Source organism: Camelus bactrianus, chromosome 11 (genome assembly GCF_048773025.1).
Source record: "Camelus bactrianus isolate YW-2024 breed Bactrian camel chromosome 11, ASM4877302v1, whole genome shotgun sequence".
NCBI lineage: Eukaryota > Metazoa > Chordata > Mammalia > Artiodactyla > Camelidae > Camelus > Camelus bactrianus.
In genome coordinates this window covers 11,440,923-11,512,732 of record NC_133549.1, presented here as the reverse complement: position 1 = coordinate 11,512,732, position 71,810 = coordinate 11,440,923, and the positions used below count along the sequence as shown (strand labels likewise).

At 44.5% G+C, this 71,810-nt stretch overlaps 1 protein-coding gene across 1 annotated transcript; it reads left to right on the top strand.

Annotated features, from left to right (window-relative positions):
• Window positions 1-37,018: 37,018 nt before the first annotated feature.
• On the top strand, window positions 37,019-48,039 carry RHOU (ras homolog family member U). Its single transcript, XM_074373218.1, has 3 exons — window positions 37,019-37,846; window positions 39,478-39,536; window positions 44,688-48,039. Exons 1-3 carry the CDS (start codon window positions 37,585-37,587, stop codon window positions 45,141-45,143), a joined length of 777 nt encoding a protein of 258 aa, XP_074229319.1. The 5' UTR covers window positions 37,019-37,584; the 3' UTR covers window positions 45,144-48,039.
• The last annotated feature ends 23,771 nt before the right edge of the window (window positions 48,040-71,810 follow it).

Sequence of the window (71,810 nt, the reverse complement as noted above, 5' to 3'; positions counted from 1 at the left end):
ACGACTGCGTTCACTTTCGGTGACTGAGGGAAAGGCCCAATGTGTCTTGAGAACAGGAAGTGAGGAGGAGCGTGGTTCAAGTTGCACGGAGGAGCCAGTCGTTCTGAGCATCTCAGCTGTGTTAGAGATTTGGGATTTTATGTAAGAGCTATGAGCTCCATGGAAGAATTGTAACTAGGAGGTGGGATGTGAGAGATGGGTTTCATCAGATTGACATTGTAAATGATGACTCTTTCTGGCTCCTGTGCAGTGTGGAATAGAGGGTGCATGTAGAGAGCCATTGGGATGACTGAGGCAAGAGCTGATGGAGATTTGGGGTTGGTGGCAGCAGTGGGCATGGACGAAAAAAAGACCTAGGTAGCAGGAAATCATGCAATCCCAGCGCAAGCCAGTGGTACCAGCATAATTATTACTGGCTGTCTTTATACTCTAAAAAGTGTTCACATTTGAAAGCTAGATTATGCAGTGTCTCTGTACATGGCAGGAACAACAAGCCATGTGCGGTGATAGAGTAGTTGTGGGGTAGGGAGACGACGTGTCCCAGATGACTCAGTTTCTGGCTTGCAAACCATGAGGGAAGTTGGTCCCGTCGCTGAGCCACTGTGAACCATGGGTGAGGGACAGGTGGGGAGATAGCATAAGATCAGACAGAAGATATACAGATCTGGAGCTCAGAGTGGCTGTCTGGCTGGCGATGGGATTTTGTGAATGAGTTACTGATGTATTCATGTAACTGAAACTGTGGTTGAGCCCAAGTCCGTGTGCCATGAGGTCAAACAAAACAAAGTGTGGGAGTTTGGGGGCAGAGAAAGGATTTTTGCAGGGCTAAGCAAGGAGTCTGATTGGCTCATGCTCAAACTCAAGCTCTCCAATGGTTTTTGGGGAAGAGTTTTTAATAGATAAAATTTAGGGGGAGGTCTGCAGGGTTGTGGACCCCTCCTCTGATTGGTTGGTGGTGAGGTGAATCTCAGGCATCAGCCTTCTGGTTTCAGCCGGTCTAGGATCCTGGTGCTTGTGCTCAGCCTGAAGTTACTACCCTCCACCGGGTGGGGGCCCTGGTTCTGTTAGCAGAACTCAGAGAGAGGTATCAGATCATTATGTCACCTTTGTTTCTGCATTCCCTCACTCTGCCAATTAGTAACTATTTGAACCTGCCCTTTGGAACTCAGGGAAGGCCTAGGAGGCTGAAACCTTTTTCTTACAAACTGATTAAGACTGGATAGGACCACTGACCCTTCACCTGGGCATGTGTGGGTGTCCGCTGGGCATCCTTTTTAAAACACAGAGCCCTGTAGCTGAGGTACCCCTTCTCAGATCCAGGATTATCACACGTTTTCCCAAGCATCTTTTCCCACGCTCCCCACGCCTCACATCTACCTGCTTCTTTATTCTTTATCCCATAAATACCCCAGCCACTCAGGAGGGCAGATTAAAGACTTCTCCTATCTCCTTGCTTGGCTGTCTTGCAAATAAACCTTCTCTTTATCATAGACCTCAGTGTCTCAGTGTCTGACTTGCTGTGCCTCGGGCAAAAACGAACCGGTTTGTGTAACGCTACAAGTGAGAAAGACAGTGACTAGAGAAAAGACCACAGGAAGAGATTAGGGAAAAGAAGGCTGGAAATGCAAGTTGGGAGCAAATCGAATGTCATTCTCAGGAGAGTCCACTTATTTCTGTCAAAAATTAAAATGGAAATCCACGGGAAGTTCTGGGTTGAGGAGCAATGGGATATTGTTCTGAGAATTTACTGAGGATCTGAGAGTTTTAGAAGATAATTAAAGTATTCAGAGACTCATGATATGACTGTGAATTCTAATTAAACAAATTTTAAAAATCAAATTTAATGTTCTCAACATACATTCTAATTCAAAAAAATACTTTGTTCTTTTGTGAAAACCTTAATTAGCATTTGACATGTAAGAGCTGTTTCTGTATCTACTCCTTTCTTTTCAAGAGTTAATCTAGCGCAACCCTCAATTACTCCTCAGAGGTTATTATTAAAAGAGTCTTTAAATGGAAACACTTTAAAAACCAAGAAACTTAATACTTTCATCCTGATCAGAGTTTGTAAGATCAGAGCTTTTACATTTTGGTATCATATTGTATAAAGAGAAAATTGAACTATGATGAGAAAACACAATATAATTTAATGATCAAACTTCTGTATTATTCCACTGATCCCCAAATCTCACTTGCTTACAGCGCTGTGTAGAGGTACCTAAATTTGAATTATGACTCTATGACTTCCTAGATTTAGAGGAATTAGTTGAATCTCTCTTATCCTCAAGTTTTTAATCAATAAAATAAAAATACATTCTTCTGAGTTCCTTTGATGTTAAATGAGACAATATCTGTATAGTGCTTAATAGTCTGTAGTTATTTGAATTCATTTTGCTAGTTAATATTACAATGCAGAGCCTCTGTTTGGGATAATGAAAAATTTTGGTTATAGTGGTGATGGTTGCAAACATTATGAATGTACTTAATGTCACTGAATTGTACACTTGAAATGGCTAACATGTTAGCTTTTTATGTTGTACATATATTTAGCAAAATGAAAACAATAATATAATATACAGTTACCTATTTGCAGTTTATATTTAGCAGTGTATTTGTGAGTTTCAGTTTCAGAGCTCCAACGGAAGGTGTACTGCTACATTTATAACATGACAGCTGTAAAGTTTAGTAACCCCAGCCATCCTGAGCACTTGTCCGTTTTTAGCAGGTGAGGGGGCTGTTGGAAGTTTGCAGCCCTCGACGTGTGAGAATGGCGCCCTCTAGTGGCTCGCATATGTCACTGAAACTACTGCTGCAGTGCCAAAGATAGCATTCCGCAGTGGGATCTGCTTTTAAAAATCCCGAGTTCCTAATTTTTTTTTTTTTGGGGGGGGGGGGAGGTAATTACTTTTATTTATTTCATGTATTTATTTCTTGGTGGAGGTACTGGGGATTGAACCCAGGACATCGTGCATGCTAAGCAGGCACTCTACCCCTGAGCTGTATCCTCCCCCTCAACAAGTTCCTAATTTTTTTAAGCCTTGATAATCAGAATTTTAAAAAGATGAATTTAAGAAATGATAGTGAGCTGACTAGTAAAAGAGACTGTACATAGTTCATTTTCTATTATTTAAATGAGCCACCGTTTGCTCTTCAGGAAGTAGGGATGCACAGGAGAGGGGAAATCCACAGGGGTGTGTGTGTGTGCGCGGGGTATGCTCTCTGGCACTGTGGACCTAGATTTGAAGGAGGACATAACTTAAATCAGTTACTAGTAAACGTTTGGTTGCGAGGGAAGCTAAGCTTACTGTGAGGATTCAAGCTGTAATAAAAAAAAAAAAGATGATTTTTTAAAGAGCAGTTTTAGGTTCTCAGCAAAATTGAGCAGAAAATACAGAGCATACCCTCTGCCCCACACAGGTGCAGCTGCCCCGGCTTTCAACCGCCCCCTACCACCAGGTGGGGACATTTGTTAACAACTGATGAACCAGCACTGACACATCATCATCCCCAAAGTCCACAGTTTACATTACATTCATTCTTGGTGTTGAACAGTCTATGGATTGCTAAGTGTATAATGGCATGTATCCACCATTACAGCATCATACAGAATAGTTTCCCTGCCCTAACATCCTCTGTGCTCTGCCTGTTCATCCCTTCCTCCCCTTAACCCCTGGTAACCACTGCTCTTTTTACTGCCCCTGTAGTTTTGCCTTTTCTGGAATGAGATATAGTTGGACTCATACAGTATGTGGCCTTTCCAGACTGACTTCTTTTAATATGCATTGAAGTTTTCTCCATGTCTTTTCATGGCTCGGTAGCTCATTTCTTTTTAGTGCTGGATAGTATTCTCCTGTCTGGATGTGCCAGTTTATTTATCCCTTCACCTACTGAAAGACGCCTTGGCTGCTTCCAAATCTTGGCAATTACGAATAAAGCTGCTGTAAACATCCACGTGCAGGTTTTTGTGTAGACATAAGGTTTCCAGGCAATAATCTTTTATCTTTAGTTCTCAGTATCTGAGAACAATGGCTGTAAAACTGGACCCAAGCGGTACAGCTATAAACTTAGTTCCTGCTATGCCTCCTTACCAAGGCAACCACCCCAAATGCTAGCAAAATCAATACAAAGCTGAAAGAACCATAGAGGAAGTATTTAATCAAATCATCCAGAGTTCAGTGTACTTGGGAATGATTAGACTACGTGTATGCATTCAGTACAGATTAAATGCAATCACAAACCTCCTTTTGATTTCATGAGGCCTTCAAACACACCATGGCTGCTTTTAACCATAAAAAGTTCAGGCTGTAATTACGGAAGAGTGATGTATAGATGGCTTACACAAGCACTATTAGAAAGGTTACTACACCTGGGCCATGTGATGATGCCCAAGACATGCTTAATTCAGATCCTGGTGACAAATGGACACTGAAGACCCGACAGTAGTAGATTAGTAGAATTAAAGCCCACTCAATTGAAGAAGAACACTGAATGTGTATTTCAGTGAAATATACAGATTCTTTTAAAACATTATCCTACAGTGGTCATTATTTTATTTTATTTTTTAGAGAATCATAAAGTGCTTTTAAATTTTTTATTTTCTTTCAAGTTTGCGGTTTTTAAAAAATTGAAGTAATGTTGGTCTATAGCATTATATAACCTTCATGAGTGCAACATTATAATTCAGCTTCTGTGTACTCTACAGCATGCTCATTACCAAAATTTAGTTTCTACCTGGCACCATACAGTTCATCCCTTTTACCCATTTGTCCTCACCCTGCTCTTCCCACTCTGGTAACCACCAACTGTTCTCTGTATCTGTGTGCTTGTTTTTATTTTGTTTGTTCATTATTATTATTTTTAAAACATTACATACATGAGTGAAATCATGCAGTATTTGTCTTTCCTCCATCTGACTTATTTCACATAGCGTAATACCCTTAAGATCCACCCATATTGTCACAAATGGCAACATTTCATTTTTTATGGCTGAATAATATTCCGTGTGTGTGTGTGTGTGTGTGTGTGTGTGTGTGTGTGTGTACACCACATCTTCATTATCCATTCATCCACTGATGGACACAAGTTGCTTCAACATCTTGCTATTGTGAATAACACTGTGATGAACATGGGGTCTATATATCTATCTTTTAGAATTAGTGTTTTTGTATTTTTTGATAAATACTCAGAACTGGAATTGCTAGATCATTTGGTAGTTCCAGTTTTAATTATTTGAGGGCTCTCCATCATGTTTTCCACAGTGGCTGCATCAATTTATATTCCCACCAACAGTGCATAAGGGTTCCCTTTTCTTCACATTCTTGCCAACACGTGTTATTTGTTGTCTTTTTGATGATAGTCATTCTAACAGGAGTGAGGTGATAGATCAGGTGGTTTGAATTGCATTTTCCTGTTGACTAGTGATGCTGAGCATCTTTTCATGTGTCTGGTGGACATCTTTAGGTCTTCTTTGGAAAAATGTCTATTCAGATCCTCTGCCCTTTGTAAAATCAGGTGTTTTTTTTTTGGTTGTTGTTGAGTGCTATAAGCTGTTTATATATTTTGAATATTAACCCCTTGTCAGATATATGATTTGCAAATATCTTTTCCCATTTGGTTGGTTATCTTTTCATTTTGTTGATGGTTTACTTTGCTGTGCAAAAGCTTTTTTAATTTGATGTAGTCCCATTTGTTTATTTTTGCTTCTGTTTCCCTTGCCTGAGGAGACATATCCAGGAAGATATTGCCAAGACCAGTGTCAGTGAATTATACTGCCTATGTTTTCTTTTAGAAGTTCTATCGTTTCTGGTTTTACATTCAAGTCTTCAATCCATTTTGAGTTAATTTTGTATATGGTATAAGATAGTGATCTAATTTTCATTCTTTTGCATGTGACTGTCCAGTTTCCCAACACCATTTATTGTATGTTCTTTGCGCCTTTGTCATAAATTAACTGTTCATATAAATGGATTTATTTCTGGGCTCTCAATTCTGTTCCATTGATCTATGTGTCTGTTTTCCTGCCAATACCAAGCTGTTTTGCTTCTGCCTTGTAGTATAATTTGAAATCAGGGAGTGCATTCTTCATCTTGTTTATTGAGTTCTTCAGCTTTAGAATTTCTGTTTGGTTCCTTTTAGAGTTTCAGTATCTTTGGTCAAAGCATTCCTTCTGCTCATTAATTTTATTCCTGAGAGCACTGAACGTCCTTTCTGAGTTTTCTTATAGCTTGCTAAGTTTCTTCAGGCCAGCTATTTTGAATTCTCTTATCAGTTAGATCACAGACTTCTATGGCTTTAAGTTTGGTTTTCAGAGAATTTTCATTTGTTTTTTGTGATATTGTGGTAGCATGGTTTTTCATGGTGATTGATGAGTTACTCCTCTGTCGATGCATTTGAAGCAGACAACATCTTTCCTATTTAGGGTTTCTTTCCTTTTTTTTTTTTTTAATACTGATTCTCACAATTCAACAGATTCGTAATTAGAGATCTTCCTTTTGTTTTCCCGTAGGTGGCGCTGTAGCACAAGTGTTTGGTTTCTCTATCTGCGCTGCCTCTGGCTATGCCTGAGAACTGCCACAGTCCGCCGCTCACACCTCTGCCAGAGGTGCTGCCTTGTGGCTGCTTGTGTGTCCAGGGTCGCTGGTGCCTTGCTGCTGCCCGTGTCGCTGCTGTCACTGGAATTGCTGCAGAGGGCACTGGGAAGGCCGGTGTCTGCCATGTTTGGGGTGCTGGGGTCACAGTCAACACCACAGCATTGGGGAGTGGGAGAGACGCCTTCGCCATGGACTGGGGACTGGGTTCACAGGTGCTGCTGACGCTGGAGGGACTCTGGTTGTGGGCTGTGCCATCACCACTGCCCACTTCCCTGGGGACGTGGGTGCCACTGTGGCTGGGGTCAGGGGTGGTGGGCACCACCTCCGTTTTCCCCCTGGTTCTGAGTCCTCTGTATGTTCCAGTCCACCCGCCTTCAGATGTACAGATGTCATGTGTGAAACTCTCCAGTGTCCTGGTGTGTCGGACAGGGGCACCTTTGTTATATTTTACTAGTTGTGGATTGAAGGGGAGAGACAAAGGAAGCTTCTCATACAGCCATGATGCTGACGTCATTGTCACAATGGTCATTATTAAAAGTTAAAAGTTTTTTTAAACTACTCAAAGTCTTTATGAAATATTTCATTTTCTAATTATCCACATGTTATTCTTATTGGCTGCCATGTTATTAGCTACCGTGGCCTGTTCTCAGCTCTGCCCCAGGTCAAACATCACAGAAGACCCTGCCATTCACCTGCCCCTCCTTCCCCTCCCCCATAACTAATGAAGAATCTTCCTGGACACAGAGATGAGAGATTTTGGTTTCCTCGTTAGAGTTTTTGCTTTCTTGTGTTACAGACATTCTCCGTTTTGTTTTGTTTCCCAGTGATCCTGAAATCAGTGTTTACAACATTAGTCGATGTGCCCTGACTTAAGGAAACCTATCTGTAAAAATCAAATCTTCAAAAGAAAACCAATTAGAGGCAGAGAATTTATATAACAAAAGAGTGTTGTTAAAGTTTTCATTGAACTTTAAATATCAAGTTCTGTAAAGTCCTTTAAAATATCAGGCTCTCCTAATGTAATATATAATTGAATTTACAAAAATTGGATTCATAGGAACTTTGCGGGAACACCCACAGCACACGTCCAGCAAGTGCCCCACATTATTCATGTAGGTCTCACTCAGTGTCCAGTAAGGACGGTCCAGGCCCTTTTAAATTTTTTATAGGTTATTATTTTTTTAAGGGACATACTGGGGATTGAACCCAGGACCTCAGGCATGCTAGGCACGCGATCTACCCCTGCGCTACCCCCTCCCGCCAGGCCTTTTTAAATAAGGAAATTCAATAAGATACACAATCATTCTCTCCAGTAATAATAAAGCCTATGGGTTATTAATCCATGCCTTAATTAAAGAAAGAAAACAATAAATCAAAGCTTTTCAATAAAGAGAGCCATTATGAAAATAGGTATAAGTGAAGGTGTTTCTATTTACAGTTTGTGTTCACACCTGACTCGGGTTACATGGGGCGGCAGTGCCATCAACAGTAGGTTTCCAGGCTGGTAAATCTAAAGCACCTCAGAGTGCCAATTTGATCTGATTCCCAGATAGGATTTAATTGGTTTGAAGTGCAGGAAAGGAAACTATGAAAAGACATCAAAAGAAAAGACACTGATACCCAGTTCAACTACATCGTTAACTTGAAGCTAACTGACAACTGTGTAGCTAAACAAAGATGATTTTAAAATAGTAATTTTTTCCTGAGCTGTAATTGACATCTAACATTGTATTACTTTCAGATGTACCACACAATGATCTGAGAAATGGTCACCACAGTAAACCTAGTTAATATCCCTCACCGTACATAGTTGGATTTTATTTTCTTTCTTTCTTAAATGGAGGCACTGGCGATTGAACCCAGGACCTTGTGCAGGCTAAGCATGTGCTCTGCTGCTGAGCTATACCCACCCCCCAACCATACACAGTTACAAAAAATTTTTTTCTTGTGGTGAGAACTTTTAAGATCTATTCTCTTAGCAACTTTCAAATATGCACCACAGCATCATTAACTATAACCACCATGCTGTAATTAGCTCCCTGGGACTTATTTATTTTATAGCTGGCAGTTAGTACCTTTTGACCACCTTCACCTATTTCACTCGCCCTCCATTTCCAACTCTAGCAACCACCAATCTGTTTTCTGTATCCGTGAGCTTATTTAAAAAAAGATATTCCAGTGAGGGAGGGTAGAGCTCAGTGGTAGAGTGTGTGCTTAGCATACACGAGGTCCTAGGTTCAACCCCCAGTCCCTCCATTAAAATAAATAATAAATAAATAAACCTAATCACCTCCTCCTCAAAGCAAAAACAAAAAAAAGTAAGAATAAAATACACAAATTAAAACAATTCCATGTATAAGTGAGTTCACTAAAGATGATTTTTAAGGTTAACATGACCTATTTCCAAGGTAATCTTTTTTCCTCCAAGGATTGGTGATGATTAAATGAAACGAAAGCATTAGAATAACAGGATTTTAAAGCCCGAAGGAAAGTTCAAATGTCTGTCCCACGTATGTCTGTGCTCCACAAATCAGTTTAGGCAAGATCATAAATCTGCTCCTTGCCTGACTGTATCTCAGAATTTACAGTTTAGTGGTTTTTTTCCATTGCGCCACACCCATTTCAGATTGCCCAGGACAGACATTTCCTTCCAGAAAGTGTGTACTCAGCTGTGGTTTCAGCCGGGAGTCAGGCCGTCGCTCCTTGTGGGGCAGGGCTGCCCCCCTTTGCACACGTGGGTTTCAGCAGCTGAGTGCCCGCTGTTACAACTAGTTTCTGCAGTAACTAGGCCAAGATTTCTGGACCTGTATGTGGACTGGGGACCGTTTTATTACTGATCTGTCTCACAATTAGGGTACTGGCTTGTTTTTGTCATACTCACTAAGGGCAGCATTATGATAATTATGTTGTGCCTCAGTTTCTCAAGATTTGTATAGAAGCAATGGGAGTAGTAGAAGTTGTAATAAATAAAAACAAGGGTGCAGGAACTATATTCAATATCTTGTAGTAACCTTTAATGGAAAAGGGTATGAACACGAATTTATGCATGTATGTGCATGACTGAATCACTATGCTGTACACCAGAAACGGACGCAACATTGTAAACTGACTATATTTCAATTTAAAAAAAAAAAGCAAGGGAATGTGGCAAGAGCAGGCATTTGGAATTTAAGAAAATAAAATAATAGGCTTGTTTTGAAAAAGCTAACAGTGGTTTTATTAAAGGTTGCAATTTGGGTTCACGTTTTCCCCTGCTTTCCTTTATTTTTCAAAATTTCTGCCTTTCATATATTTTATATGAAAACTAAACAGACATATTTTTACAAACATGATCCCTTAGAAACCTTTACTCTGAGGCTGATTCACCTCTAAGGAAATTAACCTGTGCTCAGCAGAGACTTCCAAGTATTAGATCCTGAGTCTTTTTTTTCCCCCCTATTTCTTATTCATTAGCAGAAGAATTAAACTGAAAGAAAATTTCTATAAAGTGTTTTTTCTCCCCTAATGAGTGGCATTAATGATGAAGTTAATAAGCAAAGGAAGTTGGCAAGTAAGAACTAATTACTCTAAAGAAATCAAGAGACAGCATAAATCCCCTTGAAGGTTTAATTCTGTGTTCTACGTCGTCCTGGCATCCATATTCCCACCAAATCTGACTGATGCTGTGATGATCCCCAGCTGCCTCAGAACCACGGTGCCAGCCCTTAGAACCATCGGGATCACTGGAAATGCAGCCCAGTTCGATGCAATGAAAATAAGCCTTCTGACAGTCTCCCGCATGCTGGACACTCAACGCTCTTGTCTTTCAAAAGGCAGGGTAGCTGTGATCAAACCTGTTGAAAACACAGAGATGTGTCGGCAACTTTGTATTTACTGTAGGACTCCATCCTCCCCCAGGGAAAGCAGGTTGCATATCCTGTCAGTAAATTTTATCTTGTGTAAGGAATAAACCCCTCAACTTTCTTTCCCCTGGTTTCTTTTTCTACAGAGAGAAAGGCGTGGCTTGCTGGCCAGCCTGGCCTCTGGAGCTACCCCAGGGAGCAGAGGGGATGTGTGCTTTGGGTTATCAGGGCCAGGTTGGGCAGCTGTTTGCTTGGTTGGCCAACAGTTGGCAAGGCTAGGATGCCAAGACTTCCCAGCACGGTGAGAGGAAGAAACCTTCAGGATGGGGAGATAGTAGTGCTGAAATTGGTTTATCATGTAGAGCTCTGTTCTTACCACATCCCTCCGGGAGCCAGAGGACACCCCTTCACTAAGATGTTGAGAAATTCGTCAGCGAGGGAGGCACCAGCTTCCTTGAGGAGCTCTGTAGTTGCTATCCTCTGGGACCAGGATTGATGGGAGATGCTGCCACTGAGATGTGCAGAGATGAGGCAGGACCCTAAGGAGGAGGCAGAGTCTGAGGGGGGAGGTAGGATCCCAGTGTTACGGAGACCCAGCAGCGTCATGCAATCAGCAAAAGACCCATTGGGCAGATGACTTTTATGGATAATTGGGACAAAGTAGCAATCAGAGTATTTTGAACCACAGGATATTTTGAGTGTAGCTCATGGGTCACAGTATCCTTAGCAAAAAATAGGTGGGCAATCTACACTTGCTGTATAGGACAGCAACAATTCCAGGTCATTTTAAAATTTTTTATTGTAATAGTCCCTTTTTATGAAACGTGGACAGTAGGCAAAACCACAGGGACAAAAAGTAGGTGAGTTTCTGCCTTGTGCTGGGGGGATGGGGTGGCGTGGGGGATTATGGCTAAGTGGGTACTGGGTTTCTTTTTGTGATTATGAAAATGCACTAAATTGCGTAACTCTGAATATACTAGAAGCCGCTGAATGGTAGACTTTACGTGGCTCAGCTATATGCCATGAGGATTGTCTCTCAAACAAAGGAAACGGTCTAAAGGGAGGACTCGCATTAGGAGGATCGATCATTTTATGGACAAGCAGGCTTCCATTTGCAGATACGTGTACATCGTTGCATAGGGCTGAAGAAACCAGAAGGAAGGCCTGCAGAAGAGCCCTGGATGAGCGCCCAGCGCCAGTACTCCACGCCTGGGACCCGCGGCGCCCGGAACCCCGCCCCCTGGGGACAGGCCGGAGGCAAACCCCGCCCTTCGCCGCAGCCGCTGGCTTGCGACTCGGCCTTCTGCGCGCCGCTCGGCCCTCTGGCCGGGCGTGGTCCTCGGCCCGATGGGTAAGGACAGCCCGTCCTGATCCAGGTCCAACCGCATTCCCTTGAACCTAGAGGAAGTGGCTTCAGCCCCTGTCCCCGCCCCTGATCTGGGCACGTCACCCTGATCCTGCAGCTCCTGACGCTCCTCCCCTTACGCTCAATTCTAAGTCTTCCTACAAATCATCTCAAAATTTAGTAAATTAAGACAATGATTAATCATTATCTTTCATAATTCTGAGAATAGGTCTTTTTTTTTTTTTTTTTTACTATGGTAAAATATAAAATTGACCATTTTACCCATTTTAAATTACACAGTTCAGTGGCATTTCGTATATTCACATTGTTGTGTGACCATCACCACCATCCACCCACAGAACTCTTTTCATCTTCCCGAGTAGAAACTCTGTACCCATTAAGCACCAACTCCCGTTCTCCCTTCCCGCAGCCCCTGACAACCACCGGTCGGCTGTCTGTGCATCTGACAGCTCTAGGTACCTCATGTAAGTGAAATCATACAGTATTTGTTCTTGTGTGCCTGGATCGTTTCCCTTAGTATAATGTCTTCAAGAGTCATCTGTGTTGTAGCACGTGTCAGAATTTCCTTCCCTTTAGAGGCTGAGTAATATGCCATCATATGGATGGGCCACGTTTTGTTTATCCATTCATCTGTTGATAGGCACTTGGGCTGTTTCCACCTGTCGGCTACTGTGAATGATTCTGCTGGGTACACTGGTGTACAAGTATCTCTTGGAGTCCTTGCTACTTACAGTTCTTTTGGGTAATACCCAGGGGTGGAGTTACTGGATCGTGTGTGTAATTCTGTTTAATTCTTAAATTAAAAAAAATTTTAATGTCTTTTTTTTTTTTTTTTAACTTTTTCTTTTAATGGAGGTACTGGGGAATGAAGCCAGGACCTGTGCATGCTAAGCAAATGCCCTACCACTGAGCTGTACTCACCCCCCATCATTTTTTGAGGACTCGCCATACTGTTTTCCACAGCAGCTACACCATTTTACATTCCCACCAGCAATGCCCCAAGGTTATAATTTTTCCACATCCTGCCAACATTTATTATTTTCTGTCTTTCTTTCTTTTTTTTTTTTTTTTTTTTTTGATAGTAGCCAGCCTGAGGGGTACGAATGTGGTGCTCTTGCTTGGGGTCTCTCCGGGAGCTGCAGTCACACAGGGACCGGGGCTGGGGCCATCTGCTGCTTCCCTCACGTGTCTGCTACAAAGTTGGGATGGGCGGAACAGCTGGGGCAGCCGCCGTGCCTCCCGCACGCAGTCCCTCCGCATGGCTAGTCTGGGCTTCCTCACAGCATGGGGACCCCAGGGTACTTGTCCTTTTTATATGGCCTCTGGCTTCCCCCAGAGCAAATCCAAAAAGCAGGAAGTGGGAGCTGCCAGTGTCTGAAGACCTAGGCTCAGAACCTGACATGGAGCCCCCTCTGCTGGCTTCTTTAGTCAAGCACTCACCAGGCGGGCCAGTTCCCAGGGGAAAGGAAGTGGAGCCCACCCTTCAAGGTGGAGGACTGTCCAAAGGTGTGTGGCCGTCGTCAGTCTACCTGACTTGGATGACTACAGTGGGGAGCCGTGGCCTCTCGGTCTGTCAGAGGCAGTCACAGCCCTGAGATGTCAGAGGAGGAGGGGCCCAGAGCCCCTTAAAGGAATTCCCTGGAACATTGCTTCACACGCGTTCTGCAGTCTCCCAAGTCTTCCCTAAAGCAACGGAGACCGTTTGCTAAGGAGATTGTGCCCTGGAGAAAGAAAGAGATTTCTCTTTTCAGGACTTGCTAGATACTGGATTCTGAGTTATCACACACCTGGACCTTCAAAGTGGCCTTGTTTCTGTGGCTTACATTAGGGGCTTCTGGGGGATGTGGCCTGAGTTCTCACAATGGGCCCAGAGGGTCGGCAGACACACTGTGGTTCTGCCCCGTTCCTGAATGTGTGACTGAAAAGACATCCCCAGCCACCCGCTGGGGCTCATGGAGTGAGGGCTTTAGGGCTGGGTGAACCGGGGGTAACTTCTTTACTGAGTTAAACCAACATTACTTCCCACCCGTGAAGGGAAGAAGATCTTGGGAGATGAGATCACACCCCCACTTAAATTTGCCTGTTTAACCTGTGAAGAAGGTGGCTGGATCTTGGAGAAATCACAGTGTTTTCACAATAATCAGGCTCTGGTTCTGATGGCAACTGCCTTTGTGTTCATTGTAATAACTGAATGCAACTGAATGTGGAACAACCTGGGATTCAGCTGCCATCTAGAAAGTGCTTTGTCTCCATGGCAGTGTGCAAGGAGCAGGCACCTGTCAGCTGTCCAGCTCTGTGCAAAGCCTTGCAGAGAAACTGGGCTTCTTAACATCCCACAGAATGTCACCTGGTCCTTTGCCGAGGTGACATTGTGCTTAGGGGACCCGATGAGGAGGAAAGGGGAAGTATTGTAGTTACAGTGTATTCAGTGGGACTGTGACTGGACTTTTGAGACAAATCATGAGACATGAGGGACTTCTGTCCCTGCACTCGGCTGTCTTGACTCAGCGGCATCTCCTGCTCTGTGATGCGCCCTCTCCCACTGTGCTCAGCATACCTTGCCCTGCTGGTTTGGTTCTGGGCATTCAGGGGCCCCTCGTAATTTTTGTCCACACATCAATCCTCCATGTAGCAACTATAGTTGGGGTTTCCTAAGGTTAGCCCTAAACTTTAGTCCTGAACCTCCTGGTCTTCTCCCCATCGCTGATTTTATCCAAGTCCAGTGATGCAGTTACCTTTAGCACAGGGATTTTCTTACAGGTGGGCATTTTGTTGTCACACTTTTTGCTGCCCAGCTTCTGTGCAATCTTCCTGTGTTCCTGGAATCCACCACCTTTGAGGTGGAAATCTCCTCTTCTGTACAGATTTAAAATGCTAAATATTTGTTTCTGCAGACTCCCCTACAGCCTAAGTGTGGCCGCCATGACCAAGGAGCTGTCACTTTTAATTCACACATAGTGACCTAAAATCGGAGCCTGGACAGAGTCCATTCTAGTGAGCACAAACACGATGCTTGTTATGGCAAATTCCAGGAGTGGCAGGAGCAGTAACCCCAGCAGCACTGCCATGCCCAGAATCAGCAAGACCAGTGGAGAAGGACCACCTCTGGGTCTCGGGGAGCTTGCGGTGCTGTCCTCTTGGACGGCTCTGCTGCTTCAGGCTGTGTGGCTCCTTCTAGAGCCCTCTTGCATTCCTGGTGCCACCTCTAAATCCTGGAAAAGAATTCCTTTCTGATTAAATTAGTTAGATTTTCTTTCTGTTGCTTGGATGTAAGAACTTGACCAACACAATCCCCAAATTTACGTCCACTCCAGGCCTCTTTGCAGTTCAGACTTGCAGGGGTGCAGCCACCTACTCAGCACTTGAGCTTGGAATTCTGACCGGTTACCCCAGATACCGACACCTGTGGCTGACGTCATGCTCTCTCCCTCAAGTCTTTCCCTGCTTGGTGTTCCTTACGTTATTAACGGCTTGTCCCCGTGGACACCTAGTACCCAGAAGCGTGCTTGCCACCCAGCCAGAGCTCACCGCACACTCATCGGCCGAGTGGCTGGAAGTTCGTGAGTATCCTCACTTCTTCGCACCCTCACCTCCTGCTGTTTGAATTTTGATGCTTGCCAACCTGCTGAGTGCTCAAGTTATCTCATTCAGCAACTTTCCCTGGCCATGGGTGAGGCTGAGTGCATGTTCCCTGTCATTGGTCATTCTGATTTCTTCTACAATAATGATGATTCATTCCTTTGCCAACTTCTCTAGATATTTACTGATCTTTTTCTTATTGATCTGAGCAATTTCTTAACATATTCTGGGCACTATTTTTTTTAAGTCAACTTTGCAAATATTTTCTCCCTGTGTGTCATTTGGCTTTTCATTGTTCATGGTGCCTTTTTTTTTTTTTCAATGCGAAGATTTAAAATTTGATGCTGGCGAATCTCTCAGTTCTGTCCTTTCTGATTTATGCTTTCTGTACCTTGTTTAAGAAATATGTCCACACTTGTGAGCTCATAAACCTTTTTTCCTTCTAAAGATTAAAGACTGTCTTTTCAGTTTTAATATATATCTGAAATTTTTAAAGAAGTATTATGGAAGAAGATAACAGAGAGAATGGGACAGGAAATTGACAAATTCCATTTCTAACAGTTTTCTGTGACTGGTCCAGGAGGCTACTGGTGGGCATTAACCCCAGTACAATTGTTGCTGAAACACGGCCTCCGTACCCTGCTTAACTAATTGAGACTTACGGACAGACTTTTGGATGAAGTAGAAAAGGCAGCTTTATTTCTTTGCCAGGAAAAGGAGGTCACAGTGGGCTAATGTCTCTAAGACTGTGAGCCTGCTGGGGAGAGAAGACAGGGGGTGTCATAGTAATAGTTCTGTAGTTGTAGGGGTGGAGCTAGTCTCCATAGAGATTGCATACAGAGCAACAAATTATTGCAAAGTTGTTCTTGTTTTTGTAGATGCCTTCCTTCTGGTGGGTGCGAAGGTCACTTCTGGCTTTGGGACTCTACTAATATTCTTGTGCCTAGAACAAAAGGTGTTTAGGAAGCGGGTTTCTGGAAAAGAGCTCTAGAGAAAAACTTGTGCAACTTAAAGTCAGATTGACAAATGCTTCTAGCGTTTTCGGCAGGCTGAGGACTGGGACCACTTGGGACCACTGGGACCTATCAAACAACAGGATACAAGGAAGCCATAAGGGGCCAAAAACAACTGCAGACATGTGCAGTTGGGATGAGTTATGAAGAACAAGATGCACAAAACACCCAACTGTTGTTTCTGAGGGGTCAGGGTCAAGAGGAAGGCCCTGGAGTCAAAAGCAGGGCCCTGGGGACACGAGCAGGGCACTGAGCGTGATCCTGCATGCAGCATCATGCGGGGCTTGGGGGGACCATTCAAGCCTCCCTTCTCCCTGGCTTAACCCTCATCAGCAAGAGCATGAGAAAACTGTCTAAACCACTGCACAATTAAACAGTTAAAACACCATTGCAGATATCAGATGGTCACCGATGACAGTAGGGTCCTGCTCAGTTACACGATGTGTGGCAAGTTCTTGCTCTAAAGTCGACTTATTCTTCTCTTGGACCACTCCCTGGCTCACCTTGTCCCTGTGCACACTCTCCACAAAGGGAACAAGAGTCCAGGTGTAGGATGGCCATGAGGAAGACACAGAAGCAGGACTGTGGTCACAAGGAATAAACGTCTTGGGTAAAGTTGGTAGGTGACGCGGTGTCCCTGATAGCTCTCCTAGACAGGCAGACAAAAGTATTTCCTCCGATTCAGCCTCGGCCTTTTGAGAACGTGAAGCTACAGCCTAGCTGTACTGACTCCGACCTGCTACCTTTGCAGTCTTGGTGGTGATACCCCGGGCACGCCGGCCTGCCCTCCCAGGCCAGGGCTGAGCAAGCAGAGATGATGCTAAGGTCACTGAGGGCCGGGTGCAACCAAGTTTAGGTCCCCATGAGGACAGGTAAATAGCAAATCTCACCTAATGCCTATTTGCTACAGACCTGGAATCTGAGGCATAACCCATTAAGAAGAGAGAGTTCTGGTTTTTTGCACTTATTTTTTTCCTTCTGGGCTTTTGCATTTCCATGTTGCAGGCCAGATGTATAACCTACTTGGGGCCCCGAATCCAGACGGCTAGACCACTTATTTGTGGAAGAATCATTTCCCCTTTATATTGTTTAAGTAATAGGGAAAAAATAGTCTGATCAGAGATATTACAAGTAAAATCTGTGAAGTTTAGATAGTCCTTGAGGGTAGGTTTTGTGGTCACAGGAAAATTTGTTTCAGAGGCAATTAGAGATTGGGGCAGAGAGATTCTGTGTTTAATCCATTTCAGTTTTTTTCAAATTGTAAATGAGAAAATGTCACATGTACCAAAGGTCTATAAAGGTAAATGTGTAGTTTAAAAAGCAAAATAAAATGAGCATCTGTAGCTCAGCATTTAGGTTAAGATGATGAAGGTCACTAGCATTTCAGAAGCTCCTTATGTGCTCCTGTTAAGGGCTTCCCCTTGGGCCCCCACAAGGGGTAACAGTATCCTGACCTTTTGTTAGTAATTCCCTTGTTTTTTCATAGCACTTTGCCAATTCATGTGTGAGCTCTCAGTAATAAATGGCTTATTTTTGAAAAACAGACCTGAAGCTCAAACCTACCCAAGCCAGGAGAGAATGGTTGTGCACCTCTTACATGAAGCTCCCCAGGGAAGGAAACCTGAACGAGGTGTCTGAATCATAATCAGGCCCCTCTGTTTCTAGTTTCTTCAGGTGGAAGAAGCTTAGGTATGTTAGTTTTCTACTATGGATGTTTAATGATCTAAGTTTCTCTGTAAAAATGCTAGAAATTTTTCTCAAAGTGTTCCTTAGTCTACATCTGACAAATTTTGGTACGTTGTGTCTTCCTTTTCATTTAGTTCAAAATATTTTCTAATTTTTCATGGGACTTTCATACATGGGTTATTAAGAAGTAAGCTGTTTGATTTTCAAATAATTGGGATATTTTCTAGATCTTTCTATTACTGATTGCTAATTTAATTCATACAGTCAGAGAACAAACACACTTTATGTGACTTCAGTTTATTTTATGGCCCAGAATATGGTCTATCTTGGTGAATGTTTTATGTTCACGTGAAGGGAATGTATTCTGCTGTTGTTGAGTGTAATGTTCTGTAAATGTCAGTTAGATCCAATTGATTAACGAGTATATATCATTCAGTTTTTCTATATCTTTGTTGATTTTCTGTCTACTTGTTCTATCAATTACTGAGAGAAAAGAATTGACAGAACAATTACAATTTATTACAATTTATATCAACGATTTAATTGAGTATAATATCAAGTATAACAGTGGACTTGCCTATGCTTTCCCTTCAGTTCTATTAGCTTCTTCCTCTTTTTCTTTCTATTAGCATTTTGGAATGCCCTTATTAGGTGCATTAATACATCTTCTGGGTGAGTTGATGCTTTTATCATTATGTACTGTTCCTTCTTATCCCTAGTAATTTTCCTTGTTCTAAAGTCTACTTTGTCTGATGTTAATTTAGCTACTCTGGCTTTCTTTTGATCAGTGGTTACGTGATATATCTCTTCCCACCCTTTTATGTGGCTCTCAGTATAGTTTTTGGTTTGCATTTCTCTTACGGTGGGTGAGGCTGAACATCTTTTTATATATTTAAGGACTATATTTATCTTTGTGTGAAATGCCAAACTCATGTTGTTTGCCTATTTTTTTTTTCAGGTTTTTCATCTTTTGTTCTTTCAGTTTTTAAGTAGTGTTTTGTATATGAAGAAGGTTAGCTCTTTAGCTGTGACGACTGTTACAAATATTTCCTCCCAGTTTTCCAGTTGTATTTTAACTTTGTGCTTTGAGTGTTTCATTTCCATGTTAAGGTTTTTGTTTATTTATTCAGCTACATTTGTCACTCTTTTTTGTTATTGCATCTGACTTTTGAGCCATAGTTAGAAAGTCTTTTTATATGAGCCTAAGGACATACAGTCCAAATATTGTGAAAGTTCAAAGGTTATTTGGGTTAGTACGTTCCTCCCACATATATCCAGGTTAAAGAGGAATTCACTCATGGTTTCCTCTAGTATTTGTATAGTTTCTTAAATCCTGAATTAATTTGGAATTTTTTCTTCTGTATAGGATAAGAAATGGCTCTAATTTTATCTTTTTCCGAAAGACTATCTAGCTTTCATACCAGTTATTTAAGAAGCCCATTTTTATTTCTAGTGATTTGAGAAATGCATATCATATCCTACAGCTCCATATGTACAAGGGTCTATTTCTTGGCTTCCTATACTATTCTTCTGTGTCTTCATGTGCAATAATATGTTGCTTTAATTCTAGAGGCTTTCAGACTATATTTTAATATTTGGCAGCGCTAACTTCTATGAAGATTTTTAAATGTGCTCCTGTCTATTCTTGCATATTTCTCTATATGGAATTTAGCATAAACTTTCAAACTCCATTAAAAAAAATCCTTGTTAGTGTATTTTTACTGAAGCATAGTTGATTTACAATATTGTATAAGTTTCAGATGTACAACATAGTGATGCACAATTTTTAAAGGTGATGCTCCATTTATAGTAATTATAAATTACTGGACCTAAATGGTACCCTGTGTTGTATAATGTATTTTTGTAGCTCGTTTATTTTTTACATAGTAGCTTGTACCTCTTAATTCTCTACCCTACCTTTCCCCTCCTCCTTCCTCTCCCCACTGGTAACCACTAGTCTGTTCTCTGTGTCTGTGAGTCTGTTTCTGTTGTGTTATATTCACCAGTTTGTTAGAGTCCATATATAAGTGATACTATACAGTAATTGTCTTTCTCTGTCTGACTTATTTCACTAGCATAATACCCTCCAAGTCCACTCATGTTGCTATTATTTTAGTTAGTATTTTATTGGTATACTGAAAAATTGCTTTACAAAAAATATCTTCTCTTTATTAATAAAATAACTTGGGAAGAAGTTTATGAAGTAGAATCACTTTACTGAAGAACAAGTCATGTCTTTTCATTTGTTCAAGTCAACTTGTGTGTTTTTCAGAAGTTTAAAAAGTTTTCCTCATGTATTTTACATATTTATTGGTTTAGTTCATTCCTAGGTTATTTCATTTTCTTTGTTGCTATTGTAAATGAGTTTTCCCCTATAATTTTCACCTTTTAATGAGAGCTAGTAATTTCTACATGTTAGTGTGATATCCTGTTACTTTTCTGAATTATTTTGCTTTGGTTTTAAAATTTTTACTTAATTTTTGACACTTTAATTTTTATACAATTTAAAAGGTTACTTTCCATTTGTAGTTATTACAAAATGTTGGTTATATTCCTCATGTTGTATGATAGATAGATCCTTATTTTGTTTTAGTTTTATCATTGATTATTTAGAATTTTACAGTCACACGATCATATCCTCTGCAAATAGAAATGGTTTTGCTTCTTTTCAGTTCTTATCTGTACAGTCTGTCATTGCTTTTTCTTGCCTAATTGCATTGCTTAATACCTCTAGTATGATGTTGAAATTGGCAGAGATAATGGGCACAATTCCTTGTCCTAATCCTAGTAGAAATGCTTCTGGTGCGCTAGCACTCTCCTGTTAGCAAGATGCTGGCTTTAGGACTTTAGGTCTAAGACCTCTCTCTCTCTCTCTGATTAAGAAGATGTCAATTAATTCCTGTTGTCATTTATTTTTACGAGGAATGAATGCTGACTTTTATACAAGGTTTTGTAGCATCTATGAGGGCCATCATACGATTGTTCTCCTTGGATCTATTAATAGGTTTTATTATATTAATGAATTTCTTAATATTGACCCACCTTGAATTCTTATAATAACTCTCACTTAGCCATGATATATTATTTTTTAAAGTGATGCTACATTCTGTTTACCCATATTTTATTTTGAAATTTTGCCTCAATTTTCATATATAATTTTGGTTTATAATTTTACTTCTTCTTGCACCACCTTTAACAAGTTTAGTCACCAATGTTATGTTTGCTTCATAAAAAGAATTAGGAAAATTGTCTTCTTTTTTAGTGCTTTGGGACAATTTAGAGGTTATCTTGTTTTTGAAGGTTTGGTAGCATTTTCCTCTGAAACCATCTAGGCCTGGTGCATTTGGGGGCTATAGCTCCTTGATTTCTTTCTTCATGTATTCTATAGATACTAGTCTGAGCCTTCTAAATCTAAAAAGGTCAGTTTTGGTTAACTGCATTTCCCTAGGAGATTATCAATTTCACTTAGTTTTTCAAATTAATTTGCATAGAGGTCTGCAAAATAATCTCACAATTTATTAAATTTTTCCTGTTTTAATTATCTCCCCTTTGTCATTCCCTATTTTGTATGTTTGTGCTTTGCCCCTTTTCTTTTTCTTATTTAAGACAGCTAGTGGCTTGTTTATTTTGCTAATCATTTTTAAAATACAGAAATTTGATTTATTGGTTAGAACTAATGTTTTTCTACCTACCTCACTAATTTCTGCTTTTATGTTTAATTTTCCCATCCTTGTGCTTTCTTTTAGTTTTGTTTTTTTTTTTTGTTCTAGTTGAACCAAAAAAACTTTTGTTGAAAGAAGTTTTGAGCTGGCAATTTAATTCATTTATGTAAAATTTTTAATTTTTGTTGATAAAAGTGTTTGACTATGAATTTTCCTATGATTACTGCTGTAAGTCTCATATTGTGATACGTTGTGTTTTTATTATCATTATGTCTTAGAAAGTTTAGTTTGTATTTCTCCTTTCATTCAAGAGTCCTTAGTAGAACCTCTTACATTTCCAGGTGGAAAAGCCTTTTTTTTGTTTTTTGTTGTTCATAATTTCTAGTTTTATTTCACTGCGAACAAAGACTGTTGTTTGTAATATTTCTGCTTTACAGAACTTTCTGATGTTTTCTTCATGACCTGACACATGACCGCTTTTTACAAATAATCCTTGTACCTTGGGAGGAAGTCGTATTTTCTACTATTAGGGTGAAAAGTCATGTTACACCTTATTGATTATGTTGTTTAGCTCTTTTATATCTTCATTTATTTTCGGTTCACTAGCTCTGTCTTATTCTGAGTGGTGTGTTGAAGCCTCCCATTTTTAGTGTGTTTTTACCTATACCTCTTTGCATCTCTTGAAATTACTGCTTCATAAGGGTGGGGTATTTTTGCATTTTATCATTATTTTATGTGTAGGTATTCATAATGGAAATAACTTCATTGTGATTTGTGACTTTTAGCTTTAAAAAAATATAGACCTTTTTAGTCAGTCAGTATAGTCAGTTACAATGTGTCAATCTCTGGTGTGCAACACAATGTCCCAGTCATGCATACACATACTTGTATTCATTTTCATATTCTTCCTCATTAAAGGTTATTACAAGATATTGAATACAGTTCTCTGTGCCATACAGAAGAAATTTGTGGTTTTTCAGATCTATTTTTGTATACAGTGGTTAACATTTGAAAATCTCAAGCTCCCAAATGCATCCCTTTCCCTGTAACCATAAGATTGTTTACCATGTGAAAAATGTAGACTTTTTTTTTTTAAAGCCCTTTTGACTTTCTTCCTGGAATGCTTTTCTACATCCCACCTATTTTATGTGAATAACTCCTGCTTATCTTTCCCAATGATGTTTATACATCATACCTTTCCCTGACGTCCCACAATGTAAGTTGTCTCTCTACTATACTTTCTCATGATGAATCAATAAATTCCTCAAATCATTCTGTGCATGTTAAGCTCCTCCTACTGGACCAGGCATGACTCCCAGGATTGGGAAAGAGTTTGGAATAAGGAAGCAAGGAGCTGCCCTCAGGCAGTTCACCGTCACCATTTATTTTTTTCCTTAGCATTTAACACAATTTGTAGTTTAACATTGCCTGTCTGCTTATTATCTGGAAGTGTCATGAGAAGAAGGGCCGTATTTGTTTTGTTCACTGTTGAACTCCCAGCATGTGGTATGGTAGCATACATGGTGAACATTCAGTGATATGTATTAGACCAATCTATAGATGTGTCTGTTTATTTTTGTATTTTATATTCCAGGCAAGTACACAATTACACATGCCATTTTTTTTTTTTCAGTTCAACTGTGAATTTTTCTCACCCAAGTGCAGTCTGAAAACTCTCATGAAGAAATGTCCCTGAGAACGAGTCAGGGCTTTGCTTTCTAATCAGGCAAACATTCTCGTCACTTTCACCTTTAAATAAATGAATTCATTTCAATGCTTTTTAACCCAGGGACTAGAAAGCTTGGAACCAGCTGGTAGTCCTGCAGTTCTGCTGAAATGAATGGGCTGTGGCCCACGAGAAGGATGTTATCTGGGCTGATAACAGAGCTGGAAGGAACTGAAGTCAAGAGCTAGCCTTTCATGCCACTGAAACAAAACACTGTCTTTCCCAGGGGGGTTTTGGAAGAACAAAGAATTTCAGATCTTTAAAACCAAAAAGATGCTTTTTGGACATGTCTACTTTGAAAGAATATTTGGCCTTGCTCTGTTGGTTTCTGTGATAACCCTCTGTGGCTGCCAGAAGCACAGAGCACTGTACAAGGAGAGAGCCAGCAGGTCTCAGAACACAAACAACTCACGGGCAACAGCTTCCCCAGAACTGGAATGACTTCCCTTGTTTTAGGGCCTATAATGTGTTCATATCACTTCAGTGTAGGGATTCTCAGATGTCAGGGGGAATATCCAAGTCACCGTGAACTGCACACTCTCTTAGAGTAAATTGAGTCTTCCCGTGGAGGGGCAGGTGGGTTGGGGACAGGCACAGCTATCACTCACCACCCTGACCCATCAGTGTGGAAATCATTGCCCAGGTGAGCTGCTATTACAGAGCTGGGTAGACATACACATGCTGGCATCTCGGCGTAGGAAGGAGTTGAGGATTAGCTTTGGTGAAATGATCTTAACAGAGATGGTACTTGATTGGTGACTAGACATCTCAGTTGATGGGAGTACTGTCTTCATCCCTTCTCAGTACAAGCTAACTCTGTGTTCTTGGACCAAACACAGCACCCTTGAATCCAGCCAGTCATTTAGACGTTTATTCAGCATCAGAAGGAGATACAAGTGAAAGGATCAGGGTAATTCCATTCTCTTCATTAGCACATTTGACCGAGAGAGTAGAGTCACACCTGAATGTAATATAGGTTAACTTCCTTTGTGAAAATTATGTCTGTTCTTATTCTATACACAGAATATAGACAATATACCACAGTAAAGGTAATTTGGTACTAAAAAATAGAATTCCAGAAGACCAAAAGGTCTTGGGAACACTGAAGTTACAATCGTAATGAGAATCTGGGGAAGTGAGAGGAAGGGCTGACACCCGGGTTCCCTCACCCTCTGCAAAAACACTTATCCACCCAGTGGTTTCTAGGGGCTGGGCTGACAGGAAAGAGCTTTGAAACAGAAAGAGTCAGGAGTTTGCTTCTAGACATGAGGGTAAGATGATGCAAATAAACTTCAAGGACAGACGGAATCCACTACCAAGGTTTTGGGCAGCTTGGGGATTTATTAGTTATCTATGGCCACCTAAAAAATTCATACAGAATGTAGTAGCCTAAAACAACATTTGTCATCTTCCAATTTATGTGGGCAGGAATTGGGAGCAGTTTAGCTGGGTGGTTATGACTTATGAGACTGTAGTCAAGGTACTGGCTGGAGCTGAAGTCTTCTGAAAGCTTAACTTCAAGATGGCACACTCACATGATTGTTGTCGGGAGGCCTCGGTTCTTTGCCAGGTGGGCCTCTCCATAGATCTGCTTGAGTGTTCTCATGACCTGGTAGCTGGCTTTGTAAGAGAGAGTTAGAAGTCACACTCCATCATTCCTGCAGTATCCTTATCCTGTTGGTGATGTGTGTTACCCTCACTCAGTATGGCAGGGGACTGCATAGGGTGTGAATGCTGGGAGGTGGGGTCACTGGGAGCCAGCCAGCACAAGAGGTTATGCCCGATGCCAGCCCAGAAGTGTGTGGAAAAAGCTACAATTCATTAAAGGTAAGAAATGCCTCATCAACTGGATGAAGAAATGAGTTGGGACCCATAGTGGACAACCAGGGTCCCAGAGTCTTAGGGAACTTTGGGAGAGGAGGGAAGGGAAGAATCTGCAAAGTAGTTACAAGGTGGTTTAAAGCTCAGATGTAGAATGTATGGGAGACATTAGGAATTGTCTTTCTCATCTAGAAACCTGGAGACTAAGGTGTGAACTGAGAAGATTAGGGTGGTGATCACATGACATGAATGTCTCTGCCTAGGACATGAGCTGGGGATGTCTACTCTGCAGGGGACCCTGGATGCTTACTGTGGGAGGGTTTTGAGAGCAAGTGAAGATCTCAGCAGACCTAGTGGAAGTGCCAACCCAGACAGTCAGGGCTACATGGCTGATGGAGAAAAAGGCAGCATGGCTTTAAAACAAAAATATAACCTTTAATAGCAGCTAGTCCACAGCACCTACCTTGAGGGAGTAAGTGAGAGTAGCGAGATTTCCTGTTGGCTTCACCAGCCAAGTCAATATTTGGCTAGAGCTTAGACCAAGTGAGAATCAAAAAAATGTCCTCATATGTTTCTGTATTATTTTGTCTATCCATCCATCCATCCATCCAATGTTTATTGATCATTTACTTTGTGCTTTGATTCTCTAGAGAAAAAAACAGAAGTGTTGCATATTCAATTCATAAAATTATATGTTTTCACAAATCATTACCACAATATTCTGTCTCCAGAGCATGTTACCACACTAATCAAGAAGGGAACTAATATTTGTTGAGGGTGAAAGTCACACAGATAACAAATAGCAAAACTGAAACTAAATTGACGTTGGCCAGTCTGTCTATGCACTTTGGGTCACATTGCCTAAAATGTTTTATCTTATTTTTTTCTTAATTCTCTCTCTCTCCTGACCCTCATTGGTCTTTGCTTCTTTTGTGAAGACTCCTTGCTCCCAAGCATACCCAAAATAACTCCCCCAAATATCATGACAATATCTCTATACCTTAGAAAATTTTAGACATGGTATCCTTTTGGAAACATCTATATTGGTCTCACATTGTAATCATAAGAATTCCTGTTAGATTACAGGCAATTAAGCAACATTTCTTTTGTGTGCACAAAAATTAACATTTATTAATTTTTTTAATTTAAAATTATTTTTTTAATTCTTTTTTTTAATTAAAGTGTAGTCAATTTGCAATGTTAGTTTCAGGTGCACAGCAAAGCAATTCAGTTACACATATACATACATGCATACATTTTTTTCAGATTCTTTTCCATTACAGCTCATTACAAAAAATTGAATACAGTTCCCTGTGCTATACAGTAGGTCCTTGTTGTTTGTCTATTTTATATATAGTAATGTGTCTGTTAATCCCAAAATCCTAATCTATCCCTCCCTCCTTATTATTATTCTATATTTAAGATGAATCTAACCAGAGTTAGCATACAGATATTACCATAAAATTTTAATGCTAATTAATGCACATGAGAATTGAATTCCTTCATTTGTTTTGTACTCTTAATTATTCTTTTCTTATTCTTTTTTTAAAACTAAACATTTAGAAACTGAATTTTGATTAATAGTTATAATTCCCAACAGATAGTATGTATTAGTATGTGTATATAATACGTATTCAATACATAACATAAGCATAATGTAATTCTATCTACAGGGAGAATTATCCACATGGTTCCAGTTTGCAGAGCAGATCGCTGGGGCTGGGTTCCCACCGTGGGCTGAGACGTCAACTGTCACTTGTCTTTCAAAGAAGTAATTACAAGAGCCTCACGCATAATTCCGAGGATCCGAGAGAACATTTTCCTTCCTGAGACATGTTGTCATAAACAAGGTAGTCTCATACTTTTTAAAAGGAAATTGATGACTAGAGTTCCATTATTGGCCAAAGCAGAGCCTGAAAACCCCTGTGGCTGTCACTTCAGTCTGGTAAGCGTGGAACCCACATGGGCTTTATCCAGCAAAACCAGCTCCAAGCGGGTCTGTTTACTGACACAAGCGGCTCAGTGTCCAGGTCCAGGAGGTGTGCTGGACTGAGAAATCTGGCCTGTTTGGTTCAGGGCTCTGTGCTGAGGACATCCCCCGCCCCCTGGCTTCCCAGACTTCTTTTGTTCCCACCTGGACTGTCCCCTCCTTCAGTGAAATTCAACACAGCACCGGAGAGCATGAGGCAACCAGTCTGTTCATGGGGTGGCTGCGGCGCCCTATCGGGTTTATTATTGGCCACCTTGTAAACAAAGGAGTCAAGGATTGTTTCCAGTTCAAAAGGGGCCAAATGGTCAAGTGTGCAGCCAGGTGACAGGCACTGGGGGAGATAAGCTCTTACACAGGCGGGGCATTTCCCTTCCCAGCTTCTGATATTTGGCCTTACTTAATAGTTCTAGCTTTTTAATGTCTGTCCTTTTAATTTGACATTGGAGTCTGGGAGTTCAGCCCTTGGACGTCTCCTCTTCCGGGTCTCCACTCCTCCTGGGAGATCTACAGTCCTCTCAGCCTTCACCCGCGTGCCTATGAAGCGCCTCCTTGCATCTCTAGCCAGCAGCTCTCTCTGAACTCGGGCATATGTTCAATCGTCTACTCAGCGTTTCCTCTTAGACCTCTCAGCGGCAGCTCAGACTTCAGACCTATGAACTGAATTCCTAATCTTTCCCCCAGAAACGGCGACTTGCTGGGACTTTCCTTATCTCAGTTAATGACAACTTTGGTTTGTCAGGCCATGGTCCTTGGAGTTGGATGCCTTCTGAGTCCCCAGCGTGCCAGGTGGACCATGCCTCTGCCTTCGAGGCACGCCCGAACCCAGCTTCTTCCCACCGCCACCTCTGCCACTCTTGCTCAAGTCCCCACCCTCTCTGGCCTGGAACTTCATCTCTAACTGGCCTCCTTCACCCCTTCTGCAGCCTGAGGGATCCTGGGAGCCTGAGCCGGATGGTGCAATTGCCCAACCAAATCCAGGGGCTCCCGGCTCACCCAGAATTGCTGCCTTCTCTACAGCGGCCCACGTTCACGTTCCTTTTTAAATTTCTTCTGACACCTCTCACCCCCTTGCTAACTTTTCTGCTGGCTGGGATTTTGCTCTTGCTGTCCCCTTTGTCTGGAAGTCTCCTTCCCCAGACACCCACAGCTCTGAGTCCCCTCTGCCCTTTGAAGTCTTTGCTCAAATGTAACTTGTGATTGGCCTTTCCTGACACCCGATCTGAAAAGAAAGGGCAACCCCACGGTGGCCTGAGTAAGTTCCCTTTGAATTAACCCAGACCTAGTGGGCGTGGTTTTACCTTCTGCACTAGGGTAGGTGAAGTCTTAACTTACATACGTGTGAGGCGGGGCTCCTCCTCTCTAGTTCTGTCCGTCTCATCCCTCTAGTCATTACCCACATCCCTGGACACTCAGAGGCATTCAACAGGTGAGGGCTGAAGTGAGCCCGATCAAGCGGGTCAGCTTCGCTTCCTTTCCCAGAGCACAGCAGAGTCACTCATTTTGGTCGGTTGTCCTTGAGTCCTTTCTTGTCTGTCTTTCTCTGTCGTTTCTTTTATACATATGCTTACTCTCAGGACTACTGTTACAAGGATTAAAGGAAAAGGAAACTAATTATTTCTTATCACAATAAAACCCTTCTTGTTGTTCATTTTCATCTTCTGGGTTATTTCAAATGAACCAATTTGAGGGCTGGGTTATAGCTCAGTGGTAGAGTGTATGCATAGCGTGTGTGAGGTCCTGGGTTCAGTTCCCAGTACCTCCATTAAAAAAATAATAATCCAAAAACAAATTTGAAGGCACTCCCTTGTATGTGGCAGGAACTCACTCTGCCCTCTCAAGTCCCAAAGGGCAGAATTCAAAATTTATGGAAACTAGATCCCCTTAGCTACCAGGCTGTCCGTGTTGCTAGGGAGGAATAGTCCAGAAGAACTCAGCCTATAGTTCTGACATCTGGTTCCCTGCCTGGCTTGGGAGGTACAGAGCTCCAGGGTCAGTCCGAGACCCGTGATCCCAGGGGTTATTGCTACAGAGGTGGGCCTGGTCAAAGTGTATATCTCTCTTCCCCCTCTGTGGGAGCTGGGGGGAGGCACCACCTGAGGGTCTGAGCAAACCAGGGAGGACACTTCCCAGGGTGGTGGGCACAGACGGCGGGCTCAAGGCTGTACCTCTAGCGGACGTGCAAAGCCCCTTACGATGAAGTTTGTTAAAGGCCGTGGAAGGGGCTCTCCAGACGCTGAGAGCACTAGAAAATACTTCATGATGTGACTTAAAATTTTCCATTTTTTACTCATTAGAAAGTCATCTGAATTAATGAAATTTTAAACTATAGAAAAAAATTAAAACATAAAATATTGGATCATGAACAATTTCTATGTTAACAAAGGGATTCACTCGGTGTTTATGGAATTCATCTAATGAGTAGCTAAACTGATTTAGAGTAATGATATGCAAGTCTGAGAATGATATTGCAGTACAGCATGATATATATTCCTCTTAACTAGTTAAGTGCTCCCTCTATAATCCTCTCGATATCTTAATAAATACAAAAATTAGCTAATAAGAGGAAATTTTTACCTCAGCCTTCAAAAAACTTTCAAATTATGTGGATTTTCTCTCTAATTCTCACGTTTCATTATTTTATGCACATTTATTTGTAGTCTCCTCCCCTCTTATAATATTACCATGAGATGTTGGAAGACTATTTCTTAAAAAAATAATTTGTTTTCTTTTTGGGGTGAGATAACTGTTTTTATTTATTTGTTAATGGAGGTAATGGGGATTGAACCCAGGACCTCATGCATGGTAAGCACACATTTTGCCACTGAGCTATACCCTCCCCGCCTTGAAAGCATATTTCTTTTGTCTTTTCCAAATGATCAGGGCCTCCTCACATAATCTGTGCACCTTATACTGAATCAGTGATCAAGGGAGCTGTACCATCACTCTGTTCTATGACATGCCACTAAACGTTTGCTTTTTTTTTTTTTTTAAAGTATGGTTATTAAAATAACCCCATTGCTTTGTCATCTTGTGTATGTGTGATGGTTACAGGGTACAGTAAAAGCCTCTCACTCTCTAAAGTGGGCCACCATGGGTCCCTCTGGGCCATTTTTTAACCTATAATATTGGAGAAATGATATTGCATGCTTAAATTTGTGAGTATTAAATATGACAATGCATACAAAATGCTTGGACATCGTGACCCTCACCAGTGTGGCTACAGTTTGTTGAAACTTTGTGATCAAAAGATGAGGGAACGACGAGGGGATCTTTTTGGAGCAGAAGGTTGCTCTGACCAGTCTGCTGACCAGTCTCAGAGGAAGGGTCATCAAATTTCCCATCCAGAAGTTTGCCCTCAGGCATCTTCTGACTTTCTATTGCACTTTGCACATCCCATTACCCCCAACACGCCCTGCCGCCATTGCAGTTATTTTTACGTATTTCCTCTGCTAGAATGGTGAACTCCTTGAAGTCCAGATCCTGCTCTAAGTGCATCCGTACAGATTGTCACCGTTCTCGCTTGGTCATACTAAGTTCATGAGTTGGATTCCTCCATCCAATGATGTAGCTAACAACCATATCCCTTTCCCTCCAAAATCAAACTAATGACACAATTCCAATGTGCAGAGGCAGTATCTGCCTTCTAATACATTCTAGATGCATGTGACAGAGAATGCGGGTCCCCTGCTACAGCGTTTCTTCTCAGAGACAGACTTGGGCAGGTTGGTAAGGCATTTGGACATGCACACGTTCATTCAAATTGTTAAATCACCACTGCAAACCCAGAAATGGATTTTGAGCACTATTCGAATATAGGAAAATTCCTTTCTTTTTCCCATTGTAAGACTGGGCATTTCTTTCCCTTCAACTGGGAAGATCTAGAAAAGAGAGATAGTTGCAGTTTCTGGGAGGGAGTAAGACAATTTTATCATTTCAGAATTGCTGTCCAAGGTGATTACAGTTGTTGAGAAATGATTACATGGTGAGTTCTTATCTTTAGGGCTGCAAAATTAGAGAAGGTCAAGGTTTTGCAAGAGCTAAGAGGGGTTTCTAAAGAGCTCTTATCATCTATGGGGATTTGGGCAGCTGGAAAATGTTTGGCCTGGCGAGTTTCTGGGGTGGGTGATTAGGGAGGGAAATTGGAAACATATCAGTTGCTGCATAAGTCCAGGAAGGAGGCTTTTCTACTGGAAGGGTCAGAACAGCTGGGGGCGAGTTGGGATTTTGCAGCAGCCCTGAAGGAATGGAAATGGTGGCTTTTCTCCTCAAGGGGGACCGGCAGAGTTGTAACAGCTGGGAAGACCCAGAGCAGTGGGTTTTAAGGAGGGAAGTAAACAAAGACTGAGGGGGAAAGGTGCCTGCAGTGCAGCGCAGTCTGCCTCATATGGCATGTTTTCAGCACTGGCAGCGGTTTCTCCCTCCCTGCTCTAGTGAGCTCCCCGTGCCCGTTTACCCGCCAACCTTCCAAGGGCCCCTTCCTCGGCTTGCGCTTTTTTCCGGGAATTTATGTCTATAAATCACCGTTCACCTCTTGTAATAATCCTGCAGGACCATTCAGTTTGCTAAAAGTATTAAAATTCTAGAACTAACACTTGTGGGAGATAATACCCTTATTAAAGATAAATTTTAGGGATGGGCAAAATGCACAGTAGTAAGTACTTCACGAGATGCGTTCCTGGGAGAGTTTTGTATGAATAGGATTTTGGTCAATCAAGTCACCTTTAAATTTAACTATAAGAGTTTGTTATTTAATTCAAAAAGGTGCACTTGTGTAATCAGCCCTGTGCTAGACTTAAGCAAATGGCTCTTTAAGATCAAATAACCAGGGGTCCTATTTAACACAACTTATAGGTTTGAATCTTTTTAACCATTATACTTTTGAAGTATAATGCAGTTCCTAAAAATGAATAAAACAAATATATGGTATAATGAATTGGCATAAAGTGAACACCGATGTAACCATCACTCAGATCAAGAAATAGAACATCTGAACATTAGAAGTCCTGTATGGCCCCTCTCCTTCCCAAATGTAACAGTTATCCTCAATTACTCTGACATCTAACACTGTTTAGTTTTGCCCATTTCTAAACTGCATATATGTCAAGTCAGATAGTTTACATTTTGTGTGTGTCTGGCTTCTTTCCCTGATCATTCCATTAGTGAGATTCATTATTGTTGTTGTATTTATTTACCTGTAGTTCATTCATTTTCTTTACTAAATAGTATAGCATAAATTCCAAAATTAATTCATGCATTTTACTGTTTTGAACATTTAGATTATTTCTGGTTTTGAGCACTTATAAAACTGCTGTTGCATGATGGGTACGTGCATAGAAATGTATGGGCACACGTGCAGAAATGCATGAGTCCCTGCCCAGAAATGGGCGGTACACATACTGAGCTGCAGGTGGAAGTCATTTCCAAGATGAAGCATTTAATAGTTGGTGGATGACCCTCCACGCTCTCTTTCCTGGGAATCATGTGTCCTGGGCGGGATGGTTACAAGATACAAGCAGACTGGATCCCTGAGTCACCACTTGGAAGGGTGCTGCCTCGGAGAGCCATTAGATCTTCAGTGGATTCTGCATGACCAAAAATTTACTCCGATGTTTCTAGACCCTAAGATTTTGAGTTTATTTATTACTGCAGCACAGCCTAGCCTAATCTGACCAGTAGAAACAACATAAACATCTTATTTTCAGAATATTTTTTACAATCAAATTTAATTAATTAATTATTTAAAAATTGAAGCGTAGTCAGTTACAACGTGTCAGTGTCTGGTGTACAGCATAACGTCCTAGTCATAAATATATACACACATGTTCAGTTTTGTATTCTTTTCCATTAAAGGTTATTACAAGATATTGAATATAGTTCCTTGTGCTACAGTCAAATTTAATGATCGATTTTCAAATCTGAGAATTTCATCATGTCAATAAGAGCTCTTTTTGAGTAAAAAAAAAAAAAATCATTCTAGTTACCAACAGGCAAGTGACAGAAGGACATTTAGGGACTGGGCACCCACATCAACATGTGGGACCAAGTCAAGGACCCCTTTCCATTATACTAGAAGAGTCCAGCGGTCTGCGATTACTGGAAGGACCCACTGGTGGACCAGCTGGTGGTCTGGTGACACTTTTATGACTCTCCCATCTTCTCTAGTGAAAAATACCAAGATTTTCTGGCATCAGGGCTTAGTCAGGAAAACGGCCACTGCAAAGTGCAGGGGAAGGGAAGGGAAGCTTTCCTGAGTGTGGGAGCTGCAGGGGAAGAGGGAAAGAGTCATTAATCCTGTCCAGCTGAACCTTGTGCAGGGAACCAGCTGGAGATTTCGAGAAACCCCATAGCCCTGCAGCTGTGGCCACAAGCTGGGCCGTGAAAGGGGAGTTCAAGACGTGTCACGTGGGAGCTGCAGCCTCTGTGGGTCCAGTGAGCTCGGGGCTGCCGCGAGGACGGTGAGGTGGGCACAGAGCTGAGCCCCTCTGTGTCTGTCCGCCATCATGTTTAGCTGTGTGAGTGTCCTCTACTGCCCAGTCCCCAGGGAGTGCCTCGCATTGGACAACTGTAGCCTGGAACCACACAGGGAAGGGTGGTCTGAAAAGCATCGTCCCAGCCTCAGATGGAAGCAGCAGTGCCCTGTTGATCGTAGGCAACCCAGCTTTCATTTATGAGAAGTAGTTTTCTAACTGATAATCTCTTACAGGACGCTTAAAAACTAGGGCATTGCTGAAGGAAAGATATTTCCTTCAGAGATTAATGTGTCCAAGGTAAACGGTTATGGCTTGAAGAAAGAATGAATACTCAGAGCTGTATGACCTGCTAACATGAAAGATCCAGAAACCACATACTTCTTTTTTTTATTACCAATTTTATTTTAAAAGGTTTTTTTTTTAATGGAAGTATTTCAGTTGCAATGTGTCAATTTCTGGTGCACAGCACAATGTCCCAGTCATGCATATACATACATATATTTGTTTTCAATTTTTTAAGGGTTATTACAAGATATTGAATAGAGTTCCTTGTGCTATGTCATATAATTAGTTGATTTACTGCATAAGCCACACAGTATGGAGGGGTCTCCTGCAGCCGCGGCCTCGGTCAGCACTCTGCTGGTCCAGCCCGTCTCCCTACTTCTGGACTTGCTTCACATGGTGTGCAGTGGGGGCTGCTTTCCTGCACGGCCTGCAGAAGAGTCTTGTAAGAGCGGGCAATTCGTTTTGGTGGCTTTAGATCAGGCTGTGGGGTTGGGGGGGGGTTGATTAAATTGGATGTAGAAAGATGGGCCAAAATGTGTGGAAAGGGACAATATTCGACATGACAGGGACAGATAAAAAAAGAGATCAAAGCAAAGTCAGGGACTATAGTAGTAAAATCTACTGTATGGCCAGAGGGAAGGCAGACCCACATTTCATAGGGCTTGAAGCTTATCAAATTTGGGGGCCTTCTTTAAGAGAAAGGTTGAAAATTTAAGAATAGAAAATTAGGTACAAGAATATTGATTTAAATGAAAAATGCATCACAATAAGCTGTAAAATTTGAAAGGCTGAAAAACACCATACATTTCAAAAAAAAATTCCACATGAAAACATTTTAATAAACCACCTGACACATCTCGATAATACTATTTTTCCTACATTTTTTGGCTGCACACCCTCCCCCCACCACTTAACTGAGGTATGGTTGACAATTAAAAATTGTACGTATATAAGGTGTACAACTTGATCGTTTGATGTATGTATATGTTGTGAAATATTCACATGTATGTTGAGAACACTTAAGAGCCACACTTAGCAGATTGCAAGCATACAATGTTGTTAACTGTAGTCACATGGGTGTGCGTTAGATCTCTAGAATGTATTTATCTTGCATCACTGAAACTTTGTGTTCCTTGAACAACACCTCCCCACATTCCGCCTAGCTGCCTGTCTTTGACCCCTTTTTCGATTCTGTAATTTTGTAATACGTTTTCCACAAGAAGAATGGAAACGTAGTTCACACGCAGGTGAACTTGCTGGATGGATAGTACTGCAGGCTGGTGTCCTCACACACTCAGGAATTCACATCAATTCTAGTTTATGGGATTTCCTTCAGAATATATGGTGCATCTATAATTGTCTGTGCTGCATTTAGAATCTATTCCTGACAGGGGAGCACATCCATTTTGATGGGGTGTAGTTCAGAATTAAGCCACTCTAACAATACTGTGTGGTTTTTGGTTTTTGTGTTTTTTTATTTGTTTATTTGTTTTTGTTTTTGTTTTTGTTTTAATGGAAAGAATAGCCACAAAGTTGCTTCTGGCTTTAAGAAGCTACATCTCAAACTGTTACTCCTTTGCTACCAGAACCCTTCCAGGGCTGAGAAAGTGGGAATGTTCAGATGGACACCAACATGACTTCAGTAACAGAGGGTGGGAGGCGTGTTATTGGCAGCTGTTCCTACTCCTGGATGGCTAGCAATAGTGTAACTTCACACGGGAACTGTAAGCCACGCAGATCTGTCCCGGCAGAGTCAGGGCCAGGGAGAGGCAAACCAGGTGCCAGGGCGCTCATTCTCTGGGCTAGGCAAGTGCAAAGTTGGCCCCTTAAATCTTCCTCCCTGGCACCTTCTTTGCCTCAGCTTAGTCCTGGCTCTGTATTCATTAAACCCAAACTAAATGTCTCTCCAACTTCTCTTTCCTAGGCTTGATCCTCAGAATGTCCACTGCTACTTCAAAGCCACTCAATATGAGGACAAGTTAAAAGTTGAAAGAGACAGTGGACTTGACTGGCGGTGGTTAAAATATAATATTCTGCAAAATTTGCAAAAAAGTAACCATGTGTTCACACTTCTAAGACCTCCAGTGCCTCGGAGAGGTGTTTTGCAAGTGAGGGGCCCTGGATTCAAACATCTAGCCTCTCGATAAACGTTCCTCAGCATTCCAACCATGGCCATATTTCCAGGTCTGAGTTTGTTGCACTGGCTTATTTTTGCTTTCAGGACACTGATTAAGAGCTCAGGTGCTGGAGCTAGACTATCTGAATCCTGGCACTGCCACTTCCTAGCTTGCGGAACCTGAGCATTTTATTTAACACCTCCGTGCCTCAGATTTTCTCATTTTACACCCATAAAATGGGAGGGTATAAGAAATAATAAAGGGATTAGTTCATGTCGAGTGCTTCCCACAACGTCTGGCACATCGTAAATCCTCAATGCTTATCAGCTACTGCAATTTTTATTATTAATAGGCTCGCTCTTCATGTTAATAGCACGTGCTTCTTCTCACACCACGCTGTAAACCCCGAGGGACCTTTGTGTCCTGTGATTAGGCCCAGAAAGGCTTCCCTGTTTTTCTGGATGGGTTGCTGACTACACGCAGGAGGAAGGAGTCAGAGAAAAATGGATTTTCCTCCCCCGGGATAATACTGTCACCGAATTACATTTAAGTAAATGAAGGAATTGGGGCTGTAAAGAAATTTACTGGTTCACGGCATGCCAAAGAGAAAGTCAAATGAACATTAACAATGGACCTGGCATTCTTTTGCTCCCAAAAGATATGCGAATGCATTATTTTAAAAGAAAAAAAAATCACACGATGGACTGCAATTAGACCTTAAAAAAAAAAAGTTGCCTGTTAATTCAGCCTCCTTCAGACGACGTGTCCCTAAGACCCCTCATTTCTTCCCTTGGGTGGGGCGCTGCGGCCGGCGAGGCTGGGACCGAGCAGGGGAGGAGGGGGCGAGGGGCGAGGGAACGGGAGGAGCTCCGGCCGCCCGGCCGCGTGGGCGCAGGAGGGCGGAACCGCGCGGGCCGGTCGGCGGTGGCGTCAGTCTCTGGCGCCGGGGAGGACACCGCCCTCGGCCAGCCCCGCCCGCAGGCACCGCCCCCAGGCGGGCGTTCAGGGTCCCCCCGGCGGGTATCGGGGACTCTGGCCAGGGGCCGCGATCTCCGTCCCCTGCGCGGCCCGCAGGGTGCAGGGGCCCCGCGCGCAGGCGGGGGGCGCTGTGGCCTCGGCGTGGGGACCGAGCGGCCGGCCGGACCCGCCTCCTTCCCCTCGGCGCCCGCCCCCCACGCGCCGTGTCGCCGGGAAGCCGGGAGGAGACAGAGAGCCCGGGCTCCGCGGCGCTCGGCCCGCAGTCTTTGGCCGCGCGAAAGCAGAGCGGGCGGCGCTGCCCGAGCCCAAGCCGCGACCCACCCCGGCCGCCTTTGTCTGGAGCCGCGCGGCCCGGAGCCGCGGCTCTCGGGTCGGTGACAGCTCCTCCCTCAGCGGGCGCGGGTCGGAGGAGCGGTCGGCCGGGCCCCGCTCACCGCGCGCACGTCCGAGCGCGGACCGATGCCCCCGCAGCAGGGGGACCCCTCGTTCCCCGGCCGCTGCGAGGCGCCGCCCGTGCCGCCCCGCCGGGAGCGCGGGGGGCGCGGGGGGCGCGGGCCCGGGGCGCCGGGGGGCCGGGGGCGCGCGGGCGGCGCCGAGGGGCGCGGCGTCAAGTGTGTGCTGGTCGGCGACGGCGCGGTGGGCAAGACGAGCCTGGTGGTGAGCTACACCACCAACGGCTACCCCACCGAGTACATCCCCACCGCCTTCGACAACTTCTCGGGTGAGCCGGGCCCGGGGGGCGCCGAGGCGCGGGGGACGCGGGGCCCAAGGGGAAGCCCCAGCTGGGAAGCGGACCGAGTGCGGCGCGGGGACCTTGCTCGGGCTCGGGGTCGGGGCCGCGCGGGGCAGACCGCGGGACCGCGGGGGGCGGGGGAGCCCTAACCCGGGCACGAGGAGCGGCGGGTGCCTCGCATTTCAGGAACAGACGGCGCGGGTCTGCCAGGTCGGGCTCCGGTGGCCTGGTCAGTTTCCTGCGTAGAGTAGCTGCGTCAGGTCGACGTTGCTGGCGCCGCTGCCGAGTTTCGGTCGGAAGGTGACGCGCAGGTGCCATTACCTGTGGCCCCGAGGGTCGGACCCTTCCTTTTGGCGACTCCCCTCACTGGGGGCGTCTCCACTTTAAAAAGCTGCGGAGACGAAGGAAGATAGTTGTTTTAGTGAAAATGGTACTAAAGGCACTGGTGAAGGCTTAGGTTTGGATTAAACCTGGAGAGTAAACACGGTTTCTTTCCTTTGAGCCTCACCGCCTCCCCTGCCCCCACTTCCACCTCCCCCATTGGCTCTGTTTCTGATTTTTTGTATCTTTTCAGTATCTCTTTAGCCTACTTAAGACTCATATGTGGGGCGCTATGCTGTTTGGTTTGGTCAATACAAAAATCAAAGGAATCCTTAATCTCGACTTTTCAAGTCTTTTTGAAATTTAAGAAAAAGTTAAAATCCACAAAAGCTAGTATGAAACACTTACTCTCTCTTGTTCTTAAAAAGAAGCAGCAGCAGCAGCTTTTTGATCTTCTAGAAAGTTATGATGGCATGGACTTGGTTTCATCCACCAGGAAGGCACCCTAGGTTAAAGCAGTGCAGTGCTTGTGGGTTTCTCACCTAAACGATACTGGTTTTTTTCTTTCCTTTTTTCCCCTCCCAGCTGACTAGTATAAACATTTATAAACAATTCAGAAAGTTGTATTGAGACAAAACTGAGTTCTTTATTCAAACAGAAACCTCCAGGCAGTGCCCTGGTGCAGACCCCTCCCCAGATACCCCCTTCCCAGTGGAAAGATGGGCATGACTTTCTTTCCTTCCCTTTTTCTTTTTTAATCCTCTCTTTGAGCTGACATGGAGAGATAAGCAGTGCTCTCTTTTATAAACAGGACAATGCGGGCAGCCTGTGTTTGTACATGTTCTCAAAACAAGCTACACTTTTATGATAAACCCCGAAGTCGTGGAACTTTTACCAAGGGGAAAGCAAAATTATTTTTGAGATTTTCCACTGACTTAAAAGTGCAAGATTGGTTCCCATTTACAACCCCCCGCCCCACCATGTTGTTTTTAGGTTTTTTGAAACAAGTGCGACAGGAAAATAAATCTGGGGCTGGGAGAATAGCCCTTCTGGGGTGCCAGCAGAGGCTCTGGGCTTTGCTCCTCTGTGGCAGTGGAGTGAAGTGCTGGCCCTGAGGGTTTGTATACAAAAATGCCTCCAAGGGGCCTCCTTGTTTTAGGCAAGTCTTGAAGTCACTAGGGGACCTAGGATAGGGGCTGAAGGGTTTGGAGTGAGAACTTGCCGTGCAAGTGAAAACTATTATTCTTCTGAAAAGGGTTAGAAGACACCCCCCTGACAGTTTTGGTCTTATTTTTAAGCTGTGGTGTCCGTGGATGGGCGGCCTGTGAGACTCCAGCTCTGTGACACTGCAGGACAGGTCAGTATCACATCGCTGGGCAAACAAATGGCTTTTTAGTTTTTGGGAGGGCGGGGTGTGTAATTAGGTTTACTTATTTATTTTTAGAGGAGGTACTGGGGATTGAACCCAGGACCTTGTGTATGCTAAGCACCTGCTCTACCACTTGAGCTATGCTCTCCCCCCTGGAAATGGCCTTTTAAAGGCCTTCAAATAACTCTCCCATAACTGGGACATGCTAAAGCCCCATGCCTGCCTTTGGCCCCTCTCAGAGGGTGGGGGTGGGGGGAGATAGCTCCGCACTAATAAAACAGGGTTTGGCCCAGCTTTCTGTGGGCAGGACAGGGGACGACAGCGTAAGAGCATTTCTTATCTTATGGGAGTTTCTGATCTTATTTACTTTCTGGTTTTTATTAAAAATTATCAATGATGCTTTGTAATCATTTCTCAAAGTAAGTTGGTGATAAAATCACTTTATTAAAGGTCAACAAGAAATACATAAGAAATTTACTTAAGGAAAAGTATGGAGTTTTTGTCAGTAAGTGTTAATGTTTCCCTCCCTATGTGTGGTTGGACTCATGAGGGCCACCCACATCCCTTGAAACAGAGATACAGCGGTTGAAGCTGTTTCAAGCTGGGGGAATAAATGAACTGGGACTTTGTCTTTCTGAATTGTGAATATTTATTCTTGTCTTGAGGGCTGAGTACTTGGGGGAAACAGCTAAGGAGTGATGGAGAGGAAGGATATGGTGTGGGGTCCCCTTTGGGGCCCCCCAGAGAGCTGGGGGAACCCCGTCCCCTGACACAGTGCTCACATCACAAAGTCTAGCTGTGCCCTGTCAGAAGCGTTGTCTCTTGAGTTTGCCAGAGTGACAGTTAATAAGTGTGTAGTCTCTCCAGTACTTGCTAGAGTTTGAGAAAGTGCTGGGGGACTTTGTAGGCAGGTAAAAGTGCCCACTTCATTTCTGAGGTGTTGTCACATGACTGTCTGTATTTAAGAAGAAGCTGGCTTTCCAGTGTCCCCAAGTGCCTCACCTGAAACAGGGCTTCCAAGTCACTCACCTGCTCCAGACAGCAAATTCAGGGTTTTTTTTTTTTTTTTTTTCTTTTTCCCCAAACCTCTAGGTGACAAGGCCAGGTAGCCCTGATCCCCAGCTGATGCCAGTTTGGCGGTGGCCACGGTGGCAGGCGACATAGCCCAGTCTCTTCTGTTCTCTCTTTCCCTTCTGCTGGGCTCCTCAGCTTCCCACCGGGAGCAGAAAAAAACAGTCTGTATTTTATTGCCTGTGGAAAACAAAAATCAAAGAACACAGGCTCTTCTAATATTTAATCTTGCTGAATGCTCTGCTGCTATTTATAACTAAAGCTTAATTTCTGTGTATAAAGTGAGAATGTTTTTCCTACCTAGAGTCAGATTTTCTGATCTTTAAAATGAGGATTTCGTAGCACGTCAGTAAACAGAGGCGTCCCCACTGAAGCAAGAAGTGGTGGCAGCAGAGCCTGAGAATAAGACAGAAGGCAGGAAAACACAAGAAAGCAAAAGGCGCGCTCACCTGGGAGCCTTCAGGGAGGAGCACGCAGCCGAGTGCACACGCCTGCCCGCCGCTCGGCTCGCCTGTTAGGTGCCGGTTCTGGCAGACACAGCTTCCCGGGCTGGGGTTCCCGGGCTCGTGCCTGCATGGTGCCTGGCACCTAGTGGGGCTGAATCACAGTTTGTAGAATGGATCCATAAACGAATAGAGTGCTGGGTCCTGGCAGATGCAAGCTGAAATCACGGGCCTGCCCCTTAACAGACTCACAGTCTGTGGGGAAGACAAACCAGTCAGTAGAGTTCGTGAAGGAAGCCGGTGATGTTACAGAAGGAGGAAGGCGAGGTCGGCTCGAGGTGCAGGATGGGGGAACCTGGGAGGGAAATCTCTGGGCAGTTTTAAAAGAGAAAAGGAGGACTTCTCCCAGGAAGACTTCGTAGAAGTGATCCCAAGTTATCCAGGAAGAGTCTGACTTTTCCTTAGTGTGGTCTGCTTCAAAGTCAAGGAATCTTGAGAATCATTTTAGAAATATTTTCATGAAAAAGGTTTATAATTAGGGAAGTAGAAAGGTTTGGGTGCAAGTTGGGAAACTTTAGTCTATTTGGAAATTATTCTTGTGTTCTCCCAGCAGTGTTTTCATTGAGATTCACTGTATTTTGTGTGTGTGTGTGTGTGTGGGAAAGGTAACTAGGTCTATTTATTTATTTTTGGTGGAGGGACTGGGGATTGAACCCAGGACCTTGTAAATGCTAAGCAGGCACTCTACCACTGAGCTGTATCCTCCTTCTCAGACTCACCTTATTACTTAACTGTTGTCCTGGTTAGTAAAGTAGGCCTTTTTGTGTAATTAGTGAGGCCACCATCTACAGATCTGTAGAAAACCAACTTCAAGAACTGTTTATAAAAGATACACAACTGGTAAGATGAAGTCAGTTTTTTTTTTTTTTTTTCCCCTTGCTTCCCAAGTATCAGTCAGTGTTTGTTTTGACCATTAATTAGCAGAGCTGGTCAAGGTGGTGGTCTTTTTCTGCCCTCACTACTCCAGAGCTGATAAACTGCCTTGTAAGAGACCAGATCTGACACTTGCCATGTTTCCTTGGCCTTGTCACAGCCCGTGGAACTCCTCCTCCAGGCAGTCTTCACGGTAGCCCCGAGGGGTTAGAGTGACTCTCGTGACCTCCAGGCCAAACTCCCTGGAGAATGGGAGCGCAGGTAGCCGTAGCCTGGGGACCAAACACAAGTTTCACATAGAAGCTGAGAGCAAGAATTAGAGCTGCCCTGTCTGGGAAATAACTAGAGATGGCTTCTCATGCCTTTGAGTTTTCTTGTTAGGGGGCTAAGTGAGTATCCAGGTTGTTAAAAGGAGTTTTTAACCTTGGACTTACAGTCTTACTCAAGTGAAAATCGATCAGACTGAGGACTTTAAGAAACATACCTTTGCTGAGGAGAAAGCAGTACCCCTGAAACAGGAGCTCGCTGTGGCATTGCCAGTTGCGGCTGGGAGTTCTTCATGAGGCACTGGAGAAAAATCTTTATACTAAAAAAATATATATATATACACACATATCAGGCTGCAGGTTGACCAAGACGGCTCTCCAGTTGCCTGTCAGTCCCGTCCTGCCCTGAACTGAATCCCTACAATGCCTTGGAAATTGCCTGCAAATCTCTGGGCCTCAGAACACATTTCCTTGAGGGTACATTCCAGCTGGCCTTGTCACGTGTGTGTGTGTTGCATTTATTTCAGCAAATATCTAAGGTTTCTGGTCAGGCGATGAGCAGGAGGGTTTAATTTCTGCTTTGCTTCCCGAGTCCCTTAGCCAGAACCCCAAGAGGAGAGGTCTGTGGAGCCAGATTTCCAAAGCCCTGTCACCAGGCCTGGCCCTGTGCTTGCCTTTCTTTTGATTGGTAATGCAACCCCAGATTCCAGGGCGCGGCCAAGCGGGAGTGCCTTCCAGCAACGGGGTGCAGCGCCCGAGGGAGCTGACTTTACACTGGCCTCAGTTTTGGGCTTCTTCCTTTAAGGCCTCTGAGAACAGAGGGAACGTTTCATTAAAAGATCTTCAGGGCCGGGCGGTGGTCCACCTGGTTGAGTTTCTTTGTTTATTCTTTCAGCACAAAGTTGGCACTGAGAAACTCAAGTCTTTTTTTTTTTTTTTTCAACTTTATAGAAGACAGAGAAGTGGCAATGACATTCTGAGACGCCGTATTCATTCCTGAGCGTCTCAGCTGGTCAACTTCAATATTGTTACTTGGTTGTTGCCCCACAGCTGACATATGGAGCCTCACATGAAGAAAGAGCACTCAGATAAAAAGATCGAGGTTCCCTTTATACCTAGAAAAAGGCCACAGATGCACTGTGATGTGCGTGTAAATAGTAGTTTGTAAATAATGAGCCTGCAATTGAGAAAGAAAAACCGGGCTGATATTTACTTTTGTCTTGCCACTGGGAAATGATCCATCACATTACATCTGAGGATGGTTGGCACCCACAGATAGAAATTTTAAATAGGAATGAGATGATGTAAATGTGTTCCTACGAGACAGCTGAGTGGAAGCTTTCAGTTAGCTAAAGATGGTGCTTCTTCAGGGAACTACAGGGTGTTTGATATGAAGAAATGCTGATTTGGAGACAGATGTGCCAACAAGGGCTGAGACCATGTACCCAGCCATATCCCCTTGGACTGGACACTGCCTGGTGCCCTGCGTGCATCTCTGTTAAGTGAATGACCACAGCACAGCATTCAGCGGCGCGATGGCTGGTTTGTTTAACAGCCCCTGACTTACACCATCCAGTTCTCTGTATCTCAGAAGTAGGGTGGGTAGGCCCTTTGTCTGGTCCTTTATCTTTCCAAAGCATCATGCATGGAGGCCTCTGGGATTACTGGAGGGAAAAAAGGGAAGGGCAAGTAAGAGAAAAGGCAGGAGGGAGAAAAAGGAGATAAAGCAAGAAGAAAAGATGTTATGTCCAGCAAGCAGGAGAATGTGTGAACCAGTGTTGGAAGTGACACTGAGAGACGCACGTTCTCGGGGTTCCTTGTGGGAGTGACCTACCCCAGGTCCTCAACACCAGTCCTGCGTCTGATTCACAGGACCCTCTGCACCGTGTGTGCCCTGAGTGTGCGCTGGGTGTGCACAACGCAGATGGGGTGGCACAAGCATTACTCACAGCTGTCGTGAGGATGGGCAGGGCTGGGTCCTACGGAGAGGAGCTGTGTTAGTAGGCTGGGGTTCGCTGGGGTCAGGTGGAGCCCTGAGGATCCATAAGGATACTGCCTACATTTTAAAAGCACAGCTAAGTACCAGAGTTGAAAAGAGTAAGTCTGGGTTCAGCCTCTGGGCTGAAGGCTAGGGAAAGTAAATTTTAATGTTTAAATCAGTCTACTTTCAGTACTTTTTCTGTGATAAATTGTGAGTAGGTCATGAGCATGGAGGAAAACATTGAGCACATTTGGCAGATTTCGTGGGGCTGGGAGCGTGGCCCGCTTGGCAGCAGAGTCCTTTCTAAGACACGGGCTCTTAAACTTCCAGAACTAGCAGGCCTTCTACTACCTGCCAGACCTTTTGCAGAAAAATGTTACAATGGTCTTTTTGCTGATGAGAATGGATTTCCAAGGTAACCTTTGGATGCTTGGACTGGTTACAGGATGAGTTTGACAAGCTCCGGCCTCTGTGCTACACGAACGCCGACATCTTCCTCCTGTGCTTCAGCGTCGTCAGCCCCTCCTCCTTCCAGAACGTCTGCGAGAAGTGGGTGCCAGAGATTCGGTGCCACTGTCCCAGGGCCCCCATCATCCTAGTTGGGACACAGTCGGACCTCAGAGAAGATGTCAAAGTCCTCATTGAGCTGGACAAGTGCAAAGAGAAGCCGGTGCCGGAGGAGGCGGCGAAGCTGTGTGCCGAGGAGATCAAAGCCGCCTCCTACGTCGAGTGTTCGGCCTTGACTCAGAAAAACCTCAAAGAGGTCTTCGACGCGGCCATCGTGGCCGGCATTCAGTACTCGGACACGCAGCAGCAGCCGAAGAAGTCCAAAAGCCGGACTCCGGACAAAATGAAGAACCTGTCCAAGTCGTGGTGGAAGAAGTACTGCTGTTTCGTGTGATGCCGGCGGGCGGCCCCGACGGGCCGTTTTCCGATGGAGTCATGCGAGGGGCTGTATTAGCTGAAACGACTCCTTTTACCGTGTAGAACCCGTGCGGAGGACGCGTGCGCGGGTGCACCGCGGGAGGGGCTCCCACTCACCCGCCCCGCCCTTGCCTTTGATTTCCTCCTTGCTTGTTTGAGTTTAGGGATGAGATACTTATGCAAGCTGCGTTGAAGTAAGTTAAGCATTTTTCAGGACTCTGGCAATTTAGAACTCATTAGACCTTTGGATTAATTTATATCTAATAAGAGAAAGACACCTCAAATCGGGGTGTTAAGAGTGAAATTTTGCTACGTGTTGATGTACAGAACAAAGGGGACGTGGTGTGGGTGCTGTCCCCTGCCTGAGGGCTGCTCAGTGCACTGTGCTTACGCACCAGGCCAGCTATGGTAGGAATAACTCTTAGCTTTGAAACCTCATACTTTTCCCCCGCTTTTTTTCTAAGGAGCAAAAAATATCTGAGAAAAAAATGAGAGACCTCTGCCTATAAAACCTCACTTTTGTTATAACCTTATACCCAGTTGCTTAAGATTTAAAAACAACCAACAGCAACAACAGAAACCCACATCCCACTAACTCGGTGGCACTGTGTAGACCCAAAAGGAAAAATTGTTGATTAGGATTTTTTCACCCTGAGACCAGTTGTGCTGAAACCATATAAGCAGAGTGCCATGTGGAGTGTAGCAAGTGACAGAAGCTCTGTTTTCTTTAGGGAGGGATTCACGTTGGGATCAGAGCGTGATATTTGCTGTCAGTACACGTGAACCAAACTGCGTGCACCTCTGGTGATCAGAGCCCTCGGGAGCACCAGTCTGGAGGGTTTTTAAACGTCTGTACTTCAGTTGTCCCGTCTGCAGGGAGGCGAACACTCTTGAAAGGCCTGTAGCAAGCAGATACTTGTGGGTCACAAAATATACTTTTTTTTTTTTAAAGTCAGCCAAAATGTACTTTGTATACACACACAAACACGGATGTATATATTATACATATATGGCTGTGTTTGCTGCTGACTCAGACTTTTAAACAGTTAATGGGAAAAAGCATGGCCATGAACACAGATGTGAGGGAAGCTCGGCTGCCTCTTTTTATGAACACTTTTTCGAATAGACCTCTTTTTGATTATACCTTACCTAGGATTTTAAGTCTGTCTCAACGTGTTTTTGAGACCATGTTAAAACAAAACAAGAACAGCTCTCAGAACCTGGTTTAAAATGAATATCTCTTGAAACCTGTTGAAACGACCAGTTAAATCCACAGTTGCCTTTCAGGGAAGTGGCCGCAGAGGCCAGCGCTGTGTGTCCGAAGGGTCACGGGGTCTGCTGTCTGTGGGGACCATTGCTCCCCTGCTCAGCTGTTTCCTTACTGTGGAACAGTCTGAAAATCATGTATTTGCGAGACATTCTTGTTCTTCCAGGTGGCAGTTTTTAGGGCTTAATGTTCTAGAGGAAAAAAGTGCCGTATCAGAAGAAGAGTTTTACCCTGTGATGGGTGAGCTTCTGAGATGCCAGAAGGTGCCCTGAGGGATTGGATTGTAATGTCAGGCTTACAGTGGGTGAGGCAGACCTACCAAAATCGGTCAGTAACTAGGGAGGTCTCCGTAGAGCCAGCCGACAGAGTTTATCTTTCTGTGGGTCTTGTGTGGCCCATACATATGTATACACACAATCCAATTTGTGTTTCTTTGTAGAAAAAAGTAAATGATCGGGTCATACTTTAGGGGCTTCTTTTATTTCTGTTAGTCAATAAAATTAACTAATTTCCTTGTTTAAGAACTAAAATGCATACTGTTTACTATTTATTTTTCAATACATTGAAATTGAGATCAGTCATAGTTTCCTGAAGTTTAGTTACAACCTGAGTGAATAAAATGACTTCATTTGTGGAAATGCCCCAAACAGAATGAATGAATGAAATGGATTCGAAGCTTGGTGCCTGGCTCACCGACCTGGGGGCTTCCCAGCCTGGGCTCTGGCTGCCCCAGTGTGGACGGTGGGGGTGAGGGGGAGTTATCAGACTGGTAAGTCATTTCAAACAGTATTTTTATATGAAACCAAATGTCATGAAGTACAATGCAAATTAACTTTTAAGATAGAACACAAAACTTGAAAGAAAATTTATGCATGTGACAGTGTCTGGAGGCCACTCCTGGTCCCCTTGAGAGGGTCCCTTGGCGCTCTCTGCCTTTAGGGCCGCTGGTGGACAGTGGTCAGTGAAGAATGCCTGTGAGCTTTACTCAAGTGTTTTATTTTTAACCCATCTTGATACAGCCTGTACCATTAACACAAAAAACCTAGAAGGTTGACGTTTAAATGCAACAGTTTTTAATGTTGCCAAATTTATGGAATTGTAAAGGTACGATTGTACTTGAGGTTTCCCTCCATTTTTCTTGGTGAAATTAGAGATTTGGGCAGAAGAGTTTTGAAAAGTATGTGTTTGAGTTAAATATAAATTGGATCGACTTCAAAGCTCAGACGTTGTTAAATTTACAGCTTGGTATCGCAGAGATTTTACAAGAGTTGCGCCGTAGGGAGCACCACTTCAGCATGACTCCTGCAGTGTAAGCCACTCACACAACTTACACACACAGTATGCTGTAAGACTGTTACCTCTTCTTCCCGTGTCTGTGGAAATGAGCCTTTTGTAATGTCATTCTCGGTGCTTGACAGACTTAAGAGAAACCACCCAGCTCTTACACAAGCCCAAACAAGGGAGGGTCTCCTCTCCGGACCGTCTCTACCTGGTGCCTTACCAAGTTGTACTTTTCTGTTTTCAGGAGTAAATGATGTTGAGCCGAACGCTGTCCTTGAAAATGCTATAAATGAGGTGTTATGAAATAAATTCTGATATAGCTGCACTTGCCTTTTCTGCCGAAGAATTTCTTTGGGAGCGAATAGAAGTTCAGCCACGCGGAGAGGCAGACCCCCAGAAGTGCCCTGGGAACGCGTCCCCAACCAGCATTAAACACCTGTTCAGTGTGGGGTTTTGAGAATTCTGGGGTTCCGTCTGACATAAGCGCCCTCTGACTCTGCACCTGTAAGGGGCCATGTGCTGGGGCCCCTGGGTGTTGGGAGAAGCCCTGCTCTTGGAGCTGGAAGCCCAGGCCCAGAGAAGCACTGAGCGTGTGATGAGACTGGGAGGTCACTAGATGAGCCCTGGTTCCCTCGCACCTAGGCAGCACTGCCTTTCTCACCGGGCTGTTGGAGTCCTGAATGCGTGCACAAGTGCGCGCGTAGGGCAAACATCCAAGATGTGTCGTGGCCGTGGGAGGCACCGCGGGTCCCACCAGCTTTACAGTGAAGACCAGCAGGGCTCAGGGCTCCTTGCCTCCGCGGGGTGGACAGCACGCCTGGTCATTGAGTGAAGGATGGGCCTGCCTACTGTGTTCCCCATGGTGCCTCCAATGCCAGGCTACAACTTTTTGTATCCACTGAACAGTCAACCACAATGGACTGGAAAACTGGGCAGAGAACAACTAAAGCTACTGGCCAGCTGCCTGTGTCCTGGAGTGCAGGCTCACTTCCTGGCCGTCACGGGCCTCCACAGGCAGCCTGACCCTAGCCCAAAGGCACCTGGAAGTTTCTCCTCACCCAGCCCTTATCTGGGACAGACCACCCAGTCCCTTTAGAGGAGTTTAGGGCATCTTCACAGAGATGTTCACATGACCTGAAAGAAGGTGAGGGGATGAGAAGTACCTGGGAGAAAATTTTCTAAGAAGAATAGCAGGTGCAAAGGTCCTGAGGCAGAGAAGTGTCTGGCATGTCCTGGAGGCCTGTGTCAACACACAGAAGGAGTACAGGGAGGGGAGCAGGAGATGATTCTGGGGAGGTGATGATGTCAGGGAGGGGATGGGGTCTGGGAAGCCATGACATCAGGTAGAAGCGACAGGAAGGAAGAGGAGGGGAGGGCAGGGCTCCAGAGTCAGGCTGTTTGAATCCTGGCTCTGCCGCTTACTGGTTGTGATTCTTTAAGCAACTTAATCTCTTAACCTTTCTTCATCTAAACTTTGAAATCTGTGCAGGGGATGAACATAGCAGCTGCCCTAGTGGGCCGTTGGGCTTATGAGTATAAAGTGCTGGTGCACCAGAAGCCCCAGTAAACGTCCACTCTGACCAGTCTTTCTGGTCATGTCCTTCAGGCAGGATGTCCAGTTGATCAACCTATGATTGGCCCCTAATGCGTCTTCATCTCTATTAAGTTTCATGAGGTATTAAATTTCATGAGGCATATTATGCTTTTTATGCATCATAGCATATTCATTTTTCAATTTCCATTCATTTTTATTTTTTGCTGGGGGTGGGGGGAGGCCATTAGATTTATTTATTTACTTTTGAAGTGGCGATACTGGGGATTGAACCCAGGACCTCATGCATGCTAAGCACACGCTCTACCACTGAGCCATACCCTCTGCCCTCTGCCCTCTGCTCATTTTTATAGAAGAAGAGAGAAATACTTAAATTATTCCAGGTGTGGCCCGGGCTGACTCTGGAACATAGATGCTGCTGCTGAGTGGGTGGGGGGACCCGTGTGCTGGCTCTTCATCCACAGGTGGGAGTTGGGAAGGCCGAGCTTAGGGTACCCAGGTGGGTTGGGGAGTCAGGGCGAGGCAGCAGAACGTTGTGAGGAGCTCAGGATCTCCTGCGTTCCCGCCCTTGGCTAGGGTGTCCCTCGACTCCTTTCATGCAGGAAGGTCTTCCCTAGTCCAGCGTGCTCTTGGCCATTTTTAGAGCCACTGTTTATCAGCCTGAGTCACCAACTGCAATTTCCCCTGTCACCCCATGCCAAGGACAACCAAGTCCTGAAGAGACAGAGTCTGCATGTGCAAGAGCCCTGAAGATGGGAACACAGTATCTATCCCTAAAAAGAAGAAGCATTCCTAGGCAGAATCTCTGTTCAGTCCCTCCTGAATGTCCCACAGGTCCTTCAAATTTAACTCACTGTATTAATTTCCTGTCGCTGCAGTAACAAATTACTGTAAACTCAGTGGCTTAAAACATTGCAAATTTCTTACCTACAGTTCTGGAGGTGAGAAATCAGAGATGGGTCTCCCTGGGCTAAAATCAGGGTGCGGACAGGGCTGAGTCCCTCTCTGGAGGTGCTGGGGGAATCCATTCTGCCTCTTCCAGGTCTAGGGCTCGCCCGCATTCCTTGGCGGGGAACTTCCCCCTGCAAAGCAGCGCCGGTCAGTCAGGCCCTTCTTACATGGAATCCCGCTGATGCTGACTCTTTTATTTCCTCTTCCACATCTAAGGACCCTTATTTTTCTGTTGGGCCCACCCAGGAGTCCAGGGTAATCTCATCTCAAGGTCAGGGGATGAGCAATCTTCATTCTGTCTGCAACCTTCATTCCCCTTGGCTGTGTAACCCACATAGTCACAGGATCTGAGGCTTAGGACGTGGACATCTTTGTGGGCCTTCCTGCTGACCACACACATCTCCCAGAGGCCAGCTCACTGGTCCCCAGCACCCCCTCCCCCGTGGTCTTAGGGGACACTCAGAACACACCACCGCAGCTGTCCACTTGTCCAAACCAGAAATCTGTCATCAGCCCAGACTTCCTTTCCTGCTCATTTGAATGCGATTGGTCACCAGGTCCTGTCTGTTGGGCATCGTCCTCATTGTCCTCCCCGTTACGCCACCAGGATGTGAATTCAGGCACCCCGCCCTCTCAGGCCCTCCTCTCAGTCTCCTTCCCCAGTCTTGCCCTTCTGGCCGCTCTTCATGGCACTCTCTGGCCAGCAGGGCTTTTTTTTTTTTTTTTTTTTTTTTTTTAATTGCAGTATAGTCAGTTACACTGTGTCAGTTTCTGGTGTACAGCATAATGTCCCAGTAATGCATATGTATATTCGTTTTCATTGAAAGTTAGTATAAGATGTTGAATATAGTTCCCTGTGCTATACAGAAGAAATTTCTTTTTTAATCTGTATATATATATAGTGGTTAACATTTGCAAATATCAAACTCCCAAGTTTATCCCTTCCCCACTCCCTTTCCCCCATAACCATGAGATTGTTTACTAAGTCAGAGTCCGTTTCTGCTTCATAGAAGAGTTCATTAGTGTCCTCTTTTTTTCTTTCTTTCTTTAGATTTCACATATGAATGATCATATGGTATTTTTCTATCTCTTTCTGGCTTACTTCACTTAGAGTGATGATCTCCAGGTCCATTCATGTTGCTGTATATGGCATTATTTTATATATATTCTTTTTAATTGCTGAGTAGTATTCCATTGTATAAATATACCTACAACTTCTTTATCTGTTGATGGATTTTTTAAAAAAAATTAATTTTAAAATTTGGGGTAAGGGGATGTAATTAGATATTTATTTATTTGTTTGTTAATTTATTTTAATGGAGATATTGGGGACTGAACCCAGGACCTCATGCATGTTAAGCATGCGCTCTACCACTGAGCTATACCCTCCCTGCCAGGACATTTTTGTTAAATAAGGAAAGCTTTTCATGACACTTCATTTCTAAGAAATGCTCACTGGTTCTCCGTTGCCTATAGCATTGATTTCCAAGCATAATGTCTCCACAGTTTACAGGCCCCACTCGATACTAATTGTACTTTTACTATTTTTACCAACGTACATAATGACAAAAAGCCCATGTAATTACACTTTTCAAAGCCTTTATGAATTGAAAAATGATTTGCATTTTATTTCATGTTTGGTAATACTTTCAGTTGATAGTAAGTTAATCACAAAGCATCTCCATATAGTTGAAAAACAGGAGTACATACGTGTGCGACATTATTCTGAGAGCAATGCTTGGTGCCCCTGTAGGTTCTCCCATCTCCTGTCATTAGCACCAGAGTGTCCCAGGAGTCTGTGGCCCTCAGGTGCAGGATCAGTGGCCTGCAGAAGAAAATCCAAACCTTTTTCCAAGGCCTGCAAAGATTTTCTTGCTCTGGCTCTTACCTCCTGTCCGCCTTGTAAGTCCTGCCCCTGCTCTACTTGCTTCACACCCCGGTGCCCCTGAATGTGCCCTGGACTCTGGCTCACTTTACTCCCAGAGTGTGGAAGCCCCCCTTGCACACGTCTGCACAATAAGCCCCTCTTCAGTCTCAGGGTTAATGTCACCTTCTCTGAGAAGTCTTTCTTCTATTGTTGTTTCTTCTGTTCTCTCTCTGCAAAAAGATAAAATAAAATAACAATCACTTGCAGTCTGCTTCAGCCTTCTCTGTCTCCTAACTCCAGGGAGGGTCCCCTCCGCCTGGCTTTTCCTACTCAAGAGGGGGTCCCCCCAACCCTGGACACCGCACACGGCTTTTCCTTCTCCTTTGCTTTCTCTCTCCATTGATTTGCACGTGCAGAACATGTGTGTGTGTGTGTGTGTGTGTGTATTCATGTGTTAGGGATGCTATGATCTCCTGTTACTGGTGGTTGATGGCTAAGGTGAAGATGCTCTCCAGGAACATGAAAGTCAGGGAATTCAGGCTGTCCCCTTCACACTCAACTAAATTGTGAGATGAACACAAAGTGGAACTAGGCAAAGCTGTTCTGATGAGAGAGGCTGGCTCCAGGGCCAGCAGAGCTTGGTGATCATCCTGAACTCACAGCCACATGGGGAGGGTTCTTGGCAGATGGAGGCAGCAGTCTTGGTCAGAGATGGGAGCAGGGAGTCCCCGGGCAAATGTCGGCAGGACCCTCTTTGGCTTTGGGGCCGACCAGGGACAGATTGCCAGGTCATCTCTAGTTGGCTACTGGGCGTGGTGGTCAATGACTTTGACTATTTCTGATACCATTGGCAAAAACATCTCTCTTGTGATTGAATGAAATCTTGTCTTATCTTGATATCACTAAACATCCAAATCTCCTGTCTCTCCTTATTCTTCACGACACCGTGAACAGCGTTATTATGACTCGGCATCTCAAGGAGGTCTCCAAAGGGAGAGGATGCACCCATTACACCAACTACCAGCGTTTCCTTTCCCAAGACGGTGCTTTCTCATATAACATGAATAGCGTGACTTCTGACTTGAACTGGGGAGAAAATGTTCTAAAACTGCCGATGTAAATGTTTTATGTCTTTGCCTGGTTTTACGGAAATGGAGAAATATTCCCCATAGGGCTGTTTCTAGCACTTCCTCTCAATCAAACAGCTGGAGGTGTAGCATTAATTTAGCAGACGGTGGTCGTCACTCCGGAGAGCATTCCCTGGGGGCCCGTGTGCTTATTGTCGTTCTGCTTTGGCGCGTTTAAACATCAAGCACACAGAGAACTGAGACACTCTTATGTACCTCTCAGCACACAAGCTTTCGTAGCAGCACCTGCGTCATTCACACTTTGACAGATGCTGGATGACCGCTGGCCCAGGTTTTAACTTTAAGATGAGTACCAATAGTGTGCGTGGCTGGTGGGGAGGAGATTTGGGTGCTTGGGGAGCAAATATGATATCTGACCTTTTACCCTGGAAGCCAGGGAGTCTGACTGTTTGTGCTTCAACTTGTTGTGAGTTTAGACGGCACCGGGTCCTGCTGGCTGGGTCCAAATTCCATTTCGAGTCTCCTCAAGTCTCCAGAAAGGTACTTGCTAGGAACTTAGAAATCTGATATCTAAAATGTCACCAACTGTAGCAATAACAACAGAAATATTTGGCTTGACTTTATTTATCAAAGATTTAATTGATAGAAATCACACACACACACACACACACACACACACTCGCCCACCCCCAGCTTCTCCCTCCACTCTGACCCTCTTTTCCCCGCTGTCCATTCTCTCTCCTGAGCTTCCTGGGTTCCTGCTTTTCATTCTGGAATGAAATCTCAGGCCAGACTGCAGAGCTCGGAGGGCTGTACACAGGCTTTTATTGCTCATTAATGATCTAAACCAGACGTAGTCACCGAGAAGTGCACTTTCAAAGCATTTATTTGATCAACACAATTTACCACCTCTGTCCCTCTCTTGCAGGATCTAAGGGATGAGTCGTCACTGCCTTTGTGACAACCTTCAGTAATTTTGAAGACCGACTTGTGTTGCTGGGTGTTCACTCACAGTTAGACAGTCTCCTGTGTCAGCAGCAACCAGGCCCCCAACCTAAACCACCCACCTTCACCCCAAAAACTGACCAGCGCTGCTGAACATCAAGGGTTTCCATTTCAAAATGGAAAGAGTAGAAGCCAGTCAATTGTTGATGAGATAAACAATTGTTTAGGTAAAGCAATTCATATTTTTCTTATAAAATGTGGGTAGAGGAGACCAGGGAACAGAGATCGTTTATAAGAGGAGAAAGTGTTTTGGTAGTATCGTAACATCTGAAAGTTATGAAGCACATACATTTCTTGAGCATGAAAAATATTTCACGTATTGTGGTACCTCTCTAAATGTTCTCTTGATTAAGTTGTGATATAAATGAATAAAACATAGATCCAATGTCTTTCCTAACTTCACACCACCCATGGTGGGCATGTCTTAGATTGGTTATTATTTATTAGAGAGAGAAACAAAAAGACTAATTTGTTAAGGAAGGGACTCTGCATGAGTTCCTGGTAGAACCATTACTCAGCAGAGGGTATTTTAAGCCTGAATTTCCTTTTTCCCTTTCTCCCCTTGTATAAAAGTTGTAGAGTGGACTTCAAAACCCCTAGTAGGGATGTATTAATTCAGTGATCTATTGCTTTATAACAAACCACCCTCTCACTTGGTTTAGTGGCTTAAAACAATAGCTGCTTATTTCTTCTTGTGATCCTGGGTCTAGCTGGGGGGTTCTGCCGAGGTCGTGTGCAGCTGGGAGCTTCACCGAGGTGGGCCATCTAAAGACTCCCTGGGTCTCCCTCCCCGGCCCTCACATCTTTAGTAGTCTAACCCGAGTTTCTTTGCAGCGTGGAGACTGCCTCCCAGGAATGAGTGTGCCAGGAGGGGACACAGGGGCTTATCAAGCCTGCTCGCAATGTGCTTGTTAATGTCCGTGAGTCAAAGCAAGTCCCAAGGCCAAGTCCAGAGACAGTGGGGGGGGGGGGGCGGGCGGTGGGGCAGGAGTCGCACAAGTATGTGAACCCTGGGAGGGATGTTTCCTTGGGGCCTGCCAGGTGGACTGATGTGGGAAGAGGAGGCGCTGAGGCTGCCGGGGCTGGTAGCCCATCATTCACACCTACCTGGATGCAGAGGGGTGCATCACATGTACTGCTGTGCAGGTGGAAATTGCGACTGGCCCAGCAGCTAGGATTTCTGGTGCTAAAAGGTGTATTTATCACCTGTGTTGTTTTCGTTGGGGTCAGTTCAAATAAGCAATGTGATACCTTGCCTGAACTCTCCACTGAATCTTCCTCCTTTGTCGGGGGGAAGCTTAAAATGAGCAAACACTGGTACTTTGCTGAGTGTGCAGATGGCTGGATGAGATGGAGTCTGGGTGTTTCCCCGGTTTCCATCTGCCCCCTTTCCCAGAAAAAGGGACAGATTTCAGCTGCATTTGGACAAATAGAGTAACAGAGCACAGGGCATAGGAAGCCCTTTTAAAAACCTATCACCATGATCTTCAGTAGCAGTATTCTACACAGAGCTGACACTACTCTGCACCTGCGTCCCAGAGCAGTAAAGCTGGGTTACAAGTGTGAGCAAAAAATATTGCCAGCCATAATCAGTAAAGAAAGGATGCTGTGGCCATCAAGTCATAAGCTGCTACTGCCACCCCCGACAGTGAGCAGACGGAACTCAGGATGCAGACAAGCAGGCAGCCTGGCCTCTGCAGCCACCCCCAACCTTGCAGTCCTGAGGGAACTCAGGATGTGAAAGGACAGGACACTGGCCCTAGATAGCCAGGTGCATATCAAAGGAGTGATTTCAGTGAGCCCAAACCTTTGCACCTTCCCATACACAGAAAAGCACTAAGTTCCTTAACTTGAGATACCTGGTTTTCTTTAATTAACAGTAATCTTTTGATGTTCTGACTACCTGGTCTTTGTTGCAAAAACTTATATATCCTGGATTCTCCCTTGTCCCTTCAGAGCAGTCTCTCAGAGCGATCTGAGAGGCTGTCACCCCAGGCTTAAGTCCTCAGAAACGTCTGCCGAATAAAACATAACTCTCAACCTTTATGTTGTGCACTTTATTTCAGTCGACAGAGATGAGCTGCAGCCCTGCCTCCCCCAGGGTCAGCATCGGTGGTTTTGCCCCGGGGATCCTGTCTGAGACCAACGGATTTTGACTGCCTGTTACTGTTCTTCTGCCACGCCCTGGCTACACTTTCCAGACATTACTTTGCTTTTCCCTTGCAGGCAGTTTGTGAATGCCCACATTTGGGATTTAAGCAAGAACGAAGCTCTGGGAGAGCGTGCTGGGACAGAGCTGTTGGGAGGACCCGCAGGGCACAGAGCCGAGAGGAACGCCCAGTGTCACCAGGCTTCTGGGGCCTCGCCCTGCCTTTGCCACTGACCAGCTCTGTATGTTTCATCTCTTGGAGCTTTAATATCTTCAGCCTCACCAGGAATTGAAGCTACGGAATCTCCATTGTCTCCTTTCTCTGTAATTTTAAGATAATAACATTCTTTTCAGCTTTGATCTCCACAGGCTTAGGAATTTTCATCCTAAGCAAAATCAGTATCAAATGAAGAAATCATTCATTCTCACTAAACTCCAAGCGCAGAAAAGTATGTCTTGAGACTGTTGGGATCAGCGGGCCGGTGGGCAGAGTCCTTCTGCACAGACACATGGAGAAAAGAGGCAGCTGAGGTTTTTTCTTTTTCTTTTAATTAAAGTATAGTCAGTTTACAATGTTGTGTTAATTTCTGATTACAGCATAGTGGTTCAGATTTATATATAAAATCCTTTTCATAGTCTTTTTTATTATAGGCTGTTAAAAGGTATTGAATATAGTTCCCTGTGCTATACAGTAGGACCTTGGTGTTTATCTAATTTATATATACTAGTTAGTATCTACAAATGCCAAACTCCCAATTTATCCTTCCACCTCCCACTTTCCCCCTGGTAACCAGAAGTCTGTTTTCCAAGTCTGTGAGTCTTTCTGTTGTTGTTGTTTAACTGAAGTATAGTCTGTTTATAATGTGTTCATTTTGAAGAAGCTGTGGCTTTTAAGAGAGCAGCAGGCTGAGTCCGGGGTAGATGAAAGTTTTTCCAGGAAGACAGAAAATCTGTCACCTTCTGATGAGGCATTCAGTGAGTGGACTCTTCACTAATCAAAACCTGAGAAAGGTTAAAGGAAAAAAAGAAGAAAAAAAAAAAAAGGAAAAGGAAGAAGAGTCAAATAATACAAAATAGAGAAAATAGTAAAGCTGATTAAAGTGAGTTTATGCCATGGGCATCTGTTGGTTTTTGTCCTTATATGAAAATAATTTGGCCTGCGCCCATCTGTGTGCGCCAACATGACACTGAACCCCTGCCCTTTAAACCTCCTATGCCAGACAGGGAAATTAATAGAGAGAGAGATGCGCTCCCTCTTTGATCTGTCCTCACCGAGATTTCCCAAGTTAATTAGCTTCTCCTGGGGTAATCTCTTATTGACTCAGTAACAATTAACTCTTAACAATTAACCACAACCTTCAGTCACAAATATGCCACAATTTAAACAATGTCATAACGTCCTTAACTGACAAAGACGTCAATCCGCAAGTACTTACTATCCTCGAGGCGCTGTGTTGACCGCGGGCCGGCAGGCCTCTAAGAGGCGGCAGGTGGAAGGCGTGGGGAGCAGGACGGCGACGCCCGCGCCGGGGCGGCTCCTGGGAACGGCGGGCTCCGCAGCAGTGACCTTCGGAAACTGCCATTAACAACTGTCTATCTAGTTCAATACTTTTTTGAATCATCAAATTAACATATTCTCATTAGAAGAATGTTGGAAAAACTAGAAAGGAGAAATGCAGCCACAGTCCCACCCCGAGTGTCTGGCATTTTCACCCCAGTTCTTTCTCAGGCACCGCGCTGTCCCCATCCCTGCCCGTCCGCGCCCCGTCCATCCGCGCCCCGTCCGCGCCCGTCCGCATCTCTCCGTGACTTACCGGGTAGAGCTGGTGAGCCTGCCCTCGGGCTCCGAGCCGAGCGCTTAAGCCCCTTCCTGCACCTGCGGGGAGTGGAGAGGCTTCTTACTTCCGCAGAAATGTCAGTTTTGATTTTCTTCTTGGGAATGTTCTTTAATCGCTCGCACTAGTTTGATCCAAACGAGGGACACAGCCCTGTCCTCAGTTTCCTCTGTCTGTGGACATTGCTGTGTGTCAGACCCCTGCTGAGGCCCCAGGATTTCTCCCCTCACCTGCGCCCACCTGGAAGGAAGGGTTCTCCACACCCGCCTGAGCTTCGGCCGCCCTGCTAGTTCGTGACGGGTGTCAATCACACTATACAAATGATCGGCAAGCATTCCGCACGTTAGCAGATTCTGTTCCTTTATGTCCATTCTCACGCAGCGTCACAAGAAAGTTCATGTCAAGGGTGGCTGCGCACAGACACTGGAAATCCCACGTTGAGCCGCGGGTGGGTGCTAGGAGGCTCCTTCCAGGCTGAGCTTCCATCCCGCACCCATCACTGAAACTGAGTAAGAAAAGGCGCCCGCTAGGGAACCCACACTAGGGAACAGCTGTTGTTATACCCCCTCCCCGACCCCAAAGGCCCTGTGACCTCTTAGAGGTGGTCCTGCTGATAACAAGACACAGCTCTGAGTCCATGTGGAGCTGGCAAAATATTCAGGGAGCCCAGGTTTTCTAAGAGCCAAAAATAATCACATGACTGCCACATGGCATGGCTGCCCAGATGGGAGCAGCAGTCAGCACTCTGGTCCTAGAGAACTGTGTGCTTGGCCACCTAACGTTTCATGACGGCTGGGGGCTGGCAGTTGAGCGGGCAGCTAGCAGGAGGGGCGCCTGTCTTCTCCACACCACAGTCCTCTGAGCAGCACTGGGCCTCACAGGCAAAGAGCATCTTCACTGGTCTGTCAAACTGTGTGATGCTTCTGACCAAACTTGTTCTGTGGGTACGCTGAAGACAGATATGACAGTTGTGAGACTGGTGACTCCGTGGGTTTACAAGACCAAAAGATACAGAGCACGCGTGATGCAGCGGACAATGGGCCCCGCTAGTGAGGTGCAGTCATTGAAAAGACAAGTTAAAGTCTGTAGCCTGATCAATATCGAGAAAATGCAGAATATGAAAGTGAACATATGTTTATATATGCACGACTGGGACACTGTGCTGTACACCAGAAATGGATACATTGTAACTGACTGTACTTCAATAAAAAAAAAAAATTAAAAAAAAAAAAAGAAAAGAAAATACAACAGTCCTGTACTGAGATTGCTTCCAAATTGGTTTGGATTTAACTGTAAGGAGAAAGCCTTGTCCCTACTGTTTTGTGCATCAGAGATTTAGCTAAAGGTCTGAAATGCCTTTAGTAGCAGAGTCCCCCCCAAAGGGCCACAGCGTAAGAGGGGTCCGAGGTCAGACAGGCCTGCTGTGGATCCAGGGCTCTATCCCTTTATTACTGCAGAACTGTGAACATTATTTTTCTATGCCTAGTTTTATCAGTTAAAAAAAAAATCCTCCTTTCTAGAGAGCTTTGAGAAAAAAACTAAGAACTAGTAAGGAGTTCTAGATAAGGAAAGCTCTCATGCTGCTAATGTTGGATGTGGTTGCCAGGCTTCGGAAAACTCACCAGATACTGGGAATTCAGAGGCCCAGAGCTGGCTGGGGATAGGCTATGGATTTGGTTCAACTCATGCACGGTTTGAGCCAGGAATGGGTTGTGACCACCAGGTGCTCCTCAGTAAGCCGGATCTTATGTGGGATCCGCGTGGTTATTGAACGTCCTTTGCTCTGTGTGTGTGTGTGTGTGTGTGTGTGTGTGTGTGTGTGTGTGTGTGTGTGTGTGAGTTCAGGTCCTCCGGGCAGGAGGCCATAAGGTGGGGTTAGGAGTGAGGGAAGTTTATCGGGGAGTGCTGTCTACAGCAGGTGGAGAGGAAGCAGACTGGATAGCGCCACCACAGATGGTGATGCAGATGGGATGGTCTTAGTCAATCCAAGGGGAAGCTCTGGGGCCCTGGTGTCCTTCAGAGCAGCCCCATGTTGGACAGGAGCAGCCGGGCCGCAGTTCCCTGCCCTGCTGGGTCAGCTGGGGCTGCCCAGGAGGAGCATGGCCTCAGCTTGAATGGCCACTGCCTGCCCTCTTCACAGTTGGGCTGCCAGCTCCTTTCTGGAGGGGAGATTGGAGCCATGGCCTGTGTCTGCTGCACGACCGAGGGGACTTCAGATCCGAGAGGTCCATGTGCTGACCGCGTGGTGGTGAGAACAATGACTGAGTATTAGCCTCTAACATGTGCTTGACCTTATTTTCGATAATTGTGTTCTTCAAGCTTCAAAGTAATGGAGTGTTAATTTGCATTTTCTTTATTTGAAAAGTGAGAAGCTCAGAGAGCATAAGTAACCTGTCCAAGTTCAATGGTTAGAAAATAGCAGAGCCAAGGAACTTGAATGCAAGAAATAAAACGATCCATGAAAGGTAAAAACTTGTCTTATCTTCTTACAATAATAGAAGACATACATTTAGCTTATCCAGAGAGTAGAAGGACTTTGCTCTGGTCACAGTGTGCGGTGGGAGGGGGACAGTGGGGACAGACTTCTGGACTAATTACATCAATGTGGGACAGAGGATGTGAGAGTGTCAGTTGTAGATGGATTAGTATACTTATGGCCACCTGCCTCCAGAATAGTGGCCTGGAAAACCCGGCTCATAGGATGTCAGCATTCAGAAAGTCACAGAGGAACAGCAGCTAGTTCCTTTAGCTGAGAGGAGGTGGCGAAGGGAGTAGAGAATTGTCTTAAAAAAAATGGGCCACATTTTGAAATCAAACTGGCAAAATTCATTATACCTGTAATGTTAACAGTGATAAGTAAACTGATAGGAATCAGAGCTCAGACTTTCAACAATATTGGGTGGCAGAAACTGTCTTCCCCAGATGCCTTACTTAATGTGAATTTGCTGATAAATTTTATCCAGTCTGTCGGGGCAGATTTCCATGGATAGTGAAGATGAAATGGAGTTCATCTGCAGGTCGTCGGGACACCTGCCTCCATTTCCCGTGCTGGGGGACAAGCCCCACTCTGCCTCCGAGGTGTCATTGCCCTTGGGCTTTCAGAAAGCGATAAGAAATTTATCGTCTGCTTTGAGTCTGTTGAGATTCCAGGTAGCGTCTTCAGAATTCCATCCCACTAACCTGGATGGGCCTTTCTGATGCCCAGCTGTCCTTATTGAACTGGGAACTGGCAGGACTGGCTCTTCTCTCATCCATTCATAGAGCAAAAGGAGCCCATTTAAGTTCATCAAAAGTCCACTGACAAGCGATAGTAGAAACATCTTTCTCCTAACCTGCAAAGTGCAATTTTGAAAGATCCTCAGAGAGCGAACAGTGGCCGTTACAATTTGAATTCCTTCATCCTAATTCATGCAGCTCGTCCTGCTATTCCTACACGTCCAGCATTGAGAACAGACACTAGGATTCCTATGTCAAGGGTTCAAGTGAGGGGCAAAATGATTGCTTTACTCCCAGTGGGGTTATTCATCCAAACATCCCTTCTAGGGGAGGAGGGGCGTTGAACCGGGCTCAGGTCCTGGGCCTCCACCAGGGAAGCGGAGACCGTGGCATGGGATGGTCCAGCCTGGACTTGAGAGGTGACTTGAGGGGTGACCTCCAAACTAGGGTTGCCATGCAAAATTTGGGACATACTTCTACTAAATTATTTGCTGTCTCTCTGAAATTCAAACTTTTTTGACTTTATATTTTATCGATTATTATCAATATTTTAAAATCCTGGGTTTTATCTGGCAGCCCTGCTCTCATCCCAATTTCCTAAACTGAAGAACAGAGTTAAAATATCAGCACAAAGGAGTAGCCAGAAAGGTTGGCTCTGGTAACCAGGCAATGGGGTCAATTAGAGATTGATCAAAGCAAGAGCTCTGGAGTTGTTAGAATCAGTAGAAGTTATTGATTGATTGAAACATACCAAGTTCATGTCACAGTGATGTGTGAACCTCTCCACTAGACACAATATGAAGAGGTGCAGCGAGCACGTCCCCCTCACCGGGAACCCGTGACTCCCTCGCTGCGTTCTGAGCCTGGCTGAGTTTTCTGTCTGTCTTATGGCTCTCCTGGCCACCCACCTCCACTGTCATCACCTGATCTCTGCCTCCCCTGGGGTTGGTTGATGGTGGGCCCTGGGGCACATGGGAGCCGGGAGAGGTTGAGGGTTTCGGTGCTTGGCTGCCCGGCTGGGGCCCAGGTTCTGTACTGAGAACTGACCAGTGCTTCCTGCTTGACCCTCCGGGCTCGGGTGGTACGGCTTCTGCTGGTCACTGATCCCTGGGCTTCACCATGGCTCATTGGTTTCCTTCATCCTCTTCTGACTTTTCTAGATAGCTTGCCGCTTAAGTCTCCTCAGTTACCCCTTTGAGTGTGTCATCTCTGTCCTGTGGGGACACTGATTGACACAAGCGTCACAGTCTCTCCTATGATTCTGCTTTTCAGGTTGTCCATAAAATCTGATGAAAAAAAAAAATACCAACCAAAGACAAAAACAGTGAAGTGAAGGAATGCACTATACACTGGGAGAAAGTAAAACTACAGTGGCAGGTGTGCTGACCGTGCAGGGATGGGGGTGGTGGGGGCCGGGGCAGAGGTGCTGTGGCTGCTGGGGTGGTGTTCATGTTGTGCTGGCCAAGGTCCGTTGTAAAAGAAGTCCTCGCATTTATCATCCGTGTAAATATTATGTGCTTGTACAGTGACAGGCGGAATAGCCATTCCAACCTGCGCAGTGACGAATTTCCATAAATAGGTATTTTATATAATATACACATGTACATCTCATCTAAAGAAGACCTCAAATAGTTGACCGGTTTTCACAAAGAAGAAAGCAAATCCCCCAGGACGAATGACTGCTACCTTTCCTTGAACATATTTTGAGCTGCCCTAAGAGAGATCACAAAAGACAAAGAAGGATGTTCTAGGGAAGGACATTTTACTTCTGTGCCAGCGAAAACTTTGTAACAGTGTGAGATCCAAAAAGAATTCATAAAGGGGGAGGGTAGAGCTCAAGGGGTAGAGTTAGCACTTAGCATGCACAAGGTCCTGGGTTCAATTTCCAGTACCTCCTTTAAAAAATAAATAAACCTAATTACCACCCCCCAAAAAAGTAAAATAAAAAAAAACTTACAGTTCAGAGCTCTATGTTGTTTGTTCGTAAGAATCACTTGATTTTGGTGATATAACATATTTTGTCATTTAAAAGAAAATCTCATGAGTTTAATTACGTGGCATAAACAGATTAAGAAAAAGTTTACTAAGCTGTCCCAGCCCTGGTAACCCCTTTTAACGTAGGGCTCGCTCTTTTTTTTTCCCTTGCATGCAAGGAGCCTTAATGAAAAATGGATTCTTGCCAGAAATGTCTAGGAGTCAGTAGTCTTTTGCATTTTGGAGGGTGTGATATTAGAGAAACAAACTCTGAATGTCTTAATATGTTAGAACACTGCCTGGCTCACAGTAAGTGCAGTGTAAGGGCCTGCTAGCGTCCTTGTTAGTATTGTACTTGGGCATCATCTTTTCACACCAGGGTTCCAGGTCCTGAGAACTCTGCTCCACCTGCCATAGGCACCACCCACCCCCTCGGCACGCCCCATCCTGCAGCTCGTCCCCACTGTCGCCACCTGCACACCCGTGGGAAGTCACGCCTGGTCTCTGCTTCTGCAGATGCTCCAGAGATTGAAGAGGAAGATGTCCCCAGGGCCGTCCCCTGGTGTCCAGCAGCTCCCCACCCAAGTTTCCACCGCCCGAGGCACTGCGCCGACAGCCACAGGATGGTCAGATGCTGTTCTGCCACAGACTCTGGGATGGAAGGTGGAAAGGAAGCTGTGGGGAAATTAACATAGTTTCTAAGTAAAAAGAAAGTGTGACCCTGGCAATTATAGTATATCCTTGCGCTGGCCCAACAGCCAGTTACAAATAGTCACCAATACCAGTTAGTTATTTAAACTTAATTATGCAGTAATTAAATGGAACACTTCTCTTTTGCACTTTTCCTTTCCTCAGAATAGTTCAAGTCTTTGTAAGAGTCTGATTAACTTGCGGTTTTCACAGAGTATGAGGCTTGTGGTTATTTGTGGTTTGTGTACAAATGTAACTAACAATAATTCGTCATTGCAGTTACAATTTTTAAATACACAACTCATTGCAATGGGAAAGGCCTGTGAAATGTCTTATAGAAGAAAATTCAGGGAAAAAAAAAAGAGAAGAATATTCAGAAGCAGCCATTTCTTCAGATGCTGTACAAACTTTGTCTCTTTTTAGATAGGGATCCATATTTTTATTGGTTTAACAGCAAAATAAAAGGCAATTGCTCCTTATGAGCTGACTCTAGTACGGAAACTTGTTGCTTCTTAGGTCTGATGAAAGGTCACCCAGTAGCAAGAATCCCTGCAAGAGGGGACATATAATATCAAGTTATTTGGGTTCAATTCAGCCAGTAGGGTTTTTTTTTTTTTTTTACTTTTTTACTTTTAAAAAATTTTTTATTTTTTTCAGTTTTATTAGGTAGAATTATTACAGTTTGGCTGCACATACACATTATACTGCATGTAAACACATATATACAATACACTGCACATTTTTTTTTAGTTTAAATACATGCACTGATCATTGTTTCTAATAAAAGATTAGAGCTTTAGCTTTTTAACTTACATAGTTATCAAAGGAATAAAGCCAACCACAAAATAAGAATCAACAGAATGTGGTAACCCAATCGTAAAGGACGGTCAGATGCGCTCACACATATTCAAGAAATCCATCATCTAAGGTATAAATAGTAAGTAGTTCATTTGTGTCCTTATTTTTTTATTTTATTACTTTTTATTTTTTAAGTGAGCTTATTTACTTCTTTTATTTTCCTTTTCTTTTCTTTTTTCTTTTTTTTTTTTTTTTTTTGTTTTGATGAAAGGGCTGGGGATTGAACCCAGGACCTTGTGCATGCCACGCTCTACCACTGAGCTATTCCCCTCCCTCCCCTAGATAGTGTTTTTTTAAATCAATCATCACATACTAGACACTATTCCAGGCATTGTGAATTTGGAGATGATTAAGGTGCTGTGTCCTTCAGAAGCTCACAGTTTCTTCCTGAGACCGGAAGCTAGCACACAGAGATGAGTTCTATAGATGGTGCCCAGGATGGGAGCCTTTATGGAGCACCCAAGGCTGGCGGTTCCTTCCAAAGGGAGCTCGCTTTTCCTGAGTTATGTGTCTGTCCCCTCTGGTCGATTAGGTACTGCTGGAGGACAAGGACCATGTCTTCCTTGTTCTGTCCCTACCAAAAGTCCAGGGCTCAACTTATTTTTTTTTAAAGAAAACTATAAAGAAAAAGGGAAGGAGGAAAGGAGGGAGAAAGAAAAAAAAAAACAGAAATAGAAATGTTAATAAAAGAGGTGAGTCTTGAGTCAAATATTAAAGGATGAATATGATTTTTCTAAATCAGAAAAGGAAGAGGGAATGCTGAATTCTGCCTGGAATGGGAAAAGAGTCAGCAAGGATTTCATAGAAGACATGACATTTGAGCCAAGACTTAAATGGTACCAGCATCTGCCACCTGGAGAAGGAGAGAAGGGGCGAGGCATAGCACGCAGAGTGACACATATAAAGAAACGTAAGTGACAGTGTGTCAATTTCTGGTGTACAGCACAGTGTTCCAATCATGCATATATATACATAAATTCATTTTCATATTCCTTTTCGTTAAAGTTGTTACAAGGTATTGAATATAGTTCCCTGTGCTGTACAGAAGAAATTGACATATTGTAACTGACTATACATCAATTTAAATTATACATTATACATTAATAACTATACAATAACTATACATTAATTTAAAATTTTTTAAATTAAATTAGAAAAATTAAAAAAGAAACGTAAATACTTGGAAAATGGATCTATCAGACATGTTGCCAGTGTGGCCTAGACATGGAGAACTGAGAAGAGATGAGGTGGACTCCAGATGGTGAGACCATGAATGGCAGACCAAGAAGGCAGCTCACAAAGTAGAAATAATTGATCTAGTCCTTGATTTAGAGACATACCCAGAGTGGAAGAAGGGAGGAGTAAAGAGAGACCAGGAAATTAATTGAGACCCTTCACAGTGGTCCAGACAGAAGGTAATGAGGGTCTGAGCTAGAGAAGGAACCGGGGGAATGAAAAGCTGTGTTGTGGGCTAGACTCTCTACAGATGATTGACCACAGGAGAAGCTGTATTTAACAAGAGTAAGATTTCCTTTTCAAAGGGACGATGGCTACACCACACGCAGAAAAACGAAGTCAGGGGGAGGAGTTGGTTACGGGCTGGGGGAGGATAATGATCTGATGATGTTGCAGGATTAGGAGATACCTGGAAGGGAAGGCTGGACTTGCTGGCAGGGGTTTTAGCGCCATCTGCCCCAAGCAGCATCATTGACTGATGTTAGGCAGACCTCCAGTGTCCTGCCCTGCCTGCATCTCAGTCTTAAACCGCTAATGGGTGCACAGCCTCTCCCCAACCCCAACCTTCCTCACTCCTGCCCTGTTGAACATGACCTCACTTTACCCTTCTCTGAGACAGGATCAGCTTGGTGATGGTGCCTTAACATACACCCTGCAAACCTTAATGGTTCACAACAATGAAGGTTCATTTCTTGTTCACATTACACATTGTTGCAGGTCAGCTGGGGCCACTGCTCTGCGTCCTCACTGTCCTCCTTATGGGTCCAGGCTGATGGAGCCGCTATTAATAGTCATCACAGCAGTGGGAAGAGAGACTGCGGTAAAACCTGCACTGGCACCTGACACTTCCATTCCAGCGGCACAAGGGACAAGGGGTCCGGGACCCACCTCCCATCTTTTGTGGAAGAATTCCAAATACTCTTCTCTCAAGGAGATAGAGCTCAACTTCCCAGTTCCCCACGTGTGCTGTGCTCAGTGCTCCTTCCCAAAGGCATGGAAAAGAGAAAAACAGTACCGTGACAGTGGAGAAGCCTGGCAAACACCCCACCGGCCAGGTGACCACTGAGAAGTCACACTGGTAGCACGTCGCCTGGATAGGATGTTGTGAGAACCCCCAGGTCTTCCTCCCTAAAATCTACATCCCCAGTCTATTCTTTTTTTTTTTTTTTTTTTTTTTTACTTTTTTCCCCTTTTTTATGTACTTTATATATATTTTTGGGGGGAGGTGGCTAGGTTTACTTATTTATTTTTAGAGGAGGTACTGGGGATTGAACCTAGGACCTCATGCATGCTAAGCATGCGCTCTACCACGTTGAGCTGTACTCTCCCCCCCAAGGTTGGCTTCTTAGTTACCATAAATGTGGCGTGTTCATGTGAGATGTTAACTGTAGAAGGAACTGGGGGGGATTTCTGTGGAAAATCTATTAACTGTCTTTGCAATTTTTCCACAAATTGAAAAATATTCAAAAGTAAAAAGTTTATTTCTATAAAACAAAAAGAGGCACATGCCATTTCCGATCACAAAGTTAACCCAAGAACTCAGCTGCTTGCTCTCATTGGATTCTGCCTCTCAGATGCTGTCACTGGGTATCATAATCAGATGACTAAATAAATCAAGGCTGTGTTCCCCTTGTAAATAGCTTGTGGCCAAGAGTGACCAAATACCAAATAAATTCATCAACTGTAATTAGGGGCGAAAGGAAATCAAGTCAAGGGTAGATGCTAGTATTCCGTAAAACACAGCAAAACAGTGAAGAAAAATGACAGTGCTCAGAACCATCGCTTCCTCTCCCGTTTCACTGTCTGATGTGGGCCTTGTGACCACAGCTAATGCACAGCATGTCCCCAGTATTTACCTCCTTCTACCCCTTAGATCTGAAGCTTAGTGCCACTTCCTGGGCTTCTGTGACTCGGGGGTCCTTGGTAGCGAGGATTCCGGTTTTTGCGTTGCCCACCCTGGGTGGAAGTCTCCCTTGGTCCAGGCGGTTCCCCACAACACAAAGTCCCTTCTTGTGCAGAGTGCTCCTGCCAAGTCGGCCTGGCCCCAGCAGTAAACGGAACAGAGGTAATAATATCTGGGTTGCAACATGAAAAGGCATCAGAATTCAACAGCATTGAGGAGGAAGGGAGAGGAGAGGTGAATGCACCCAGGACCAGGCATGCTCCGCAGGGGACGCAGCCAGGACCCAGGCTGGCTGGACGGGAAGGCTTTGTCGGGGAGAGTGGGGTGAGGAGGAGGGGCTGTGCCTCTGGGCTGTGAAAGGCCCGGTGTGCTCACCAGACGGGCCTGCACTTCTGAGCAGGGAGAGGATGAAAGGGGTGTTGGGTGGAGGTTGTTCTGGGAAGATGAGTCTATGAAAGGATGCTCAGAAAGGATGTAGCAGACTGTCGGGGTAGGAATCTGAGAGATGTCCTCTATGGCTACTCAAATTGCCAGGAGTGTTCTGGAATAGAAAACAATAGAAAGACGTTCAAAGGTGGAAGCGAGATGGAAGCTGTCAGCTTTAAATCCCAAATGGATTTATGTACCGTCTATGATCTGCCCTTGGCATCTGAGAGAAAGCGATTTCCCAGAGGCATACGCTGAGATGTTTCGTTTATAACAAACTGCTCCAGGAGAGTGATTCTCTCTCTTCCTCATCTGATTATTTTTTCTGAAGCCCTTGGTAGTCCTCATTTCCATGTCCACTCTCTCACAGTAACCTGCATCTCTGAGCGGCTCACAGGGTCCCTGCTGCCTTCAATGAATTAGCAGCCGGGCGGGGAGCCAAGATCACGCGATTTCGTGTTTACAAATGGCCTTGTTGCATCTGCAGGGCTCAGTCGCAGTTGGTGGGCTGGCGGTGGGTTCTTGCTGTGTCCCGGGAGAGAGTCTTCTGTTTTCTAGCGTCCCTTCTCTAATCAGTGTCATTATGCTCTCATTTCCTCAAATGCTGCCCCTGATGGGGGTTTCTGTTTCATGGAAGAAAGTAATTGAGTTGGTGTCTTCGCCATAAGGGTGCATCGACGTCTACGTCAGACACTGTAAATGGAGAGTGAGAGGTTGGATAATCGTGAGCGGTGCTGGGGGGGAGCAGCGGTGATCGCCCCGGTCTTCCTCTGGGGGGGTCCACGCAGCGTCTGGGAACTGTGCTCAGCCAACTGCCTCCGCTTTGCCGAAAAACTACCTGCTATGTTCATGAACTGCTGTTTGGGTAACACTCTTCTCGCTGTCCTAGGCATTTTCCTCCTTTACAGAGATTTTTATAGTGTCTGGGGGGTCCCTTTGCTGGAGGACAGCACTGCGTATGACAGTCAGCACGGCGCGGACTGCGGAGGCAGAGAGAAAGGAACACTGGCTGTTCAGTTTCCAAATCTCCGGTTTCTTTACTTCGTGGTTTGATGTTGCTTTGTTTCAGAAAATATTAGCATATAAAATTCAATTTGGCTTTCCTCCTTCCCCAATTAGAAGTTAATGAATTTTGTTGGTGTTTGATCTGACCACAGGCTATTTCATTAGCTAAATAAAAGTTGCTTTAATTTTAGGGATCTCATAATTACACCGGATGGGAGACTCTGGTGTGAGTGGGTAGTTACATGGTTCTCATGCAGTTTAATGTTATATATTTTCCCTAGAGATGGACAGCGTGGTCCTGATCATTAACATAACTACTTTAATATGGATTACAAAACAGCGTCGAAAATTGGATAATGTCATTGTTCTCTGTGTAATCAGAGGCTGCATCTTCGTGGGGAGGGTCTCCCTCCAGAAAGGGGACCTCTCTGGGTCTTGTGGGAATAGAGCAGGCAAGGAGACATTCAGACAAAACCCATTAGGCACCAAGAGAACTTGACAGGCTGTGATGAAACTGACAAATCATGGCTCCCTTGCCATTTCTTTCTCAAAAAAAGAAAGAATTTTGGATCCATTATACAAATATGTTTTAAAATACAAATCATTCTTTGCTCCTGCTGGTAGCTTTTAAGACAAGTAGAAGAAATGATTGTACTAAATGACATTTGAATTGTACAGCTAAAACCTAATCTTACCTATCACATTACAGTTTAGAAACATTCAGGAAGGCAGCTACGCACGACAGTCTGAGTGTATCTCACAAACATCGTGTGGAGCAAAAGCAGCCAGACCCAGACGTTTATGTCCCACACGGCTGGTCACATAATGATTTCTTGTATAAAAAGAGGCAAAACTCATGTGTGGTGTTAGGAGACCAGAGAGGGGTTACCATCGGCAGTTATGATGGGATGGGGCGTGAAGGGGGCATCTCGGGTGCTGATAATGGTCTGCTTTTCATCCTGGTCATGTGAGTCTACTCACTTTGAATTAGGTCATTGCAAGTTGTGTATTTGTAAATAGAAAAAAATTTCAAAAAAAAAAAAAAAGAAACAACTTTTCATCTAGCGAGAGAGCGAGAATATTCACATAAATATTTCATTTAACTTCCCAACAGCAACCTGTGAAGGAGGCACGTGGGGTGTCAGGCCCCCACCCCAGAGGTGCTTTGGGTCTGGGAGAACTGCTCTTTGCTCCTGAGCTGAGAAGGGCCCGGCCCGCCCGTCTTCTGACGTGGGTCCAGCACGTTCCCTCCCCTGGTTCCTACCGGCTGGAATGTGCCAGTTGAATCAGGGCAGACGGGAAGAAGCCGGGCAGCCCTCTGGACACAGTATGATGTAGAGGAGAAGAGAGGCACACAGAGCCTCACACTTGGATTAACAAGAAAGAAACAGACATGAAATAAGTGGTTTCAAAGCCAGTTGGACCTGTTGCTAATCTGCTCGGCAAGTGGATGTGACCTTTGTCTCTCCTTCTGTCTCCGTGCTTGGAAGCTGTCACAACTGAAGGTGTTCACAAGTGTGTGGGGGAGGAGGTCAGAGAGGACAGTTCATCCAGGAGCGTGTTTCCACTGTGGGGCTGTGTGGCAGGTGCTGTTCTCTTTGGGAGAAGCCATCACGTCCCTGGTCACCACCTGCCAATGAGTGTCTCCTCTGACTGTCTGCTTGGGGGTGACCCGACTTCTCACTAGGAACAAGCGTTGTAGGCCTGCCCCCATTTGTCCTCCACTCACTCAGATCCGGCCAGCCACACACAGGGATATCTAAACACATCTGCCCTGAGTACTGAGGACTCTCAGTGGCCTCTGAAATACAGGGCAAGCGAAGGTAGGAAGGTTTTTCTTCTTTAATTGCAGTTCTATCCAATGAAGAGATTGAATGGGATCACTACCACTTGAATGTTGTTTGTTTTCGACTCAAATGTCTACAAGGCTTCCAGTTACACATAGAGCCTTGAACCCATGCTCCATTCCAAAATCCCACTGAAATGACAGTAATGAATGAATGAGTGAATGGTATAAACCCAGGAGGACGAGGAGAGTCTTGGTGTTGAGAATAGAAGAAAGAGAACAGCAGCGCAGTTTTGGCAGATGAGAGCAGAGCTGTGATTGGTAACTGATCAACAGGACAGAGAAAGAATGCAAACATCCCTCTCCACTCCCTACTGTGCCTCCTTCATTAAGCCACACAGCCAGGAGGAGAGTTTATTCTGCAGAGAAATCAAACCAGGGAGGCTTGGGACTTAGTGACATGAGCAGAGAGAGGGATGAGGTGCCCTATTAAAAAAGAAGGAGAATAAGTAAAATCCTACATTCCAAGTGGTTGCAGCCCAAGAGAGAGATGTA

Bases quoted from the DNA above. Each gene is read 5' to 3' on its own strand.
- RHOU (XM_074373218.1), top strand. From the start codon at position 37,585: ATGCCCCCGCAGCAGGGGGACCCCTCGTTCCCCGGCCGCTGCGAGGCG. The intron at 37,847-39,477 runs GTGAGCCGGGCC...CTTATTTTTAAG, and splicing joins CGCCTTCGACAACTTCTCGG to CTGTGGTGTCCGTGGATGGG. The intron at 39,537-44,687 runs GTCAGTATCACA...GACTGGTTACAG, and splicing joins TCTGTGACACTGCAGGACAG to GATGAGTTTGACAAGCTCCG.